This window comes from Ornithodoros turicata, unplaced genomic scaffold (genome assembly GCF_037126465.1).
Source record: "Ornithodoros turicata isolate Travis unplaced genomic scaffold, ASM3712646v1 ctg00000967.1, whole genome shotgun sequence".
NCBI classification, from domain to species: Eukaryota; Metazoa; Arthropoda; class Arachnida; order Ixodida; family Argasidae; genus Ornithodoros; species Ornithodoros turicata.
The window spans coordinates 10931-83019 of NW_026999430.1; the positions used below are offsets into that span (position 1 = coordinate 10931).

The following is a 72089-nucleotide window of genomic DNA, read 5'->3' on the forward strand; positions in this document are numbered from 1 at the left end:
AATATCAGTAATATCAGGAGCCGATATGTTGCAATATCAGTAATATCAGGAGCCTATATGTTTCATATTGCTAATACCTGAAACAGATATATTTATACTTGGAGCTGATATGTTTCATATCAGTGACACCTGTTTTAATGGAGAAATCATATTGGATTTTCCAGTAGGGTATGCTTCATGTTTTTTAAGTCAAGCACAAGTGCGCGCAATTTTTCACTGCTCTCTTCCTCAAATCACCGATTTTACGCAGAAGAAAGTCGCATGGTACAGCTGAGAAGAGGGTTTCTCTGATTGATTGTTAGATGTTGTTAGGAGCTCGGTATGCTGAGGAAGTCAGCTGTTAAAGGTATCCGTGAAGAAATGCTTGCATCTGAGCGCAGGATAGGAATTCCTGAAGCACGGCACCCCCAGTGTAAATTAATTATTTTGGATGTGAGTCTGCTTCACTGCATGACAAGGCTGAAATGGGCAGAGAGAAAAAATTGGAGCGCTTCATTATTAGCGATTCAGGTAAGAGGGCAATTATAGTTTCCATAGAAAGTAGAATTTTAACAGGCTCCTAAAATTATAGTTTTGTCGTAGTTTTTCTAAGCTGCAATGCAAGGTAGAAAATCATTAATATGGTGGGAATGCCATCATGTTCCCGTAAAGGCGTTCTGTCTTGTGCTTTGGCGTGCGCGAATGGAACTTTGCTCCCCGGCTTTCACGCCTTTTTGCTCGCAATGCGCGAATGGAACTTTGCCCACCCGGCTTTCGCGCCTTTTTGCTCGCAGGTGTAGCCTCAGAAAACAAATATATGAGCATAGAAAGGGTCATGTATTACATAAGCCTGGAGGTGATGTTGAGTGGTCTCACTTATTATTTTGAAAGAGCAGTGGTAGTTTACTGTAATTCTAATGACCATGATGAGCCTTTGGGGTGAAAATCGTTAATATGCAGGGTGCTTTTTTGTTGAATTTTAATGAGAGAATGAATGTCATTAGGAGTAGGACAAAGGAAATAATCTTGAGATTCAATAAATAATAGGAGTCTTTGTCTTTGCCGCTGTCTTCTTCAGACAGGATGTGAAGACGTCACGCAGTTTGTAGCAATGCATTGACCGTTACTGGAAAAAGTGTAGCAATAGACAAATGGTGTGTATTGTCCTGGACGGATTTATGACGAGCACTGTTTTTGAACAAGAGGAGTGCGTGTGCTTAGAAATAGTTTGATGCCGGTTTTCTTCTTTGTTTCTTTTCGCTTTTTCCCCCTTGTTGTGTGACATACACGCGCTGACATGCTCTGACCTATTCTGACATGCTTTCCTTCTACATGTGGATTTTGTACAAGGAATATTCTTGACAATGACGATAGTGCTTCCTTGAATGGGAGTTGAGCTATTCTTAATAATTTTGCGATTCATTTAGTTCAGAGAATAACCGCGAGGGGGACAGGTGTGTGACTTTATTCAGGAGGAACAAAGCGTCATTATTCAGTTAGCTCCATGGCTCTCGGCTGGGATGGACATGTCTTGCTGAACCATTATTTTGTTTTTTTCCTGTACAGTAAGACTTTGGGAATGAAATGCTACAATCTCCTCTTATCTGCGGTGTTTTTCTGCAATAGTTCCCTATGCAATCATTATAGTAGAATAAAGGAAATAATCTAGGAATAGTGATTCAATAAATAACAGGTCCCCTGTCTAGAGTGTAAGCGTCCTTGAGCCACGCACCTGCATGATGACGTCATACCGCGACACTATTGTTTCAGGTTGACCTTGTCTAGAGGAGCATTAATGAAAAAAAACAGTGTAGCCCTGAGACAATAGGATGACGTCACGACCAATGAGAACGGCCTGCAGGGGGCGCAAGGATTCACTTCTCTCTTGGACACTGACGGGTGTGGACACGCAAATTCTGCTCCTGGTAATTGCGTTGGCCGTCAGTGGAAGAGCGTAGCTTCGGTGGCGTTCTGTCTGCCTCTGATGGGATGCGGTGTTCGACGATGCAGGTGGATTTTGTGACGAGCGGATTTACAATGAGGGAATGTAGTGTACGTGTCCGATGATGGTGAGTGTCTTTTTCACTCTGTTCAAGTGTTTGTTTTGCTCTGTTGCCCAGCAGTCGTGCAATTTGTCCTGACGTGTTCTGACATTCTGACATGGCCCGATATGCATGCTTTCCTTTGTTGACGCTTTGTATTTTTTCTTTTTTTGACAAGGAACATTGTTGTCTTGACGATAGTGCTGCCCTGAATGGGAATAGTGCTATTCTTAATAATTTCGCGATTAAATTAGTTCAGAAATCAACCGCAAGAGGGAAAGATGCATGACTTTACAGAGGAGAAAAAGCATTACGTCTCAGTTCCGTGCCTGGCTGTCGGATGGAGTAGACACATCGTTCTGCGCTCCTTGTTACCCATACTCTGTGTTGATTTGTTGAGTGCCTAGTCCTCTTATTAGCCGTTGATGGAGTTACGTGTTAGGATATTTTGTTCTTTTGCAAGTCTCGTTTAGTAAGACTTTGGAATTCCTACGATCAGCTTTCATGCATGGTGCTCTTCTGCAATAGTTTCCTATGCAATCGTTAGAGAAGAATAAAGGAAATAATCTTGGGATAGTGATTCAATAAATAATAGGTCCCCTGTCTAGAGCGTACGCGTCCTTGAGCCACGCAGGTGCATGATGACGTCATACTGTGGCTTCATTGCAGATTGACCTTGTCCAGTTGTGTGGACTGTGCGAAAGAAAAGCAGGGTAGCCCTGATACAATGTGATGACGTGACGACCAATGAGCAACGCAAGAAGAGGGCGCAGGAATGCTCTTCTCTCTTAGCCTCTCGCAGTTGGTCGCCGGAGAGGGCGCAAAGAGCGCGCGCGTATCCGTAGCTGCCGCGGCGCGGCGTGCCAGTCAGTTGCTCGTTGGATGTCGCAGAGAGCAGACGTGCACTCGGTCGCTCCGCAGTCCCCGCGCTGGCTCAGTTTCTGACTGGCTGTCAGATGGAGCAGTCGCATCGGTCTGCGCTCCTGTTGTGGTGAGCTGATTTGTTGTGTATCTAATGCTTTCGCCAACTTTGTCCCCACTTTGTTTGCAATTTTCGTGCCCGTGCACGTCGGGCGCTGGTTGCTGTTGTCCGGGCATTCCCGCCATTTGCTATCTTTTTCTGCCTTGGGAATGAGAGTAGCGCAGGCGTGATTCTTAACAATTTTGTCGTGACATTAGTTGAGAGAGTAACCGCTAGGAGGTGCAGCCGCGGGAGTTTATACAGGAGAAAAAACATTACGAGTCAGTTCTCTGTCGGATGGAGCAGTCGCATCGTTCTGCGCTCCTGTTGTGGTGGGATGATTTGTTGTGTAACTAATTCTTTTTGTTGATTGCTATTGATGGTTAGCATACCCTTGGTTTCGCAGCCTCTGTATTACGATTGTTTTTCTCTTCGCATGTCCAGAGCTGCCCTAACCTGCCCAGACATGTCATGATGGCGTCACAGCTGACGTCACAGGATGTCCGGAGCTTGTGGTCATATCTGCGATGCTTTGCAACCTGCCTCTGTGCTCCGTCGCCCGGCGATGGTCAGCGGCCGTTCCGGACCGCTTTCTTCAAGATGGCGTCGTTGACCTTCAATTAAACTTCTTCTGTCCACTCTATCTCTATCTATTTTTTTTTCTTTTTTATGGACTCTCGTAGTGCACAACGCTCAGCTGGTCTGGACACGAGATAGACGCTCCCCAATTAGTGTGGTGGCTTGTAATTGCTAATTAAATCGTGTTCAGGACAGTTGAGCGTTGTGCACTATGAGAGTCCAGTGTACCTACTACTTTCCTGTGTGATGGAAGTCTTATACCTCCTTTAGGAATTCTTTTAGCAACTTTTTTAGAGACATTGCGTTTGTAAGTGCACTTTGATTTCCTGCTTCTTAAGTCATATGCAACCATATTTCATGTTATACTTTACATGTTTTATTTTGAACTTAATCCTTTTGCGTTAACAATTTTACGTTCACAACCACACTCTTGGCGCTCTATAGACTTCGTTGCTTTTGCGCCAGAAGACACCAATCATCATCATCACGTAGAACACATAAACTTACTCTTAAACGTGCTCAGAGGACTAACTTTTTAAAAAAATTACAATGGCATTCTCTCGTGCTAAATCCTGGTATTCCTTACCTTTAGACAAAGCTTCATCTGTTCAGCGATTCAAACGAGAAGTAAAACAATTCGTTGTGTAATTTGAACTTGTGATGTGTTCCAATTTCTGTTTCTTGCTCTTAGTTTTTTTTTTTTCCTTTTAAGTTGCGAATGTACCTCAAAAGAGGAATCTCAAGTGCTGTGTAATCTTTGGTTACAGGTGTCCTGCAGCTCCACTTGTTATGCATGTGGTCAAACTCTATATTGAATAAAATGAAATTACATGAAATGTAGTTTTGGCTGGGTCTAGGTTTCTACATCGGCAGTCTTTAATATTATTGAAACCGGGGCTGTAAATGCTTCCTCACAGGTTGACACGAAGCACACTTGGTGGTTCTACGCGTGTGTTCAATGGTCATTGGTTTCAATTATCATTGAAGATACCAGTATGACAGTTTATTCAACACCAAGCTTCGTCTCATTCAGTATTTAGAGAAAACAATGCGGAATTAGCAACACAAGGAGATTTCTTTAACAGACCAAACTTTGAAGCTACATCTGTGAACATGAGATATTCTACATGACATTTTCCCCTCTGTTCTCCCGACCAACAAAGATAAATTAGCTTGTCATCGGGACAATTTTTTATGACGGCTCGTTTAGTTATGATTCTCGAAATCATTACCTATAATAACCCTCCTTCGTTTAACCGACCCTTGAAAACTAAATCTAAATAAAATAGAAATGATTCTAAGAAAACTAGACTGTCTAACAGTACTGTCCATTGGAGGGTCTATTACATAAACTCCGCGCAATATTTCTGTCAGTCGCACAACAAATGTAAGATAATCTTAGGGATCATTGCAGCGTAAAAGTATACAAGGAAATCACGATTGTGATACATTGGGCTGTCCCGGTGAGGGCTGTTCTCAATTGATGTGGTTTACAACAAAACAATCATATTAGTATCACTCCCTTCCACGTCAGTTCTAATGAAATACTCAGATTACATGAAGTTCGAAAGCCACTGAGTAGAATGGAAGGAATATGAACTTTGAAGTTCGAGAAATCTCACATTTTCCAATTTTGTTTTTCATTTTCAAACTACAACATTTCTGAACGAATAATAATGAATTTGCCAAACGCCTCAACCAATGAGCTAATGACAAACGTCATTAAGACTCATTGCAGTCATCGAGGATCACAAGAAGTCTGAAGTTGTCACAAGGCAAATCACGGACGCACCGCAAATTCAACATTCCAAAGAAACCCACAGGACGCGGCTTCCTAGGTTGTCGTGGCAACAGTGCTCTCATGGCCTGTCTGTTATCACCTCATCAGCACAACATGTCATGGCAGTTCGTGACGAGACTAGTGCCTAAAAAACAAAAGAAAAAAACAATAATAACTGCAGATGTTTTAATGTTCCTCCTGATATTAAATTATAATAATGGAAATTCTTTGTGATACGCATCCTGTTTATCATGTCATCTTTTGTTTGCTAAACAAAACAACATGGTTAGGTCAAACACAGTGAGTTAGCTTGAAGACACAAGGACGCAAAGTTGCCCACCCGCGCAAAGTTGCCGCCTTTCTGTAGGCAATGTTTCCATATCCAGGTATTTTCGAGCACACCATAAAATGTAATCTAAGTCACGCTTACATATACCCACCTTTACGTTCATTTCACTTTAATTACTTTTACATTGCATTGGCATACAAATAATAATACGCGGTGTTTCCACTATCTCGGAAAACGAACTTGGAAGTCTTCGAAGCTGTCCGTGATTGCATAGGTCATCTCCTGCACTCTTACGGTATCGTTGCATTCTGGACGCATTGAGCTTGAACACATATTTTGCCCTGAAACATATTTTTAGTTATTTTTAGCAGTTGTAAATTTATGCAACTGTCGAAATTTGTAGTCAATTTGCCTGTTGTTGCATTTCACACAACTGCGAGGCAAACCTTGCTTGTGCATTGCTTCGTATTTCATTATTATCGAAGGAGCAACTGAACATCTGCACATACCAATCCCATACACATATACATACGCCGGATATGCTACTCCTCAAATGGTGACTTACACTGAGGGCTCAGAGTTCTAATAATAATAATAATCTCTAATTTGGCTCAAGAGCTCAACCCAGAGCTAAGCTCCACTTGCAACTTGAGAAGGGGGTTCGAGGCCGACAGGGGAATCAAGCCTGATGTCTTATCGTTCGCATATTTCCTGAGCTGCGTTATATAACATGTCGTGCGTCCCCGATCACTATGGTTTGCCATGCTTTCATGAAACATTGCAGGTCCATTACATCGCGTGACAGGGCCACTTAGAAACGCAGTGAAACACAGCACGTCGGTTTCAAATCTGAACTGCATGATCTGAATATTTCATCAGCAGCTGTTCCGGGCAGTCCGAGTATGTGCCTGGCCTTTCGTGTGGATGAAGCAGCTACTAATCCACAGTGAAGAGTCACAGTGCACCGCACTCTGCCGAACTCTTATGTGTGTCAACAGAGTTTGCGTTCCGTGCAAGAATCTATCGACACCGAACTTCACGCTGTGATATACACAACTCAAGAGGAAAGAGTGCTCGTCGTGTTGTGCATGTGGTCCTTTTACCTGCTCGTCCGCCCGTGTTCCCGCTCCAACCATTCCAACGCAGGAGTGTTGGATAACCGCAGTAAATAGGTCAACATCCCCTTTGTATGTGGCTGTATTTGTTGGAATTCCATGCACAGATAACGTGAAACATTAAAATAAAGTGAATTTGGTTTGTGCATTGTGCAAATTTTTATCAGCCGGCGGGGCAACCTTCCGCGGTCGATGGGTGAAGTGGGGGAAAGGTGATACATAGCATGGGAGAGGGTGTGAAAGAGGGCGAGAAGGCATACAAACGCATGGGAACCGCTAGAAGACGAGCATCGATGACGCGGTTCAAAGCCGCGTAGAAACCCTCTAAATCTTTACCGTGCACTGAAATCTCAACATGCGGCACATCGTACTTAACGTCCCTCGTAGAACGGGGCGTGTCAAACCAACTTGTACCCACCAAGTTGCTGGCACCCTTGACCGGGTTTCAACCCGCAGCATTCCTGACATAAGATTGAGAGCACCAACAACTGCAATAAGCGGCGCTCAGTTCGTTCGTCCGAGCCCAAAGTCAATTTTTTTCCTAGAACATCCAGAGTGTAATTTTTTCCTCTATAATATTTCACAACACTTTCTGATACACGGTAAAGTCTCACTAAGGTATTCAGTGGGCTTGTTTATTACAAATTAGTTTGTGCATTTGAAAAAAATTAAGATTTAGGAAACTACGGATTTTTTTTGCGAATCTGTCTTTACTTTAAGGAAGCCTTTTCGGCCAATGAGATTTTGGATGCATGAAATTCATCATCACTCACCTTAAGACCACAAGGTTTGCCATCAAACGCAGCGTACCTCACAACCCTGTAGTGAATGGTGTGTGAAATGTAGTTCAGACTGCAGCAGTCGAAGAAGCAGCGGTTAACAGGGTCGAACACATCCCAGCCCTACTTTTTGATTGTTTCTTCGTATGACCGTCCCAAACGAGATTTGATGTCGGAGCTCTATAAGGATTGATACGTTGCACAGTTGGTCATTCCATTCCGCTATTTTCTCCACAAATTTAGTTGAATACACAACAGCGGCCTAACACCTACAGCGTGTCCTAGAAAACGAGTCATTGAATTTTAATTATAAAAAAAGAACTACGCCACTTAGAATCATGCGGTACAGTGGCGTACCGTGTGGGGGCCATAGAAGCGGTCGCCTCGGGCGCGATATTTTTGGGGGCGCAAATTATCGACAGAAAGAAAAGAAGTTCGAAATAAAACTTGAAAAAATCCCAACTTTTTTAACATTTCCCGCTCCTGGAACGATCTTCAGGGCGACTCAAAGATGGAGGCGATTGAAGCGAGGCTCGATACACCACGCCGCTGTAAAATTGTATCCTGCGTGCTTCGGCTTCGGTGGGCGATGAGACAGCAGCACATATTCTCAAAGTGAGGCAACCAAAGCGCAAATTCCATGAAGCGCTTTCTACCGCATGGGGGAGTGACGATTTTGATGCATTCTTGTTATGTGTCTCGTTTGGGGGAACCAAGCTCCTTTCACCCTGGACGAAGGGAACCAACGCCACACCGCTGATACGGTCTACGGCATTTATCCTTGCTTGATTTTTGACACCTCCTGACGCGAATCTCATGTAATGCAAGTTCTATTATGTAAATTTTTACGAAACGAACTGTAGAATTTTCCCGGTAAAGGTCCCTTTTTCCGCAGTAATGTAAAGAGCGTGAGGAATTTAATCAAAACCATCATAATTGACAGAGATATGCGATAACGTCCATAAGAAAAGCGGACTATGGAAGCAGAAATCAAGATTTTGTGTCAGGGTAGACATCTTGAAGAAGTTATACATTACAAGAAGCAACGAAACAACTGCAAGACTTCTTCTTTGACACTCTCAGGTAGTGTTATTAGTTGTCCACTCACGTTGCATAAGCCTCTGATATTGCCATGTTCCTTCATCCGTTTTTCGTCAAGGCAAAACGCCTGTACATCAGACATGGAGTCTGGTAGGCCATCGTAATACTGACTAGTATTCAACTGGTACTTTCTTGCGAAGCAGTCTGTTGCCAACGCGTAGTTGTTATTCAGTAGTTTTCTGTAATTGTCGATACTTGAGATAAGTAAACTATTCGCTTTGCTTCCCTCTGTATGAAACTTGCAAACCCTTAATCCGTTAAAACTTCCCTGGGGTCACATTGGGTCAGCCTTAAAACCTTAAACCCTTAAAGAGGTCACATCCCCCTATACTAATATCCCACGCGAACCCAGTATTTCTGAAGGAGGGACGGCCTTTGCAAAGTATTCGGAAGCGTGTATGATCCATGTGTCCTATCCAGTCCATTAAAGTTGGTTATCAAAGAAAACTTTCAATTCAACGGCAAACGGTACTGACATATCAACGGCACGGGTACGGGCGTTAGAAGAAATATTCATGGAACCCCGAAATTCATGAAATTCAGGAAACCCCGGGCCGACGTCTCGGCGGTCGGCGCTGCCTTCAACAGGCAGCCTGTTGAAGGCAGCAGTTACTGCCGAACCGTCGATCCCTAAATGTAACGATAAATCTACGTGCAGTTGTAGTACTTCCCATTTCATTGTCTTTTTCATTGTAATGAACATTTAAATAACACATAAACATGAAAATAATTTCACTGCAATTGTTTCAATTTTTATGGGGCTACTCGTAGTGTATTTCTTTTTCGCGTCCATTTGTACCAAGTCCCAAACTTCTATTCCTAATGCTGCTACAATACACACGCTGTTTTGTCTCTTTTCAGGCTCACAGGTTCTCCCTCAAGGTATAGCTGCACAGTCCAGCCACTTTCAGAGAGTTACCAACCTACGTTAGTCATGATAAAAGCGTATGCGCTGCGCTCTTTCCCTTGTACATCAACCCCAAGGTCAATAACATAAGGTTTGTCTTGTCACCAAACCCCACTCCCGTCGAAGGCAGCGTTGACTGCCGAAACGTCGACTTTCAATCATAAGTGTTAATAAACGCCCCTTTGTGTTTCCATTTAAGCTATTTGTTCTGATTTTTCCTCTCTCTCTCTCTCTCTCTCTCTCTCTATATATATATATATATATATATATATATATATATGCTGATGATTCAGGGGGTACGGATGGACACGTAAGTATATAAGTACAGAAAAGGTAAAGAAGGGATTCAGAAGCCTTGAGGGAGAGTTTAAAAAATTTATTACAACTAATTACGGGAGAGAACTAAGGTTCATTTACATGTTACAGGGGTCGACGTTTCGGCGACAGCGTCGCCTTCCACAGGACTAAAGGGGATTGTAGTGGGTCATCGCTTATAGAAGGGCGGGAAGAGTTACGATAGAGGAGGAATCCGCACGTGGAACAGGTGCTGGTCTTGAGGGGGTTTCCAGGAGCTTTGTCCTTGGTCGTCACTGGGGAGTGGGGATCTGTAAAGATAAAAGGAAGAGGCGGCAGAAAGAACGCAAGTGGGTCGATGTGCTCAAACCTGATCATGAGCTGAGGCTGCGGACTGTGGACAATATGCCCGGGTCTTCGTTTATTGTGCATTGGAATTGATGGATTAAATAAGACTCACGTTGTTGTATGCTACGGTTGGATGTGAAACTTGACTGTAAAATGAATACAGTTATGTCACTGAAGGAATGGCCGGGTTCGCGAAAGTGGTGGGAGACCGGGAGATTTGGTTTCTTTGTCACATCTGATTTATGATTGTTGAATCGAATTCTGAAACTTGTTGTAGTTTGGCCAATGTACTGTGCATTACAAAAATTGCACTGTAATAAATATACGACGTTAGAGGAGTTGCAGTCGTGGTCGCCACTTATCTTTATATGGAAATTACAATTTGTACTGTGAACTGTATCCGCGGTCTGCATCAGGTTACAAATTTGACATCTACGTCCCATGCAGGGGTGGCAGCCTTTTGCTGTATGTTCCGGTTTATTAATCTTAGCGTGTACCAAGTGATCCTGAATGTTCTGCGCACGACGATATGTTATACGGGGCGGTGTAGGGAATATTTCCTTCAGACGTTCCGACTGGGATAGAAGGGGCTGGTGCCGTTGTAAGATATTTTTAAGGTCAGGGATATTACCATTAAAGGTTAGAGTGAGGTTAACACATTCTTCATCTTTAGGTCGCTTTGATTTTTTCAGGAGATCCGTGCGGTTCGTATGGCGGGCTTTACTGAGTGCATTTTTCACTAGGTCTGGCGGGAATTGTCGATTAACTAAAGTTTCTTCAAGGCTGTCAAGGTTAGCATCTAGTTCGTCATCGCGGCAGCATATTCTTCTGTAGCGTATGGCCTGACTGTAAGGGATGGCTAATTTAGTATGTCGCGGATGACAACTGTTGAATGACAGGTACTGCTGGGAGTCTGTTGGTTTACGGTACAAGTTTGTTTCTATGGAGTTGTTACAAATCTTAACATGAACGTCCAGAAAATTTATGGCTTCTTTAGAATAAGTGTGGGTAAATTTTATAGTCGGGTGGACGTTATTAAAATTATCTATGAACGACAAAAGGCTTTCCTCAGAATGGGGCCACAACATGAATCGAGGTAGCGTTTGTAGACAAGGGGTTTGAGCAAACATGTTTCTAGGAAGCGTTCTTCAAGATAGCCCATGAACATATTAGCATAGTTGGGGGCCATTTTCGTTCCCATAGCTGTACCACTAATTTGGAGATAATGCTTGTTGTCGAATTCAAAATTGTTGCACGTAAGTATCAGCGAGATCAGAGTTTCTAGGAGAGCTGAGTGAAGCGGGTTATCGGACAATTTGTTAAAAACGTCTATTACTGCACGGGTGCCATCATCATGTGGAATGTTAGTGTACAGCGAGGTGACGTCCAATGTAACTAACAGACAAGCCGTGGGGACCTTGGTATCGGAAATTATTTGAAGGAAGTTGTTAGTATCCTTGATGTACGATGGTAATTTGGGAGGAATATCCTTTAGGAGGAAATCGACGAAGGTGGAAATCTTTTCCGTTGCTGTGCCATTGGATGATATTATGGGGCGTCCGGGATTTCCAGGTTTATGAATTTTTGGAAGCATGTAAAACCTACCGGGTTTCGGGTCCCGTGGGGAAAGGTATTCGAGCAGGGTGTCATCAATTTTCTTTTCTGATTTAAGTTTCCTTAGTGTTTTAGTAATTTTGCTGTGAATATCAACGGTGGGGTCGCTATCCATGGTTCTGTAGAATGTTTCGCAGCTAAGTTGTCGAATGCCTTCTGTGAGGTAAAATTCTTTGTCCATAACTACTATTGCTCCTCCTTTGTCGGCTCTTTTGATGACAATGTCGTTACGTTGTTTTAATTCAGAGAGGCTATTTTCTTCGGCTTTACTGAGGTTTGACTTCCTTTTTCGTCCTCTAGTATTTTCATATGCCTGCACGACATCCCTTTGGACGGCTTTGACATACATATCTAAGGCTTTGTCGCGGTTAGAATCAGGGGTGAAATCGGATGGGGCTGCAAACGGACTTCTTGTTGTGCTGGGTTTGTCGTGGAAATATTCTTTCAGACGCAGTCGACGGGCAAAGTTATCAAGGTCTAGGTGCAGTTGATATTCGTTATACGGAACGTTATTGGGGCAGAAGGATAATCCTCGACTAAGAAGAGAGAGTTCGTCATTGGTGAGACTGACACAGCATAGGTTAACGACGTTCTTTGTGTTAGATTCAGAGGATGTACCATCGCTTCGGCCAATGGATGTTGGGGTCACCGAGGTGACAGACGATTCTGGATTAGGGGTCGCTTTGACATTATCCCGCGCCATCTTCTTCTGTTTTGTTACAGCGAGCTCTGTTTGCCTCCTTCGGACAAAATTATCTAACTCCTTTTTGTGGTGGTGGGAAAGTGGAGTTTCAGCACTAGTAGCTTCAAGTTCTTCAGAGAGTGTGGTTAGAGTACCGCGGCAATGTGAAATGAGAATGTCGGTAAGACGCAGACTGGCCTCGCCTAGCACGCTTTCCCAAGTTGTGTGATCATTAGAGCTAAGGGGGAATGTTGGGGTGACTCGAATTTGAAGGCCTTTGGGGAAAGTTTCACCTGCTTTATAGGTTTCTAGGGCATCGAGGTGAGATTCGTACCTTGCTAATTTATCTGACAATTTTCTAAGTCTGAAGAATGAGAAAGTGCTAGCTTGTGATGTATCAATTTGTGCAGACTCACCGCCGGTCAGTCAATCCGTACGAATTCCGTTCCCTCGTTGCCTTGTAGGTTTCGTTCGAACTGCCGCTGCTTCTTGTAGTGTTGGCCAGTTGGGATCCGGGACTGTTGGTCCCGGACGACGGTTTGGGAGGCGTCTCAGGGACACTGCGAGACGGCACTGAAGACGGCGGGTCATCATCCACACCCCAGCGAAGCTGGGATGGAGACCATCGGCAGCCAGGACTCGGGTGGGGGGCTGTCGCTCGAAGGCATGGTCCAAATAGAAGAGGTCATCGTTGCGGCGACAAAGGTCTCTTAGCAGCTTGTTGAATGCGTACGCTCTGCCGTTGCAGAGAAACTCCGTCCATCTGTCAAAAGAATTGCGTCTGCGATTGTGCGATCTCGGGAGAACAAGGCTACAGATCACTTGTTCTATTCCGCCTCTTGATTGGATGTGGTGGACAAGGGCCTCGTAAAGAAGAAGGGTCTGCTGGGGGTCAGAATGCGGCATGTCGTTCGTCCCACAATGAAGAACGACAATTCGCACGCTGGCCGGCAACAGGTCGATCTCCGCCACAAAGTCCGAGATCCGGCCACCGCTTAGGGTTACAAACGTCGGCGCCGTCCTGGACCTAGGGTCAAAATGAGAATACAAGTGTTTGGTTTGCGAATCGCCCACTACAGCTATGATTGGAGCAAAAAAGGGATACTTCCGCACGGGCTTCCTTGGTCCTCTTCGGTCGGTGGCCATCGTTGAGAGATATGCTGATGATTCAGGGGGTACGGATGGGCACGTAAGTAGTATAGTTTAATACGGCTTAATAACGGTGCCGTATAAGAACCATGCGGCATAAGAACCGTGCGCTATAACGACATCCTTTTTCTAATCCAAGATGGCCGATTCTAAGCCAACACAATCCAGTTCTAAGCCAACACAATCCAGTTGTAATCCAAGCACGAGCCAAATCCAAAGCCATCTGATTGGCCGCCATTAGCCCCGCCCACTTCACGTTGATTGGCCACCGCGCCCCCAACTGATCTTTGAATGGCTGACCGTAGATCCACTCCTTTATGCTAATTAGTTGGCTTGGCTCCGCCCAGTTCACACTGAGCGGCCCGTGCTAAGCCTTGACTGATCGTTGATTGGTTGACTGTAGCTCCGCCCCCCTTATGCTAATTACTCGGCTCTGCCCCCACTTCACACGCTGATTGGTGCACGCGTATCGCTGAGCACAGCTCCGCCCCTTTATGCTAATTAACCGGCTCTGCTGATTGGTCCATTCTAAGCCTACTGATCACTCTCCCCAGACTTCTGATTGGCCGCGGCCGCAGCCGCCGCCGCCGCAGCCGGACGCCCCCGCTGCGGCCTCAAACTTACCCGGGCTAGCGGGTGGCCGCCGCCAGATGGTGCGCGGGTCGCTCGCCGGCGGCTTCAGATGGTTCTAACCCAACGTCTCTATCTCAGACGTCCAAACTTACCTCATGCCACCAGATGGCGCGACTCAGGTGCATCAACTCCGCGCTGTTCCGCTTCGAGGCGTCACACGAGCGAGAGAACTTCGTCGAGATGTGCTGCCACATATTGCGCTCCCGTATCACCGCAAACAAGTTGCGGGAAATCATACGCGAAATCTTGGACGAGTACCTGTCGGCTTACAGGGAGCAATCACTGCGCGAGCTTCAGGAACTATGTCAGGAAGAAATAAGAGTCCTGGAGACGATCATCAATCGCGCTAGGAGCTATGGATGAAAATAAAGATGCATCACACCTCGCTACACAGTCTGCTCGAGTTATTCCACGATGCGCATGCAGTTCCAGCACCCTGCTCGAATTCTCATCTCCGGCGCGTCCATGTGTGGGAAGACGGTGCTCACGCAGAATATAATGAGACATCCCGAATTATTTAGCATTCCACCGCAGAAGATACTCTACGTACGAAAGTATGCAGCCGGCTGGGAAAAGGATTTCGACGGTGTGGAGTTTATGGACAGGATACCCGCAGATTGGAATGAGCGATATCCCACTCTCATAGTTATTGACGATCAAATCACGGAAAAGGGGGTTCTATCGGAGGTAGAGTCGCTGTTTGTACGTGGTAGCCACCATAAGAATGCGTCCGTGATCCTGATCACACAAGCCTTGTTCTATCACAATGCCGCTTTTCGAACGATATCGTTGAACGCCAGTTATATCGTATTGTTCCAGAACGCGCGGTCCGTACAACAGATCGAAACCTTCGGACGTCAGGTATTCGGGAAACAGGGGCTCTCCTATTTTCTCGACGCATATAACCAGGCGACGGAGAAGGCGCACGGTTATTTAGTTGTGGATCTGCACGCGCAAACACCTCCCTCTCGTAGCCTGCGAACGGGTATTTTACCGCACGACCGGCAGTTCCTGTTTACGCCCGCGAAATGACGGCCGATCTTAGAAGACATCTCACGCTCCTCAAAGTATTGGCCGCCAGCAAACCGACGCACCGCGCAGAGTTACTTAAAGAGCTCAGCTGCGACGACATTCGAATCCTTTCGGAAATCTGTCTGAACATTCTACGCGGAAATATCCCACTTTCGACGGAACTTCATAAAAACCTGAAGAAACACAAAAAAATCCTCCGCTTCCTCGCCTACAAGTCACTTCATAAGTGCCCCCGGCAGTTGAAGAAATATATTAGGGGACAACGAGGTGGTCTCATTCCCATACTTCCACTGCTCCTCTCAGGGCTATCAAGTCTCGTGGCGGGAGTCGCCGGGCGAGCGATATCCAAAGCCATCGGTCATGGCTTATAGAATAGAAATAGGTGAAGTTCTGAAATCTAACGAATCGGACGATGTAAAAGTGGGCAAAATACTGGAAGCCCTCTATTACTTGCTGAAGCGAGCTCACTATCATCCTCCTCCTCCTCCTCCTCCTCCTCTGGAACCTGTCCGTTCGGAGCCCGAACCGGAACCCAACCCATTCGATTTTAATCTTCTACCCTCCGGCGTTGATAAAGCACGCGCGAAATCTGTGCTAAAAGAATTGAAGAAAGTTTTCACCTGGCAGGCGGATAATGTGCTAGTATATAGAGGGAAGCGAATCAATCGCTCAAACATTGTGGCTCTCGTGAGCTACTTAGCACGTCGTAGCGCGCTCATCAAGAAACCCCGCTGGTACAAAAAAGTATCGAAAATTATAAGCGCTCTGAAAATACACCGCATTGCTCGCTGGAGCAAATATGGGGCCCTATAGAAAGATCAAGGAGAAAGGGTTAGGTGGAGTGGATCGGTACCGACGGTATCACAAGCTCACGCGCGCAGAAGCCGTGGAACAGCTGAAAAAAGAAGATGCTTACACCCTTCACAAGCCAGTGAAGAAAAAATTTAAGCGGCGCTCCATCATCGCAACTCACGTGCGGGATTTATATCAGGCAGACCTTCTGGATATGCGCAAATATCAGAAATTTAACAAGGGCTTCAGGTACATCCTAACGGTCATAGATACGCTATCGAGGTACCTGTACATGGTCCCCATTCGCACAAAGCGCCCGCAAGACGTAAAGAAAGCCTTCCAACGAGTTTTCCGTCATGGAATTCCGAAGAATTTGCTCACTGATCGCGGGAGCGAATTTTGGGGTTCCCCCGTTCGTCAGTACTTTCAGTCGCTACTAAATCACTATAGCACACAAAGCGGAATGAAAGCGGCCTCCTGTGAACGCGTGCAGAGAACAATTAGAGAAAGAATAGCCAGGCATTTCACTAGTACGGGGAAGTTTAATTATATCAACGCGCTGCCGAAGATAGTGGCCGACTATAACGACTCGGTACACTCCGTCACGGGCGAAAAGCCGAAAAACGTGAACGCCGGAAATGAAGTAGCTCTGTTCAACAGATTGAATCGTAAGACGACCCCGCGCGAGAGCAAGTATAAATCAGGGGACCAGGTGAGGCTCGCGTTAGATCGCGGTGTGTTCGCCAAAGGCTACGATCAAAGGTGGACGGCCGAAGTGTTCGAGGTGTCGCGAACGAGAAAGACCGATCCGCCCGTAGTGTACGTGAAAGATTCGACGGGAAAAGAAATACTGGGATCATTCTACGAGCAGGAGCTGCAGCCCGTCCACCATCTTTCCTCGTACGATAAGCGACTCATATCCGCGGTGATTAGAAAGAAGAACATTGACGGGGTATTGCACTACTTGGTTCGTTGGTTTGGATACGCCAAAGATCACGATTCTTGGGTGCCCGCCAGCGATGTCAGAAAATGAATTTTACGTGTATCTGCTCTCGAACGCTAGCATGGACCTGTACCCGTCCAACACGCTGAATGACTTCACGATCGCGTTAGATAAGCCACTACACCTGGATGATTCGTACGTCGTCGGTCTAGAGGGATTTTCCATTCCCAACAGCTTCCTGAACGTGAACCAAGCGCCTGATAACCTGATAACGCTATCAACGGAGAAGTGGCAAACAAAACAGCTCACGTTCGAAGACACGGACACGCTATTGAATAAAATATTCCCCGAATATGGGATAGAGTGGACTTACGAGGAAGATCACTACGTGTTTAAGCTACCGTCGCGCGTGCGCTCGGCGAAACTAATCGACAGACCGCTGCATCTCGCCTTTGGAATCGTCGACATCGATGGAGATCACCGGGAGGGCGGTAAAGTACGCGCCGTCCCAAACGTGTTACCGCTCGCGGAGGAAAGAGCCGTTATGATGCGAGTTCGCCGGGTGATAGTGATCAATAACGATCTAATTTTAGAACCCCGATCGCTCATTACCGACACATTCAACGAATTCTTCAGAGCGACGAACGATACAGAATCACGGGTGGAATACAAAGACAACACTTACTCGCTTTCTCTCCCGACGAATTTGAACTTGTCGACCGAGTTCCTGGACCTCATTCAGGTGAAGCACATCCATGTTGAAGGATCCCGAAAGCGCATCACGTGTAATCCCATAGTGAAGACGTACCGCGTCCACATAAACACCCAAGAGACGGAAAGTCGGCGCATTTCACTTCCACCGAATTACTACGAAACACCCGAAGCTCTCGTGAGCGCCATCCATGAGCGTCTGCAGCCGGAGGCTTCCCTCACGTACGATGCGTGGGCGAGGAAGTGTTCGTTGAGCTTGCGGGAAAACGTGTCGCTTACATTATCCGATTACTTTGCGTACCTACTGGGTTTCGGCGCGAAAACCGTATTTACGGAAAACGATACGGGTGTCGACGAAGTGACCATAGATCTTCCCATTAACTGTATTATGATATACACGGATCTCGTCACGCCCTCCGTAGTGGGAAACGGTCGGCATCCGATACTGAAATTAATTCCATTCGTATACGATAGAACGAAAGAACAACTGAGTTTCAGCTTTCTACCCGTTCAGTATTTTAAGTTAGTGCAGCGCGAAATTTCCTCAATCACCGTCTCTATACGCGACGACACGGGTCGCAAGCTACCGCTACAAAATCGCGGTAGATCGACGCTGACGCTGCACTTTAAGCATGTACACTAAAGCGGTACCAATCTACGGATTTGGCGTTCCAACGGTATACAGGTCGCACCTGTACCAGAGGGGAGGCAATTTCTTTTCTCAGCTCGGGCGTTTCGCTATTCCACTCTTTAAACGCGTATCGCCATACTTAAAAAAGACTGCTGTTGCGGCCGCTAAGCGCGTGGCCAAAAATCTGTCGGAGGGAGACTCTTTCCGAAGTGCGCTTAAGAGATCGGCGAAAGATACGGGCCGTGAAATTCTCCGCGACCTCGGAGGGGCGGGCGTGCGAAGAAAGAGGAGAAAACCGGACGTCTTCGACGGCATAAATCACGCTGGTTGCGCGGCCACAATTTAGTTGCGAGATGGACACGATTAACGTCGTACATCCCGACACTCCTCTGTTGGATAAGTCGGAAACACAGTTATTTTCCGTGCCAGGAACGCAGTGGCATATACTGAAGGGGGAATATGAGGTATTCTACCCGGTCGCTGACATATCCTCCGTCATAGAGTTCCAGCTTTCGAATTTGGGGCACCACTATCTCGATTTGAACTCCGCGTACATAGTGACGAAAGTCCGCATCGTACGTGACGATGGTTCGCTACCGGAAACACAGGCTGGCGATCGGACGACCTACGACGAGGTCTACCCCGTCAACGCGTTCGCCAGCTCGCTTTTCAAGAACGTAGCCGTCTTCTTGAATCAGACCATGATTACGAATAATGATTTGTATAGCTATAGAAGCTACTTGGATATTTTGCTTCACGCCAGCACCACGGAGCAAAATACCGTGCATAAAGCAGGTCTGTACACGCAAGAAGAAGCGCGTCAAACGGAAAACAACATTCGCGCTCGTGGACCGGCCGAACGATACAACCTCACACGCGGCGGCAAGACCATCGATCTGGTTTCCAAGATCAACTCGGACATTTTCCTGCAGCCTAAGCTACTCATATCGGGAGTGGAAATTAGGCTTGTTTTTTATCAAGGCTCCGACGCGTTCCGCATTATGAAGACCGATCAGGAGCAGCACACGCATAAAGTGGAAATCATGAGTGCCACTTTGTACATAAAGAAAATCACCGTGTCTCCCAGCCTATTCCTCGGACACGAAACGGAATTGCAGAAGCGCAAGGCTCTCTACACACTGGCCGGAAGTGAATCGCGTATTCGTTCGCTACCAGTTGGCAACCTGGATGCATGCCTGGAAGATTTATTTCCTGAGAAGATACCGTCTAAGGTGGTGGTCGCATTCGTGCCCACCCTAGCCTACCAGGGAGCATTCAATCGGGACCCGTACCGATTCGTGAACTGCGACATTGAGTCGGCGATGCTCACCGTGAACGGGACGCAGCGAATAGACACGTTCGACTTCAACAATAACCTGAACCACCGAAGCTACTTCAACCTCCTGGAGCAGCTGTGTGAGAAGCACGTCTCCTACGAATACGACCACTACGTTGGAAACAAGTTCCTACTGTACTACGACCTGGATCCGGATCAATCCTCCGTCCACCTGTCACCGATCAGGCGTGGAAACGTTCGTCTGCAACTCAAGTTCCGACGTGCCTTGGCCGAACCCACGACCGTATTGATACTGTCCGAGAGTGTGCGAATTATGTCCATCGATAAGAACAGGAACGTCACACTGGATTAGCGATGTTCGAGCAAGATATCGAGAGACTCCTGAAGTACAACGATTACACTTCGGCACTCTTCCGCGGTGTATACGCTCGAGACGATCGTCTGCCCGCACTGGATAGACCGGGTATGATCGTGGTGAACACCGATCGGCGACAGCAAGCTGGGGAGCACTGGATTTTGTACGCGAAAATGAAGGATGACCTCATCTACTTTGATTCCTTCGGATTGCCGCCCATCGAACCCGAGCTGAAACGCCTCACCGTCGACGAATATAATGATGTCTGTATCCAAAGCCTGTATTCTCCAATGTGTGGTGTGTACTGTTGTATTGTGGCGACATTGTTGGCGAAAGGGAAATCACTGAAGAGCATTGTATCCCTGTTTTCTGATAATCTCGCCGCTAATGACCTAAAATCAATAAAGCTGCTAGAAAAGTTGTTTGTCGCTTAAAAACGCCTGGTGTCCTTTATTCTCTATAGCTCCCCACAAACTACACTCTCTTAGTCAATGAATACGCGCTATAGCTCCCTATCATATCATTCTATCAATAGAGCGTCCCATCATATCAGCCTATCTTCCTAATCCATCACAACAACGCAACATTTAAAATCAGAAATACATGTATTTTTATTTTTCCCGCTGATTACATATGGGACGCGGGCTTTCGTCGCGGTCACTTCTTCTTCGCGTGAGTAAAGATGATGTCGGGCGATGCGGCTCTTTTACCATCCCTGAATCTCTCCTTCTTCTCTAGTTTCAGATCTGGTAATTCTCGCATTTCTTGCAAATCTTCATCCGTGAGTCGCCTAAAACGACTGGGTAGGTACACCTTTACGCGTTTATCGCTGTCCATCAGGAGTTCCACGTACACGGACTCCCCATAGATAGTGTCCACTTTGCGTAAGTCCAACACGTCGAGCTTTTCGTTGTTTGGAACAATGCTCATTTTCTGAATGTCTCCATCACCGGGTTTCTTTAGTTTATCCAGCTTCTCGACAATAGATGACATATCTCTCAGTGCAAGTTTCTACGCACGCCAAATGAACTGAAAATGAGGACAACTATTACCTAACTTTCCTCATCTTGAAGACAATAGTGAAACATACCTTTCTCGTTGTGCGCTTCACGAGGAGTCGACCGACGGCTTCACGGACCTCAAATGAGTTGTATATATCGCGACTTTTATATAAAGCACCTCCGGAGGAGCGCAAGGGTGGTGCGATTCTGTTTACACAATCACACGGGAACAGCATGTGATATATGATGCGCGCGCGAAGGACATTTGGAAACTGCATAAGCGAACCCTTTGTTTTCGGTGCTTGTTTCGGCAATGAGCTGGTGGGCTCATAGGGATATTTTCCTTCAGATAGACTTGTCTCATCAAGCACAACAGTTTACTTTTGGTTTTAATACGCGTGGCCTCGGAAAACATGATTTACGTGGTGACCTAGTTTCTCGTTACATCACCTTGACGCAACATTTTTTTCACTAGGGCCCGCCACGATGGGTGGAAGTGCGTTTTTGATATTAAACAGATGGCACCGTCGTGTTGGGGCTTGTCTCAAGGTGACCCAATTTCTCGTTACATTACCTTGACGCAACTTCCCCGAGAATAAAACAAAGCTCACCGTTCTATAGTATAAACTCATTTTGACCATGAAGCGCATTTTGATATAAAACAGGCGACCCCAACGTGTTGGAACATGCAACCGACTCAAGGTGACCCAATTTCTCGGAGAAGACCTATTTACATTACCTTAACGCAACATTTTCTTCGACGGTGAATGCTCACCATTGCGGCCGCGCGCGTTCTGATAATAAACAGATGGCCCCAACGCGGCCTCATCCTCGAGGTGCCACATGATTTACGACCGCGTGGAAACAAGCGAGCCCGGACGTGTTGGCGCATGTAGCGTGGATGCCGGTTTATAAGCCGCGCGATCGCCTCAGGGGGGGAACAGTCTGCTTTCACTCGCTTCACAAGTAAGTTATTCCCTCCTTTACTTGTTGCACGTTTCTTACGGATCCGCGTTTATTTTCAGTGCCCCGGTGTGTGTTCTGCTTTTTTGATCCTCACGATATCGAGGATGAATCGGACGACGACGATTCTCGGGACGGCGCACCTCCTACACTGTCTGCTCACGTGATGCGATCGCACCCCGACGTGGATACATCCTTCCTGCCCTTCTTCCAGACTGACGCCGCATTTAGAGGTATCGTCAAAAGATTCACGCTATTGGCATCTGTTCACGATCAGGGAGTAGAGGATTTGCGACAATATTTAATGAGTCACTTTCACGATATGCTCGCCATATTGAGAGCGCAAAGAATACCCTTTAGGTTTTGCATTTGTTCCGATGTCTTAATGGTGAAGGAAACTCGGGGGGAGATAACCGCGCACATAGCCCACTTTATGGCGTTTGGTCGCGAAGTCCACAGCGACGGAACCATCGCGAATACCCTGATGGACGCGATTCAGGAGTCCACGGGGCGCGTCGAAAATTATCAGCGGGACGGGAGTGGGTTCGTGTCCACCGACGTCCAAAACGTTCAAATATGCATTTCTGCGGTGAAAACTAAAAAATTCGGATGCAATGGGGCACTTCCCGATCATTTGGCTAAGCGCAGGAACGTGCTGACGAATATTCATTTACCAGCACATAAGGAGGGTGAGTGTTTTAAATACAATACGCTCGCCCTCCTGCACCCGCAGGAAAGGAATTCGTGGAAAAAATGTGAAAACTATGCCGCGGAGTACTGGTGGCCTAGTCGCTTCCCCGTTTCCTACTCTGATCTGGACGAATTTGAAGACAAAAACCAGATATCCGTGTACGTATACGAGTACGTCGATCAGGGAGTGCACGTGTCGCGACCTCCAAAACTCGAGTATGAAAAGAAAATTCACTTATTGGCTGTAGATGAACATTTTTTCGGAATCAAGTCTCTCGAGCGGTTACTGATGAGAGACAAGAGGCGTTTTGTATGCGAGCGTTGCACGCGCTCTTTCCTGAAGGAAGAGAGCATGGCGAAACATCGTCGCCTGTGCGCGGACGTAAACGAAATCATATTGGAATTTTGCGAACCGGGCAAAAACTTTGTAGAATTTACTAAAATTCAGTACAAGCAGCAGTATAACTACGTCGTCGCGTTGGACACGGAGAGCGTACTCACGCCCAGTGGTGTTGGCATGCAGCGTCACGTCACCTCGAGCTTCTGTGCCGTGCTCGTGCGCACCCACGACTCGAAGGTGATGCGCATCAGGACGCACCATGGTGAAGATTCCGCGAGGCAGTGCGTCAGAGCTCTGATGGAAATGCGAGATGAGATGATCGCCCTGAACGCTTGCCCCGCCGAAATGGTGCTGAATGACGAGCAACGTGCGCGGCACAGAGCTGCCACCCACTGCGCGTACTGCGAGCGGGAGTTCGCGCAAGATCTACCCCGTGTCCGGCACCACGACCATTCCAAGCGTTGTACTGCTGGCGAGACAAATTACATCGCGACGCTGTGCAACCCCTGTAACTTGGCGTGCACGACGCGGGAAAAACTGCCCATCATGGTGCACAATCTGGCCTACGATTTGGCCGGACTACTGCGGGAATTTCACCTTCTCGAGTGGAAGCGAGCTCCCTTCATCGTGGCCAGTTCCATGGAAAAAATCCGATCGTTCGAAATTGGCACCTTCCTATTCAGAGATACCATGCAGTACCTAAATTCGTCGCTGGGAGAGCTCGTGGAAACCGTCAAATCCATGGGGGGCGCAGAGGCGTTCCAATGCCTGAAGCAGGTATTTGGAGACGACGACGAAATTTTGCTTCGTAAAGGTGTATTCCCGTACAGCCACGTTAGCTCGTTCGCGGTCTACGACGAATTGGCTCTGCCGGCAAAATCCGCCTTCCGAAACGATCTGACGGGGGAGGATATAAGCGACGAAGACTATCAGTACGCGCTGCACGTATTTGAACGTTTTGGATGCTCGAATCTGAGGGATTATAATGCATTGTACCTGAAAACGGATGCCCTGTTACATGCTGACGTAATGCAGCACTTCCGGCGCCTGTGCTACGACGCGCGCGGATTGGAATTGCTTCATTGCGTTTCGCTGGCATCCTATTCGTGGCAATGCGCTCTAAATTACACGCGGGCAAAATTGGAGCTGATCATCGACGAGGACATGTACCGGACCATCGAATCGGGTGTTAGAGGCGGACTCTGTCAGGCGAGCAGGCGTCATTTACGGGCTAACAACCCGCTGTGCAGTGGCTACGATCCCGATAAAGAGGAGGTGTACATATCGTACATAGATTGCAACAATCTTTACGGGTTCAGTAGGATAAAGCACCTCCCCGTCGGCGATTTCGAATGGGTCGAGGATTTTAGCTCCGTGGATTTTATGCGTCATCCCACGGATTCGGACGTGGGATACGTGTACGTGTGCGATTTGGAGTATCCAAAATCTATCCACGCGCTGACGCGGTACTTCCCCCTGGCTCCCGAGAAGGCAGTCGTTCCGAAGGAATGGCTCTCACCATTCCAGCGGGGGCTCCTCGAAAAGTTAATGTATCAACCGGCGAACAGCAAAAAGCTGCTGCTCACGTGCAAGGACAAGGTCGGGTACGTCGTTCATTACGCGCTGCTCGCGCTCTATTGTAGATTGGGCATGCGCGTGACGAAAATTCACAGAATTCTAAAATTTCGTCAGGCACCATTCCTGCGTCCCTACATTGAGGACAATGTTGCCAGACGCGTCGCATCGAGCACGACGTTCGAGAAAAATTTCTATAAAATCTCAAATAATGCGGTCTTCGGGCGTACGTTGCTAAATAAATTTAATATGCGAGACATTCGAGTGGCCTTCGATGAGGAGACGGCGAGTCGCCTCGGGAGTCGGGCGGAATGCGCGCGAATGGAAATTTTGTCCCCCGATTGCGTCATGTACGAAATGCGCGAAAGAAAAGTGCGATGTGATTTCCCCCTGCAGATTGGCTTCACGATTTTAGAACTGAGTAAGTTAACCATGTACTCGTTCTACTATGAAACCCTGCTGAGTAAGCTCACTTGTCCGGTGATTACCTGCTACTTTGACACGGATTCTCTGATCCTCGGCCTATTCTGCAAAGACTACGAAGATCAGTTACGTGCGATCGCCGACGAGCATTTAGACTTGTCTTCCTTCGATCGTGACCATCCACTGTACAGCGAGAGGAATCGCGGTAGACTTGGCGCGTTCAAAAGTGAAACGGGTAGCATACCCATTGAGGAAATAATATGCCTGAAAGCTAAAATGTATTCTATCAAATTAGCCGGGGGAAAACAGATTGCAAGAGCTAAAGGGGTCAAAAAGAACATTGTGCGCAAACACCTCCTCCATGATACGTACCGCGATACCCTATTCAAGCACGACAGCGTATCGCACGAACAGGTGTCAATAGTGGGAAAGAAACAGTGCATGTACACCATCCGAAATGTGAAAAGAAGTCTGATGGCGTACGACGACAAACGGTACCTCTATAATGACGTGGACTCCTTCCCGTACGGAAGCTGCGAATATGGTAAGCTCGAGTGGATGACGTAGATAGCGGGATTTCACACGGCATTCTTTCCTCCGCCGCACAGATAATGCAGAGGATGAGTAGGAGTAGCGTCATTTGACCTGCGTCACTGGAAGGATGTGGTACCTCGTTCTCTTCTCGCTCGTCTCGTGCGCGCTGGCGCTGGACGCTGGCAACTGTACTGCGAGCATCAAGCTGGAGAAGGATAAGCACACGTACGCGCACGAATGCCCCGGCGACATCTTGGCCATCAGAGAGTGGCACGTGGTACCTATGCGGTCCGGCATTAACCTGAATAGGAACGCTACTGGATCGTTGCGTACGTGCCTTCACTCGCTGGACGTGAGCGACAGCTACGAAGATATCCAGTGCACGCGGATGTGCCAGCTCACGGAGGACGAAATTTTTCTCAGCCGCTGTCCCGGAGACGTCTACATGATCCGTCACTTCCGTGGAACCGCGCCCAGCATCAAAGGAATCAACCTCTCCAAGACGGCCATGCTTTTCCTCAAACATGTACTCAATAAACGTTGAAAGGTATTTTTTTCCCCGTCTGTTCGATCTCATAGAGTTATCTGAGATAGGTTAGAACCATCTGAAGCCGCCGGCGAGCGACCCGCGCACCATCTGGCGGCGGCCACCCGCTAGCCCGGGTAAGTTTGAGGCCGCAGCGGGGGCGTCCGGCAGCGGCGGCGGCGGCGGCGGCTGCGGCCGCGGCCAATCAGAAGTCTGGGGAGAGTGATCAGTAGGCTTAGAATGGACCAATCAGCGGAGACGGTTAATTAGCATAAAGGGGCGGAGCTGTGCTCAGCGATATGCGTGCACCAATCAGCGTGTGAAGTGGGGGCAGAGCCGAGTAATTAGCATAAGGGGGGGCGGAGCTACAGTCAACCAATCAACGATCAGTCAAGGCTTAGCACGGGCCGCTCAGTGTGAACTGGGCGGAGCCAAGCCAACTAATTAGCATAAAGGAGTGGATCTACGGTCAGCCATTCAAAGATCAGTTGGGGGCGCGGTGGCCAATCAACGTGAAGTGGGCGGGGCTAATGGCGGCCAATCAGATGGCTTTGGATTTGGCTCGTGCTTGGATTACAAGTGGATTGTGTTGGCTTAGAACTGGATTGTGTTGGCTTAGAATCGGCCATCTTGGATTAGAAAAAGGATGTCGTTATAGCGCACGGTTCTTATGCCGCATGGTTCTTATACGGGCACCGTTATTAAGCCGTATTAAACTATACTACTCACCTAAGTATATAAGTACAGAAAAGGTAAAGAAGGGATCCAGAAGCCTTGAGGGACAGTTTAAAAAATTTATTACAACTAATTACGGGAGAGAACTAAGGTTTATTTACATGTTACAGGGGTCGACGTTTCGGCGACAGCGTCGCCTTCCACAGGACTAAAGGGGATTGTAGTGGGTCATCGCTTATAGAAGGGCGGGAAGAGTTACGAGAGAGGAGGAATCCGCACGTGGAACGGGTGCTGGTCTTGGGGGTTTTTCCAGGAGCTTTGTCCTTGGTCGTCACTGGGGAGTGGGGATCTGTAAAGATAAAAGGAAGAGGCGGCAGAAAGAACGGAAGTGGGTCGATGTGCTCAAACCTGATCATGAGCTGAGGCTGCGGACTGTGGACAATATGCCCGGGTCTTCGTTTATTGTGCATTGGAATTTATGGATTAAATAAGACTCACGTTGTTGTCTGCTGCGGTTGGATATGAAACTTGACTGTAAAATGAATACAGTTATGTCACTGAAGGAATGGCCGGGTTCGCGAAAGTGGCGGGAGACCGGGAGATTTGGAGGTACATATATATGAGCGAAAGGAAAGGGTACACAGCGACGGATTTGAGGTGTTAATAGAATACAAACAAAGGTTTATTTTACATAATTAAAACATTATTTATGAAATGGGGAAGTGTCGACGTTTCGGAGGGAAGCTCCTCCTTCTTCGGGACAGAAGAGGCAACAAGACTGTCCGAGGCCTTTATGGATCCAGCCTGCTGACGTAATCTTGTGTATTCGCGCCACCTGGCGTTCGTCGATGAGTCACGTTCTGGAAGGTTCGTTTGTCGCTGTCCGGTGTGGTGTCACTGCCCTGACGTACGTTCCGGGATCTTCTGAAGTCAGAGCTGGGGGTCATCGTCTTTCTTCCAAAGGCGTCGTCCGTGGTGAAATCATTATCCGGGAGTCCGGGGTTTAGGTCATCGTGTCTGAAAGCCTAAGGTGGCCTCCTCGGGAGGTCATCGTCTGGGGCGTTGTTGTGGCCGTGCTCGTGGCCCTGTTGCTTCATCAATAGTCCACGTAAGGAGAAGTCATCTATCGGGTTTTTCCGTAGCATTGTCCGTAGTGCGGGGATGTCCTCCAGCCATATCTGAAAGAGAAGAAGAACAGGGCGAGAAGGATGATAGCTAATTGTTTAAGGTTCTAACTGTTGACAGTACACCGGGATCTTCATTGATTGCCCGCAATCAATGAAGATCCAGGTGTGTGTGGCCTGTACGAAATATGTGGCCTGTACGAAACAGGCCACAGTCTGGTTGCCGAGTGGGTACCAGCCGACATCATTGCTCAGACAAGCTGACCCTCCCAGAGGCTGTCACTGCGGTGCTCTAGAAGATCTGCAGCGCATTCTTCTTCACTGCCCACACTACCAACCAACCTACCCGAAATGCACTCTCCAGAACTCTTCTTCAGCTAGACTCTCGCCCCTTCTCCCTATCAAAATTGCTTTGTCCATGGCCGAATCAAGCCCACTAACGCTCTGCGCTCAAATCTGTTTTGACCTTTCTGGCCACAATCAGACTTGGATCCTGACTTTGAAGGGACTCATTATCTCATTTCCCACATCACCCCCAGCAATGGGGTTGTAGGGAAAAGACGACCAGAAGTCCAAGTAGACAAATCGACTGACTAAGCACCCGACTTGAAGTTCGTATTGAAGATGATACCAACTCGTTGTTTCACGGTCTTTCCTTATTACTGCATGGTTAGGCATGTTATAGACTCGGCAAGAGTGTGAACGACCATATTCAACGGGAGCTCTTTAGGCGTGATCGTCTTTAAGACATTGGCGAATAGTCCGGTCGTATTCTTCAAGCAGATCTGGATCGCGGCGAAGAGTGCGGGTGAGCGCGTCCAGACGCCGACGAGCCAGGTCTCTGTTGTTGCCCAGATGTGTAAGCTCTCCCTTGCAAGCTGTGGAGGTGGCTGCCATGGGGGAATACGGGCCGGGTTTCCAGCACAAAACAGCTATAATGTGCGAACCCATAATCTTGAACACCGTGCAAAAGACGCATGCTAAGTGGTGGAATGATCGAGGATCTGTTAATGAAGTGTTGTTGAAAGTACGTGTCTTTAACGCACGAGAGGGCAGGATGATCACGGTAGCCTCTTATTGCTAATGCATAAGAGGTGGCAAGATAAAATCTCCGTCGTTCTAATGACCGTTCGTTGCACTCCATATAAATATTTTTTCTACCGGCGAGGTGCGGAATGCGCCCAGAACCAGACGAAGTCCTCGGTGATGGATAGGATCAGACGTCTCAAAAATGATTGACGTGCTGGACCATATACCACAGCCCCATAGTCAAGTCTTGAACGAACCATGAGAACATGGACCCTGTGAAGAGTTTCTCGATCTGCTCCCCATGACGTCTGTGATAGCACTTTCAAGGTTTAAGGAGTTTGTACATCTTGCTTTGAGGTGTGAAATTTGAGTAGAGAAGGTCAGTTTCTTATCGGAGATAAGACCGATAAACTTGTATTCCTGCTGAACAGCTAGGTCACGCCTGTCCAATTTAAGAGCGGGTTTAAGGAACACTCCCCTTACTCTAGAAAACGGAACACAAACAGTTTTGTCGGGTGTAAACTTAAACCCATTTTCGTTTGCCTGCTTGGTCAGTTTATTTATAGTGAGCTGTAGTTGCCGTTCGCATCTACTCAGATAAGTGGAACAGCATGATATTTGTAGATCATTCACATATAAGGGACAGCTAATAGCGGGAGGAATTGCATTCACCACAGAATTCATTTTAACTATAAACCTTGTGATACTCTGCACAGATCCCTGCGGAACACCATTTTCTTGGATGAATGGTTGTGATAATACTGTGCCAAGTAGGACCCTGAAGGTCATCCCCTCAAGCAAGTTAGCAATGCAGCGAAAAATACGGCCCCGTATCCCGAAAGCGTGCAGATCACGAAGGATACCGTAGCGCCACGCAGTATCGTGGGCGTTTTCCAGGTGAAAAAAGACCGATAAGCAGTGCTGTTGTCTTGCAAATGCTTCTGGGATGGTCGTTTCTAGACGAAGGAGATGGTCAACTCTACAACATGCGGCTCAAAAACTACGTTGATACTTAACAAGACACTGATTTTTTTTTCTAGATAATATACAGGGTGGTTATTTACCATACGCTCAAACGTTTTGCCCAGGCAACTTATGAGAGCAATTGTTCTGTAACTGGTTGGGCTGGAGGTATCTCTTAATGGCTTAAACAAAGGGAGAATCGTGGCTAGTTTCCAGCGAGAAGGGAGCTGCCCTTGTTCCCAAACTAAGTTAAAGAACTGCAGACTACATTCTTGTGCTTCGGCTGACAGGTGCGTTAGCTTTGAGTATAGTATGCGATCCGGTCCTGGGGTCATGTCTTTCGATGGCGAGGCCGTGAGAACCTCAATCATATTGAAAGGCTGCGTCACAGTTTCACAGCGTTTCCAGTTCAGAACATTACAGTAAATAATTCTTGAAGGTTAAAGCATGTGCTGAATAGAATAGTATATCTCCCGGTCAGGGTGGGCATTTCGCGCTCTCCTTTTTGGACCTCAGCGTTCGTAGATCCGAAGACGGCACACTACAAACCAGCGTTCACCGTAAGCCCTGTGACAAGGGGAATTTCTTGAACTTCGATTCCCATCATCCGGTGGAGGAAAAACGAAGCGTCGTGAGAAGCCACAGGTCTGACAACTTCGGCTCGACTACTGAACTACGCGCAGCCGAAGAAAGACTATTGCCGACTCATTGACTAAGCGAGGGTACCCGAAGTCATTTATTGCCAACACAATACGACGGGTGCAAGAGAAGAGATCGCACGACAAGCGTGATCACAGCCAGGGCAGTGTGTGCATTCCGTATGTCAAAGGCGTGTCGGAGTCTATCCCCCAAGCGCTCCTCCCCCTCAACATCAAGACGACCTTCAAACCTGTCATGAAACTTCGTAGTTTAATCTCCAAACCTAAAGACGCTGTCCCACCCATGTCCCAAAGAGGAGCTGTGTATGAGATAAAATGTCAATATTGTAACGCCACATACATAGGCGAAACAGGTCACACATGTTATACCCGGTTAAAAGAACATAAACGGGATGTGAGAAATGCAACAAATGCGACAAGGTCGAAGACAGAACTACCATTGTTGGACAATGGACCATATTTTTCACTTTGAGAACGCGAAGATTTTGGCTGGTGAACAAAGGTGGGGTCCCCGGAAACTCTTGGAGTCATGGCATATACGGCGTGACCCACTTGCGTGCAATGTCAACGGCGGTCCTCTCCCAGACATGTACAGCCACCTCCTTAAACTGGATTAGATGTCATTCTCTCGTGTGTGCTCGCCCTGATGATGTCTCCTGCATGGGGGACGAAACGTCTGTTGAAGTAAATTGTTGTTTTGTTACGTGAAGTCGGTGTATCTGTACTTCTTTTCGTTATGTCTAGTCCCGGCTTGTGGAACATTTTTGCATATATCGAGAAGTGAGCCACTCCCCGATAGACTACCTTTTGCTGTCTTTTAGACTGGGAGCTCGCGCTCGTGAATGACCCTTGCGAGCTTGCATCGTCATCACACTCCATAGAAGTCATTTGCTTGGGTGGCGATGAGAAAAGTTGAGTGATGAGAGATGGCAAATGTTGGAGGTGGATCTGTACCTCTTTGGTCTTCACTTGTGTTTCTCTCTTTTATACTATTGCTTCTGTCTGTGTGCACTGTGTGACCAATTTTGGTTTTTGTTTGAGTGCTGCTACAAATGACTTCTCGAAAAAGATGGGAGATACTTTATTCCTGGCTTCAGGACAGCTTAAGTGTTGGGTAACTTTAACATGCAAAACATATTTTTCATACTTCCACTATGCACATCATCTGTAGAGATGCACATCTCAGACGGGTGCTCTGAGGAGCAGTTGACGCAGCAGTCTGGCCCTTTACATTCTTTAGTCTCCTGGCCAGAATGACCATATCGTGCACAACAAGCGGAGCCACGGCACGAGTCCGCGACGTGGCCAACGTGTTACACCTGTTACAACGGAAGCACCTGAGAGGGTTTGGAATATAGGAACGCACTTCAGCTGAGGTATGAAACTTTCACTTTCAATTTCTAAGGGAGTGTTGCCTGGTCAAATGTAAGCACAATGTTCCTGGTTGTTATGTACTCGTTATTATTCCTTATTATTATCATATAATAATTACCAAATTCACTGAGCATGTACGAAAGTAATATGCTCTTCGCGGTAACAAACTATAAAAGTCCATTGCGGTAAATTGTGATACTCAAAACGCAGACGGTTTTCACCATTGGCATCTGTGGAGTCTCCAAATAAGCTTAGTAACCCTTTGCATATCAAGAATGATATGAAAAGCAACAGAGGGACAGAAATTCGGTGGTTATAGCGTACGGTTCAAGATATGTAAACACTTCATCCCGCATGTGCTGCGGTTCCGGCTTACCGCCTTGAAGGTATTCCAGGCTTTCCTATGCGCTATCGTTCGCTGCCGGCCCTGGCAACATCACTGCCTACCACGAGACATGCAGTCTATCTGAAGTGTGTCACAGGGAATCTGAAAATACGATATCAAACATATTTCAAATTCAGAGTTGCATCTACTTCTGAAATGCCACTTTCCATTCACAAAATATTCAAGCAAATTGTTTTCTTTGATGCAAAACAAACGTACGCACGCACGCGCATCAATATCAATATATCATGTTACATAGCATGTCATCGCGCATGATGATATGAATATCATCATGCGCGCCAAATCAATATACAAAAAAATAACCTTCACGTACCTTGCTGAAAGAAGCCTCCACACGTTTTTTCGCTATCCTTCCGGAAAATAGCGTGCACTGGATATTCCGTGTTCCGATTGAAAATCCGTGGCATGATTGTCTCCAGAAAAAAATATCATGTTCTCCACAGAAGCAAGAACGCGAATGTCGTCAAGAACCTCACGTATACACACGTCATCCTGGCACGTCATTAAGAAGCGACAGCAGGACGAAGAAAATACACACGAACACCTTGGCATGGAAGTCGGCATGTAACTGCTCTAAGCAGAGGGGAGGCAATTCCAAGAACCACAAAAGCGGGAAATTCGACCCCTTTCGAACCAAGGAAAAAGGGAGAAAGAGGGATGCTTCGCTCGAGCAGATAAACTTACTGCGGCCGTGAAAACGACACCGATGTTGCATGTTTTCCGCGTTGTTTTTCGTAAACCAAATATTCCATCTTTTGTAGATTCTTTGCAGAACCTTTCATTGTAATGGCGTCGCCAACCTGTTTGAAGCTCATAGGAGCAGAAAGTATCGCAACAACCTCTGTTTGTAATTTTATCTATTATTTCTGGCCTCTAAAAAATATTCAGCGCGTGAACTGCTTCGGTTTATCCTATAAAATCCGTGCTCATTGTGTTTTAAGATGGTTCATCACATAAAAATCTGCAGTGCATTTTTCACACGAGTACTGTGATTTCTTTTTTCATATTACCAAAACCCCCGAGACTAGGGAGCTGAACAGACACTCGCGGAAGTAGTCGTTTGTTTTCGTTGTTCCGTATCTAGTCGCGGGTTTTAAAAATATGAATTATAATCACCAGCCCACTTGCTTTTTACCAATTGTTTCATTGTGATTTTTGTATAACATCTGTATTGGTGCACAACTTGTTTGCGTTTACTGTGCTAGCAGAGCTCTAATTTTTAACCGGATATAAATGAACTGATGCCTTCGATCTATGTGGATGACCCGAAATTTCATGTAACGTTTTGGCGTTACGCTTTGGTGTAGCGTTAGTTAAAGTTATCAATTTAATGAAGTTAACATGATTAACTTAAGTCACCAAACTAAATTGTACTCCAAAAGCCTTGCGAACCTCTCCAACGAAAAGGGTCCCTGAGAAATGCCCACCGAAGTTCCCAATGCTGCAAGGTGTATCAAGGTGCGACGCCCTAGGTTGATACTAAAGATAAGCTGAGGTAACCCCACGGAGAGCTACGGTCTGGTCTGAGGTCTTGAGGCGGAGCCTTAAAAGAACCACAGCCAGGTCTGAGGTTCTGAGATTGAACCTCAGAATTGCTTGAGGTTACCTCAAAGAACCGAAAATGAGGTCTGACGCCCTGAGGCAGAACCTCAGAATTTCTTGGGGTAACCTCAGAGGGCCCACAGCCGGGCTTGAGATCCTGAGGTAGGGCCTCAGGATTTCGTGAGGTAACCCCAGGAGAAATTCAGGCAGTTCTGAGTTAACCTCAGATAACCTCAAGGTAGCCTGAGGTAACCTCAGGATTTCTGGGGTAACCTCAAGACGTTTTTCCAATAGGGGCAGAAACCCGTGCATCATGCATTTCACGGGCATTCAGGATTCGGTCGCAATCAGCATCAGACGTACACTTTATGAGGAGGTCTTCCGATCGTAACTTCTTTATTTCAGAAATGTTTGTCCACAGGAATGTCACTGCTCTTTCAGGTGACATCTTCCCAAGAACTACCGTTTTTACATTTTCTGATGCCATGACTGCCAGTACAATGTACTTGGCAATAAATGGCTTTTGGTATGATAACTTTGGTTCGGGCACGCTTACCGCTCCCGATCGGAAGGGAGTTTGAGTAGTTAATCATGCGATGTGTGAGGAAATATATCATGTTCCGATTGGTCGTCCACACTTCACATTCATACATGTGGGGAGGTCCCGACAGCCACCGTTCAAGGCTTCTATACCCTTCGCTTTTCATCCCCTCGGCACGGTACGGATAACACATTGGGACTGGGAGCTGGGGTACGTGCTGGCGCCACTCACCAAACACCAGTTCAAGCCGGTGCCCTCTGCGGGGGTCACGCAAGTTTCTTGCTTGTTCTTGTATCTGGTGCTAGCTGTCTTGATACCTCGACAATGTACTAATTAGTTTCGTGAAACACGTTCATTAGGAGTCTAAGCTATTAAAGTTGTCACTCACGCCTAATTATTACGTACGTACCTACAGTGTATACACGATACCATGGGGTTGCCAAATACAACTCATTCGCACTATGGTAATATCCTTAAAGAAGTCTAGATACTGCTCCTGGGACCTCAAACGCCATGCATTCGAGATATGGGCGCAGAGCACGACTTCGCAAACAGCAGGTGGATGCAGTGTTCGTGACCCGTAGCGATACGACAGTAAAGTCTTCCAATCAAACAAACAATCGACTGGCTTTATCAAACATAACTGCAATTCCAATAACAATATCTTTTTCGCTTGTAAGCATATCACAGCTGGGTTGAGGGTATGTGACGTTCATGATGCTCTTCGCCAGCTAGCTGCAGGTCGGCACCGGGAAAGCATATTTGCACGAATAGTAACCGCAGAGGTGGTATCAACAACGTGTTTCGGTATCTGCAAAGCATCCCGCAAATAATCATAGAAAAACACTACAGCCAAGAAGCCTATGTGGATCGAGCAAACGCTCCTTGCAGGGCAATCGCCCTCCCCCTGACGTCCACCGAAGGGGCTCAAAAAATATGGCCGGATGGTTGGGAGTTGGTGGTGTTTAGAGTCCCACAAACCCATGACAGTCGTCTGTAGTCCGTAAATGTATCCTGCATTGTTAGCCGGTCAGAATGGTGGTCACAATTAACGCATTAGGTACAAGCCTATCATTTCAATTGAATAAAATATATCAAAGGTTTCATGAATGTCATATGGCACGCTTTTCATTCATTCCGTTGCTCAGTGTTTCGTTTCGGGGCGTCATGTGGTTAGGGATCACCCATGGAACTCACGGCGAAGGAAGATGTGTGGTACGGGTGGGCGCAAATATCAGAGAGTGCCCCCAGGACCAAAAAGTAGATGCGAGCCCTGGCTCCCTGCCACCATCAACAGTCGTCATTCCCATATGCTCTGTAGAGAGGTCTTGAAAGAACACTGACATCACTTGCGTCAATGGTATAGACCTGCTGAACCACTGCCGTCATAGAAATGGCGACCCCTATGTCTGTTTCGGAATAGTATGTTTAAGAATATTTAATATATGTGGCAGCTTTCCGGAAATGAATGGTGGTTTAAGATGGAGTTCGATATGAGCTTCGAGAATACCGTTATAGTTTCAAAAAGTGAAGGTACCCCGGAGCAGCCCTTTATGTAGGATGACATCATGACTGCACCGCGATCCTTGTGACATTGTTTGACACAGGTTCCTTCTTATTTTCGTCCGTGTTCCATTACACATACTTCTTCATGTACTGACAGCCTCGATTTCTGGTATGACCATCTTACACATTTATCTGCCGGAATTGCGTCGAAGTCTTGAAGCTTTGATGCATATGTACTTACTGAACTTTCCCCCGCAAGCCCGGAATGGCTGTATGTCTGGCTTCGCAGACTCTCCTCGTAGACCGTAGACCAGGAACAGAAGAAAATACGGAAGCCCGGTCATATTGATTGCGAGACAGGTGCAGTACTGAAGAACGCAGTTGCGGAAATCTGCTGCCGTATCTTTACGGGAATGCGAGCGTTAATGAGGAGTAGTTCTGTTTAAACATATGCGAGCCACGTTTGCCGACTTCGCCTACAGTTCCTCTATATATGACACACCTTGCACCAAATAAATAGGAAGGAAGGATAGAGACTACTGATAGGTACTGTCGGAGCTTGCACAGACATTATAGGCACATTCAAAGTTTCATACATTATGTCCTTGGCGCATAGTGAACAGGAAGGAGGAACGAGGAGTTTCTCCTGTAGCGCACACGCAGTCACCAAGCCGCATCCCGCCTGGTATGTGACACATTTCAGGAAGCAGAAGCAGAAACAGCTGGACCGCTTGGTACATATCCTCTGCAGGCGACAGAAACAACATACGGACTAATGCACTAAAGCGCACGAATAGTTATACGTTACAACCATTCGCTTCACACCTCTAAAACCACATATACACAAGGTGACTGAAGAACAGTACATCGCCTAATTGTCGTAGATTTGAAAGATCCAACATCTTCCCCCAATCAGTGCGCGCAGAGAACTGCCATATACCTTATCACTTACAGGGACCGTAAAGCACTCGTGTGCTTACAGGGTCGTGTACGCTGAACCAACACCACCTAGATAGAGAAAGCCTGCGCATTGCTTCCTCTCCTTCCTTCGCTACGTGGACATATATAGCCAAAATTCGTCTGCTACCGCGATTCACTGTTCTGCGAATTGAAGAACCCGCAAATGTTTGCAGCTCACCTGGAACCTGCAGACCTAAATATTTAGACAAAAATTGCAAGACCCCTTCCAGAATATCACTTTTGAGAAAAATTGAGACCGTTGCGCTTTATTTCCAATTTTTTTCCATTTAGTACGCGAGTGGTGCAAACGACTGCCGTACATCAGTGCACAAATAGATTGTCCCATGGCGCACACCTTTCTGGTCTTGCCTTTACACTCAAATGATGGGTGTTTTTTAAAACACCCTTCAGGTAAGTGTATTCCTAATGAAACGCTCTTATGATGTGCGTTTAACAACAAAAACACCCTTAAAACGGGAGTATTCTATTGAAAACACCTTTTATGATGGAATTGTTTTCTGACAAATATTCCCTCTCAAATAGCTAGGGCAATACAAACTTCCGCTGCAGCGTGCCGGGACCAGTGGCCGCGACATCAGTTCGACATTCTTGCTTCTATGGCAAGCACCACCCTGAACATAGCAGACTTCCAGCCGTTGAACGTAAACCGGAGCGCAATGCGTCGCAGGCACGCCTCGTTAGCTTGGCAACACTGTGGGACCTGCGTGAGTACCGAAGGTTGAAAAGACCTCGGGCATCCACAGTAGCCTATATTGGCGTGTCAGACGGATCACATACTGAAATACAATTTGTTGGGGCACTTTCGTTACATGTGCTGGGGCGGGAAACGTCTGTAACGGGGTAGTTTCATTTTAAATCGAACAACGTGTGAAAGTCGTATTTTTTAATTCGCCCAGAAAAAATATATGTTAGAGGACAGCTCAAACGACGCAAATCGCGCCACGTGCGATGCCCGTGCGTGTAGTAGTTTCCGCGCAGGAGAGGGGGAAAGTATGAGGCTGCTTGAGCACGCTTTCTTCTGGACCGACTTTGACGTGATCTAGCACCGCTAATTTTATGTCTAGGAACTGGAGGTTTTTTGTGATTATAGGCTACACCATAGACACTGTCGACAGTCACCCACGGAATTCTGAGAGACACAGATTTTCTGTTAAAAAATGCCAAACTTGGCGTAAACGTTCAAAAAGGCCAAATTTTGTTACCAATTTCCTTCATGACGGAACCTCTGAGAACATCGAGCTTAGTGCCATTCGATAGGACACTGAAAGAGCTTTCGTGCTATATAGAGCTCATTTTTTTCAGCCCAGTTATTTCTGTGTTATTAGCTTGAGAATCACATATAGTAGGCGAAAATTGCCAATGTTGGATCTCAGTTTTCTCAAAAATGCCATCTTCGATTTTCTTGATTATTTTTCAAAAGGTGGCGTCATGTCTCTACTTTAGACGCCAAGTGAGACAATCTTTTATTTTGGCTTGAGAGACGCGCAGCGATTTTTTTTTTTTTGTCAGGCAGGGTGCACGAGGCTGCGGCCTTGCGCGCCCCACCTACAAGCACGCGACCTTCAACCTCTTCTTTGCTACATGTGTCCCGCTGACGGAGAAATCAATGACCACACTGCGTGAGCTTGTTGTAGTGTCCCCGGAGCATCACTTTACGTTTACCCAATGGCCTCCCAGTTCCGTCAGCCTCATTCAAACCGTGGGAGAGTACATGAGCTTCCTGTGCGCCCTTGACGAGAAACCCCAGTTCGACGAACATACCGACAAAGCAGTGAGAAGAAACGAAGTGCTTCGTAGAGATCTTTATCCACTGGTAACATCTTAGCTTTTGTTTCGGGTTGCCACCAGTCCCCCAGGAAGTGTGAAAGTCACATCCTTTTCATTGGTAAAAGAACGAAAAACGGAAGTTTCGAGCAACGTAAAATGTGCCCATTGCGAGATCCCTGCAGGTGGTGGCTGCCACCATTGGATTAGCATCATCCGATAGCTTTACACATGTCCTTTCACATGATATAAAGCGAATGGGTTCAAGCGCATGGATGCTAGAAGGACTACTGAAGACCATACCGAGGGTTTAAGGTACCTACGGCTACCGGAAACGAGGGATTTTAGTTATGCGTTGTTCTGTCGGAAATTTTGATTCCCACGGTGACACTGACACATCTCGGTGAGGGCGAACGTGTTATACTTGAGAGCAGCAACTGTCATCACAGCGGTCTTACGGGTTTTGTACCACTCGTCGTAGTTCCGAAATAACGCTACGGAGCATAAAACTAATTAAAGAGAGCATGCACACCTTCGGAACTATCACTTATTGCGCCCAAGTTAAGAGGCGACTGCAACCACGCGACCACAAATTTGTATTCTCAGGTGTTGTAACTTTCTGTCCCCTGTGGCCGTAGTTCTGCCTTCTTAGTATTAACTCGCACGGCAGCCCCATAGCATGTGTATGTGCATTGCCTCAAGCACATGTGCGGGAGAATAGTGAATATGCGCACGTGCGTATACGCACACGTCGTGCGTGCGACTTCCATGAAAGTGCGTAATAGCAAGTTCAAGTCGCCCACGAAAGTATTGCCCTGCGTCTCCAAAGGAAAAAATAAACATACGTACCATAAGTGCAAAATAAGTACATAATGCAACATCTGGGCATTAAACTACAAAGCAAAGACTACGAAGCAAAACGCGCTCGTAAACATACGAAGGGCGCCTTTGTGTGGAAAAATCGCTCCGCGGAAAGGTAGCCCTACGTCTCAATTAAAAAGAGAAAAGGTACTTTACCAGTAGCGCCAAGTACCGGCATAATTCTGCCCCTGTGGAATAAATCGTGAAAAATATTAAGGCTTTTTAGAAATAATTAAGATCGAACTTGCAAAATTTTCGCGTACCACTCGTGGTTTTGCGATACTAGGCGGACAAAGAATGCGCTTGAACCCAGTCACTTTATATCATGTGAAATGTCATGTCTAAAGCTATCGGATGATGCTAATCCAATGGTGGCAGCCACCACCTGCAGGGGTCTCGGAATGGGCACATTTTACATTTTTCGAAACTTTCGGTTTTCGTTCTTTTACCAATGAAAAGGATGTGCCTTTCACACTGCCTGAGGGACTGGCGGCAACCTGAAACAAAAGCTAAGATGTTAGCAGTGGATAAAGATCTCTACGAAGCGCTTCCTTTCTTCTCACTGCTTTGTCGGTATGTTCGTCGAACTGGGGCTTCTCGTCAAGGGCGCACAGGCAACTCATGTACTCTCCCACGGTTTGAATGAGCCTGACGGAACTGAGAGGCTATTGGGTAAACGTAAAGTGACGCTCCGGGGACACTACAACAAACTCACGCAGTGTGGTCATTGATTTCTCCATCAACGGGACACATGTAGCAAAGAAGAGGTTGAAGGTCGCGTGCTCGTGGGTGGGGCGCGCAAGACCGCAGCCTCGTGCACCCTGCCTGACAAAAGAATCGCTGCGCGTCTCTCAGGCAAAAATAAAAGATTGTCTCATTTGGCGTCTAAAGTAGAGACATGACGCCACCTTTTGACAAATAATCAAGGAAATCGAAGATGGCATTTTTGAGAAAATTGAGATGCAACAATGGCAATTTTCGCCTACCATGTGTGATTGTCAAGCTAATAGCACAGAAACAACTGGGCTGAGAAAAATGAATTCTCTACAGGACGAAAGCTCTTTCAACGTCCTATCGAATGGCACTAAGCTCGATGTTCTCAGACGTTCCGTCATGAAGAAAATTGGTAACAAAGTTTGGCCTTTTTGAACGTTTACGCCAAGTTTTGCATTTTTTAACAGAAAATCTGTGGCTCTCAGAGTTCTGTGGGTGGCTGTCGACAGTGTCTGTGGTGCAGCCTATAATCACAAAAATCCTCCAGTTCCTAGACATAAAGTCAACGGTGCTAGATACCGTCAAAGTTGGTCCAGAAGAAAGCGCGCCCAAGCAGCCTATGACTTTCCCCCTCTCCTACGCGGAAACTACTCCACGCACGAGCGTCGCACGTGGCGCGATTTGCGTCGTTTAAACTGTCCTCTAACATATATTTTTTCTGGGCGAATTAAAAAATACGACTTTCACACGTTGTTCGATTTAAAATGAAACTACCCAACGGTGACCGGAATGCGTGTTTGCAATTAACACCCACGCTTGCTACGAGTCAAAGGTACAAGGTAAGTTCCTAATATCCTTCCCTATCAAATACTGTGTTTTTAACTCAGGTTATCCTGTATAATGCGATCACTTGCTGAGCGGAGCTGTGAAACTAGCATAATTTTTCTCTCACGAATTAAAACACAATTTTTAACACCACATTCCCAATTCAAACTGGGTGTAAAAATTGTGTGTTTCGACGTGCACACCTGTTTCAACACCCCACTTTACACCCTTAATGATCGACATTAGATGAAACGTGGTGTATGTCGATATCACATCTTTAGTAACGCTCTTCTTGCACCCTTTGCGGGATAGAAAATGTAAACGAAATCTATTTCCCGCCCGAAATTCAAATAAGCCGGGGTAAATCCTGTCGACCTATTTTCCGTCGTACGGGTGGTAAAGCCAAGCTCCGTAATCCAGGCGTCCTAATCTTTATGCCTTTCGGTAAAAGATACCAACATCATGTTGAAGTTGCGATTAACCCGCACAGTTATGTTCACCTGGGGGTGATAAGGGGACGTCTTTACATGACGTATGCTCAACGCAGAGCAGCTGTCCCCAAACACCTTACTTGTAAAGTACGAGGCGTTATCCGTGAAGAGCTGGTCCGGGAATCCAAACCGGGAAAAAAACGTCCAGCAGTCTGTCCAAGATCCGAGCGGACAGCAACTTCCGCAGCGGGTAAAGCTCAACCCACTTCGTGAAGCGATCTGTAGTAACTAACATACTGGCTACCACGGGGACTTCTGGGATAAGGACCCATTACGTCACATGCGACTATCTGTCAAGGTTTCTGGCTAACAATCGGTTGCAGGAAACCGGGAAGCTGCCCTCCACGCGGCTTAGACTTCTGACATATCCGACAGCTGCGTGTATACCGCAAAACATCCTGTCTCAAGCCTGGCCAAGTCGCGATACGACACAATTTAGGATAAAGGCGGGGTCCCATAGCCTCGATTTGAGCAGCAGCAGCAGAGCAACAGCAGCAGAGCTGCAGCGACACGAGCGGTCCCATAGCACTGGGCGTAAGCAGCAGCGCTGCCGAGCTGCAGAAATTCCCTGCTGCTCCCGTATCCGAATTTTTGGTTGCTGTGCTGCCGTGTTGCTCTGCAGCCGATCGTGCACGCCAATCAGAAGTATTGTTTACGTATGGAGCTGTTCGGTTGTGTTCAGTGTAGCAAAGCTGGTGAGTGATGACTTGTTTTCTTTTACGTCGGACGATGTGCAAGTGCTTTTACAAGCGTGCCTTTCAAGTGCAGTGGTTTCACAATCGACTCAGAAGCAAGGTTCTATCATAACACTCGCTTTTCTTGTCATTTTCATTATATGTATATGCAGTTTACTAGGATTACTACGAATAAAGTGTTCAACCCAACCCGCGTTATCGGTTTATTCACGATGCGTATCATAAAAGGATTATAGAGGGGTGACTTTTCAGCACCGTGAAGGCGCCATCCTCATTAGTACTTTGCAGGAGCCGTGTAGCTTCTGTACCTGTGTGTTATCGTTTGTTCAGGGTCATATATTGCCGACAAAAAGCCTTGAGCCATGGTTCCCATCAGTGTCAGTGCTATCAAGCTTCCACTTTGTCAGTCTTCACTATGTTCTGTCCGAGTGACGATCTACGAGAACGATTAATTCTGGAAGTCCAAGAGAGACCCCCCTCTCTGGAACAAATGGGATAGTAGATACAAGGATCGACATGAAGTTTCCAGGTTATGGCTTGAAGTCCCGGAAGCGATGAACCATCCAGAGATGACAGGTAAGAAACACTTTATTGCAGAGCAACTTGAAAGCAACACTTATAGCAAGAGTCTCAAAGAGGTTTGGCTAGCTGTGCTTTGCTCTTCCTTCCTGAGTACTCTTACTGCTTAAGAACAGTGAAAGTGTATTACGTATTTTGCAGCTTTTTAAAAAAAAAACAGAATTGAAATATGTGCTGCTGTATTTTTTTTATACATTGGGTATGACTTTCTACTGAGTGTCCCATGAGTGTTCAAGTGGGGCTGATAACCAACTACCCTATGCTCATCCAAAGAGACAATGTGAACACTGTAGTTGGTTTTCTGTTCCTCATGCACTTCAAGCATTCTACCTCAAGAGAGAGCCTGCTAGCATGGTGTAGTCACTGACCATATATCAGATACGTCTACATGTGACAACATGAGTTCTTCATGAGATCTTCATGAGATCTTCACAAAAACAAAAATGATGCAGACATGCATTTCAAAGCATTGGAATTGGTTCATTCCATACAACGGCCAATATGTAAGAAGATGATATGTACAAGACATCCTTGCACACTGTAAAAGAAAATAGAAAGTGCAGGTGGAGGATTGCAACCATACAAGGATGAACTTAATCGTAGAAGGTTTCCTATTACAGCAAATTTCTTTAATGTGTGTCATATAAAGCTGCTGTGCTTTGGATATTGATATACTCTCGATTGTTATTTGACAACCATGGAACAAGCAGCTGTGTATAAAAGTTCCTTTTGGTTGGTGTCTGTAGCCTGCACCCACATGAGGTTTTGGAGAATGTCAGGGTTTTTTTTTTTTCCCGTAACTAAGGAATTTAGGCTGTAAGTTCTAAGTTGTTGAGACACAACTGTCAAAAGAATATGATATGTATATATTTTTTAACCAGAGACTAATCCAAGTTTGGTTTTGTTTGCGTCAACACAAAATTTCTTGAATAGCTGGTAGGCTGAATGACAATGCGATCAGAATTATGAATTTCTGTTAGAAAGAGTGCAATTCATTAGGCTGCCACTGTGTTGAAAATGTACAAAAAGAAACATTATATAGCAAAATGTTTCAAGTGTGTATTACGCCTGTAAAAAATCATGTTTGTATTACATTGCTAGCGGACAAGAAAGGTCCCTTTCACATGAACCCCTTCACTACATTAAACTATCATTGTAATTGTCAGATCGGCTTCACTACTCAAAGCTGTGTCAGCACATGCTCTAATGGGTATGCCTTTCATTATTTCATGGGCCATCATGGGTAGTGCAGAAAAGAGTGCTCACAAGATTAGGCACTTCACATGCTAAGTCTGCACATCAAATTTTGAGTGCACAACCATATGGTGTGGAGCACGTACTTGCTTGCCCTAAGCTAGCAGAAGTTCCAAAATACATTTTTTGCTCGCTTAAACAAAAATAACATATCAATGTGAGTGCACAAAAAGGGGCAACAGACTGACATGAAGCTTTGCAGGTCAGTGCTTTGTCCCCTTTCTTTTCTGTACTTTTGCCAGATGTATTGGGAATGTTCTAAAGCAAAACTCTTGGCACTTATTGAATTGTCCACACAGCAGCAATGATTATAATGTGTTGTAACCATGGGTATAAGCATACAAAATGTAGGTTGCAGCTAGTTCATGTTTACAAATGTATAACATCTTAGTGTTTCATTTACTCTTTTGTAGTATAACTAGCAGCTCTATCTGTTACTTTACAGGCTACTACTTACAGCCCAATAAGTGTAATTTGATGACTTTTTGTTTTTGTTTTGTTTCACTTGTAGTGTCCTAGCACAGTTATGCCATTTTATAAAAACGAAGGATATCTCATGGATCCTAACAGCACAGCGGGGAGTTCATCTAAGGTCATCCTGACTACATGTGAGACTACAGAATTTGTGTAATTCCTGCTTGGAGGAAATATGGTAGTGTACCAAATTGAAGCCTCGAGAAAACAATGCTTGGCAAGGATATATGAAAAACATTGCAGTAACTGAATAACTTGGTAGTTACATTTTGCAGTCACTTTAAACAAAGGTGACAGCTAGTTACAGTTACAAGACATTTTTACGAAAAAGTTACTAGCCACACTTACAAATTACTACCAAACACTAGTAGATGGAACTACCACTGCTACTTATTCGTATGGGAGGCATCCATTTAAAATGCCAGTGTAAACATAAAAAAACAATACATCATGCATGTACTTGTCAAAATGCTTTCAATTCTATGTGCAATTTCTTGAGCCTTCTGAACGTATGGATAAAACACACGCACACATGTTCAGGCAGTCAGAACTGCGAGAACACTACAATAACATCATCTTTGCTTATTATGCTAACACACACAAATAAAATTGTTCAGTAGATAGACTACATTTAAAACATATTATACATTATGGAGTACTCTAATGGATGCACTTGTATCATATCTACAGTGAACATGTGCAAAAAATCATGGAAGAAGCTCTATGACAGCTTCAGGAGGAGCTATACAACTTCCAAAAAAGCTGCAGCTAGTGGTGCAGGACTTGATGACATCCTTGAGGCAGAGCAGAGTGGAGAAGCCCACAAGTGGAAATTCTACAGCGCTCTCCTTTTCCTCAGGGATGTCGTCGCCCCAAGGAGGTAAATGTCACTGTCTTATGTACCACTGTCAATGCATCATTGACATGGGTCCCAGCCCCATTAACGGTAATATATAAAACGTTGAATGCATATAACATATATAACGCACTGTCTTGTCATAGGACAATATCCAACCGTCCCCAAGAACAACGTGCAGCGACCATTCAAGACCTTGCACACATGGAGCCGGAAGTTCAGGTAATGCTAAATAAGGTGATATGCTTGTACAGGTTACCAAAGAAGTATGTAAATCATATTATTCAGCCCTAGTTAACATGTAAGAGAGTAAAATTCTAAATACCCAACCTACTAAAATAATCAAGACACATTTTAGCAGAATGCTAAATAATTCAACACAAAAAACACCAATGTATTAATTACAAGAACTTTGTTTTATGCAAGGAAGTCTTGCAATTCATGAGTTGATAGATGTTTCTAACTGTCCTCTTTGCATTTCAAAGTACAATCTTCTCCACAACTTGAATTGTTCTTTCACGTCTTTTTCTACACTTTCAGAGTACAAAGTAACTCATTACGTTTAAGATATTATAATCCATAAAAATTTTGTGAGAATGATGGGTAAATTGATACAGTCACAGTGCATATGACTACTCCCTCGGGACTCCCTTTCATATCTTCCTTAGCTTCCACAAACCCTCAGCATTCACAAACCTGCCATTCAGGCAAACACACTGCTCCTTGTACTACTAAGAACTTAAAGCACCCTCTGCCCATGCAAGCCATGCCTTTACTGCAGAGGAGCCAGGGTAGCACGAAATACCTTACATCTTGCGGATGTAGGTGGCATTTAACCAAACGAAACAGATCATAACCTTCCTACATCCCCCCCAAAAAATAAATGAATGTGAATATCCCGGAAGCTCATTTGAAAAATAAGTACAACTTACAGCTCAAAAGTACTTTAAGATGCTGTACGCTGAAGTTTAAAGTTAAAGTACTTGTAAAGTTACCCTCAAAAGAATGTATGACAGAACAACTCGACTAGAGTATGATCGATATATAGAGCCTGAAGTTTTCAAAAAATATTTTTCTCTAAATTTCGGGGGTAAAAGTCACGTAAATAATCATGTGCACAAAATTCCTGTGGCTTTGGGTGAAAAAACTTCTACTATGCTAAATTCGGGGCGAAATCGGGCTCAGTTGCTTTATTACTAACTGTAGTGGTTTGGTAGTAGTTTGGGGATGTAACTGCATTTGCTGCAAAACAAGCACAGGTAAGTTAGTGCATTCCTACAGACGTCCAGTGAAGGGAATCTGCCGGGCAAAAATTGGGTTTCATCCGAAGGACTCAAACAACAACAACTTTATTTTCGGCCTTGGAGAGTGGGGAGTTTCATCGCAACAGGCGATACTCTACCCCAGTGCTTGGTGGAATGGGGGGAATAAAATAACGTGCCCCTTTACAATAACGATCGAAGTCCGATGGTGTCCAGAAATGTCAGAAGACCTTTGAGCGCAGAGCGTTGCTGGGCTGGATTGGGCCAGGGACCAAGCAATTTCGGTAGGGAGAAAGGGCGAGAGTCCAGCTGACGAAGAGACTCTGAGAGTGTGGTTCGGGAAGGTTCGTAGTGAGGGCAATGAAGAAGAATGTGCTCCAGATCCTCAAGAGCACCACAGTGGCAGCAGGTGGGAGAATCAATTTGTCTCAAGCGGTAACGCCACTGAGCTGTAAAGGCCACATCGAGGCGCATGCGGTGGATTAATGCAGCATCCTGACGAGATGTGTTTCGTGGCATGCGGAAAGCGAGCGTGGGATCAACTCTGTTCAACATAGAGGGGGGAAGAATGTCGGTTGTCCGTTGGCGGGAAGCCAGGGGTGTCACTAGACGTCGCAGAATTGAACGGCGGTCTCCTCTGAGCAGAACAATACGGGTCCGGTTCCGAGACGAGAGTGCTGCTTCTGCGGCGCTGTCGGCCTGCTCGTTCCCCACGACACCACAATGGGCTGGAACCCACTGGAGAACTAGCCTGTGGCCTGCGGCGTAGATAGTGTGGTAAGCCATTAACACGTCTGTGACTAGGGGTGCGGATGGGCCTCGTATGCCGGAAGTTTCAATTGCTTGAAGTGCAGATTTGGAGTCTGTAAAGACTGCCCATTCCCGGGGTGGAAAATCAGCGATGTGTTGTAGAAAGAAAAGGATGGCATAGCTTCATAACTAAGGACACTATACCGCCGGAAGCCCCCTGGTCTCTACCGGTACCGCCCACTTTTGTGCGCCTCCCAAACCTTCTGCAAAGAAGAGATCAGGTCCCCCCTCAAGTCCTCCGAGCCCATTTTCATGCTCTGGTAGACGAGAAGTTTTCTACGTTTACGGCAGCATATACTGATGGCCCATCCCGAAACAACAAGTCCGCCTCAGCCTTCGTCATTCCATCCGAAGGCGTCGTGCACGGAAGACGCCTTTCACATCCAACCTCCTCCGAAGGACTCAAACTTCAATTCGAGGTGCAAATTCGGGGAAGAATCGGGTGAAACCCTAAAACTCCAGGCTCCAGTTACATGTATAAAAGTGGAAAATGTGGAAGCACTAGGAAACGTAATACTGCACATGTCAGATGTTCTAGCATTTGTTCAAAATCTTATACACAATGAAGGTTTCGAGAACTTTTGAGAACTTTATGGAATTATTCATGATGACCATATACGTTGACAGCAAAAGTCACAGAGCACTAAACTGCATGCACTTCTTTCATGCCTTAGGTGGACGTTGCTGCAAATGAGGACATGGGCATTGCAGAACATGATTATTTCTGTGCTGGGCCATCCAGGGCAGGCAGTGCTGTGCCATCCAGGGCTGGTAGTTCTGTGCCATCCATAGTCGCAGGTGAAGAAGGCACGGTGGAAGAGGAGGAAGAAGACGCGCCTCTTGCTTCAGCAAGTGCAGCGCACAGGCCACGAAAGAGATGGCGAGTGTCTCAGACAGACGACAGCAACATCGCTGAAGCTCTCCGGGCTCTGACGGCTGAGTTGCATTGCTCAACTGTAGAGCTGAAAACCGCTGTAGATGCCCATGAACACTTTGGGGGTCTTGTGAGTGCCCTGCTGAGGGAGGTTCCACGAGCTTTGCAGCACCTGTGCCGGGTTACAGTCTTGCAGATGCTGGAGTCATTCATGGAAGTCAAGATTGTGCACATTGTAACACAGCAGGAAGTGTTAGTAATCATTACTTCCACTCATATATTGTAGTGAGCTGCTTTTCTTTGTCACTTTCCAATTTTTCGTCCCATTTTTTATACGTACACTGCATTTGCAGACCTTCCTAGAGCGGCTCCTTGACACCAGCCTTCGCCCACTGCCAGGAAACTGCACCTTCGGCGCTCACGAAGTAGTCGGCAAAAACGTTTCTCACACTTGCTGCCTCACGTGAGAAACGCCTTGCAAGCGTCGGTCTGAGGTCCTCCAGGGCATTTGCAGGATTCCTGGCGAGCAGGTTCCTCCACTGGCCATCCTCGGCATCACTGGCATCAATGTTGCGGTCTGCGAACCCTTCAAGGGACAAAGTCTGTAATCCTTACATTCAGCAACACCATAAGATTGCACAGTTTCACTGGTTTCTTACCTCTTATACAGGGTGTCCCAGCTAAGTGCGAACATATCTTTTCTAAATATATACAACACTTTCTCTGAGACGAAATCAATTGCAGTATAGCATATGCTGAAGGGCACTCTTTAGGAGGGCATTAGCAAACTCCTAAGGCAATGTCTCAATTAACTTTTTCATTATCAAAGCTATGAACCTGTCCCAATGAGAATATCTGGTCCCTTCGGTCACGTGATACCGGAGCCGTTCTCAGAACAAATGTCCGTTCGATAGGTCATCCGAAAAAAATTGTGAAGAAACAACATTTTTTTCCTTTATTTTGTTCATTATGCATCTTCAGAGACGTGTCTTTCCTTCACCCCCAATGTGAGAGGGTAAAAGAGCACACTATCGCCACTTGCGTCCTAAAAATAGATTAATCAAAAACAGAAAATGCGACCCAAGATAAGGGCAGCTCCGATAGAGTCACCCGATACATTTGTTTTCGTTTTGTTTCCGCAAGTTAAAGCTCATCTTCCTCGCATTAGGCGGCACTGTGCTCCTTCGTCCTCTCAGATTGGGGGTGAAGGAAAGACACGTCCCCGAAGATGTGCACTGAACAAAATAAAGGGAAAAAATGTGTTCCTTCTTGGTGTTTTTGCAGAGGACCTCTCAAACAGATTTTTGTTTTGAGAATGGTTCCGGCATCAGGTGATCGAAGGGACCAGGTGTTCTCATTGCGACAGCTTCGTAGCTTTTATAATTAAAAAGTTTATTACTGAAAGTGAATTAAGACATTACCTTAGGAGTTTGCTAATGCCCTCCTAAGGAGTGTCCTTCAGCATATGCTATATTGCAATTGATTTCGTATCTGAAAAAGTGATATATAAATGTTGTTAAATAATATGTTTACATTTAACTGGGACACCCGGTATATTCTTTTTGTTGAAAACATTGGAAAACGAGTAGACTTTCGTTATTGTTCTGGAGTACCCTTGTTTTGTACCTTTTTGTACCAGCTTAGTTGGTAAGCAGCTTGTTTGTACAACCTTTGTTCTACAATAAACATAGTACTCCATAACAATTAAACTGCGCCAGTGATCTCTTCGATGTTAAGCATTCTATACTGAAATATGTTTTTGTTTCTGAAACTGTAAAGCCCATGTTTTGATGTCTATCAAAGTACACAGGCAAATAAAAGCTTGTGCAGAATCCAACAATACACATGCATTTTCTTTTTCCCTTCCTAATCCGAAATGTGTCACTGCATAATTTATTAACAGGGCCTCACGTTTTCGGGTGGCATATGGTAAAATCTATTTTTATCCCTAACTTACGTTATCATCACCTTGAGTAAAGCCCCATGCCTCCAAAAAAAGAAAATGGGATTCCTGGAAGAAACTTGAGTCACACAGGTTCTGCAACATGCTAGATGTTTTGCACACATCATAATTGCTGAGTTTGCTGTGTTCACCCAAACCAACAACACGTCTTTTCTTTTTGTTTGTTTGTTTGTTTGTTACGTGCAATATCACCCTGTTTTATAGTTTCTGAAACAAAACCTAATTTTTATGTCCCAATATATTGAAAAATACTCATAAACACATGAGTCTATGTACCGATGCTGCCTTACCTGGTGGACAGTACGCTTCCCTGCCTGGTGCTGTCTCCTCCTGGACCCTGAGAAAGTTGTGCAGAACAACACAGGCTTGCACCAGAAGGCCCACGTTTTCCACCTTCACATTGATGGGTCGCCTGAATATCCGCCACCGTGATGCGAGGATGCCAAAGGCATTCTCTACACACCGCCTGGAATGTGTATCAATATAAATGTAATGCAAAAATAGTCTAAACTAAACTATCTAAACTTTCTAAATTATGAGACCACATCCTGCATATTATCTGCCTATGGTACTCCTTCTTGGAAAAATAAATAAACAAACAAACAAACAAAATGTACATGAAGATCTGCAAAGCTAATACTTTCCTACATATATGGATTAGTCTTGGCATTTATTGACCGAAAAATTTTTACTGCTTCTGCTCAGATGAGGACATGTCGCTCTAAACACTTTTCACGTTACATGTTACAATAAAACAATGATATGAGTGACCTCATCAAGCAGTGGCTTTTTGTTCCCGGTTCCAGCCTCTTATGTAGGCTAAAACAAATATTAAATAAATAAATAAATATGTTGGCAAAATGCACGATGTGTGACATCGAAGGCTACCTAGTGCAAGATTGTGGAGACTGCATCTGCTTGGCCCTTTCCGGAGTTATCTACATAGCTCGAGCATAATGCATGCCGGACAAAACAATACAGTACCTAGCATGTGACAGCCGTATGTTGTACACACGCTTGGTGTCATTGAGGTCGGCACCTGGAAAGGGCCGCAAGAAGTCAGGGCGCAGCTGAAAGGCGTCGTCTCCCACAAAAACGTAAGGGGCCTCCAAGGACGAACCAGGAAGCCTCCTTGCTGCTGGGAGTCCGAGGCGACCAGCTTCGAGGTCTTTGCCCAACGAGAAGGATTTAAAAACCCCGCCGTCAGATTGGGACCTATATGCCCCGATTTCCGCATACAAAAACTTGTACTTTGCATCGGCTACGGCCATTAGGACGATGGAGTGGGAGCCCTACAATAAAATGCAGATTTGTAAAATATGCTCCAACTAACTCAGGCAAATCTCATAATGTTACACCACCTTGTAGTTGTAAAACATGAACCCTGCGGGGCTTCAATGATGATATGTTTTCCGTCCACAGCCCCAATGCAGTTTGTGAAGGACCATCTTTCCTCAAAATGCTTCGCTGACTGGGCCCACACATCTGGTGACGGGTTCTGTGAAGTAGCAGCAATTAGCCACCGGTCTGAAAATTGCCATTCCTACAAAAAGACGGGGACATGGCAGCAGAAAGTGCTGGCACTCCTTTCGGTATTTGGTTGCCCAATGGAAAAATACGAAGCATGCAACTAACATAGACCTTGAAAGAACAAATGCCCTACACACTGGTAGCGCTGCACTATGTAGTTACAGGCAATGGTAGTGCAACATGCGTGCAACAATTTCAAAAAAGACTGCCTGAGGAAACCAAGTTTCAAAGTTTTTCTGAATGACGAACTGTATGCTCTGTATGCACTGTCGCAAAGTTATTTTAAAAAAGGTAAAACAAAGCAGTGAAATGGGTAATAAGAATGTTTCAGTTCTGCTGTATATGGTACATGTATTAAAAAATTTTAAAAACATCAAACTGGTATGTGTTCACCAGGATCTATGCAACAACAAATGTGTCGCACTCAGGGCCGGCGATAGGGGAGGGAGTAAGGCGGCCTCCATAGGTCCCGCGCTCGAAGCCCTCAACCAAGGATTTTTTTTTTAATATCTAGTATGCACCTAATCGTGTGAAACAGGCCCTGCGATGTGCCTCTCCCTCAGGCCCCGCACACCCATAGGATCGGCCCAGGTCGCACTTAGTGTAAGATGTGTTCACCACCCCACCACACTCTGCTCTACAACACCACATTTATCGCTCGACACTCACGGGAAGGTAGATTGACATCAGCTCTTCCCACAGCGCTGTGCATGTCTCATACACAATCCTTTTGATTGCTGTGAAGCCAATCCGGAAGCTGTATGCAACACTGCTGAGGTAACTGCCGGACGCCATGTACCTGCATGAGTCCACAATGCTGATTATGTCAGCATCCCAAACAAATGCCCACAGATGCAAGAAATATATAATAATCAATATTTGAAAGGAAAGACATTCTTCCTGACGGGTTAAACTAGCACCTTACCAATGGATCATCACCACATCTATACATGCAGGAAGAAAAATTGCCTCTTCTTCACAGTGTGGGACACAAACTTGCCTCAGTGTGATGGCCAGTCTGCGTGCAGGTTCCAAAGCTCGACGACCCTGGGGGTGCTTCTCCAGTCTGTGCTTGACGAGGCTCAGCAGATAGTCGAATTGTTCAGGACACATGCGCACATACCTCCTGAACGCAGCAGTATCATGGAGTCTCATCTTTGACATCTGCAGATGTGATACCAATAGCACTACATTCAGCACTGCATACTTGTTTAATAGAAGGTTTGAAGGCAGTGTTATCTTACTTACCAGTGTGTGGAAGTCCCCCTCAGTCTCTCTCGCTCGCCACAGGACACTTACCCATTGCGAACGCTTTTTTGAGTGTTTACGCTTCTCGCGACGTTGGAGGGCCAATAAAGCTGCGCTTATTCTCAGCAAAATTCGCCTTCGCTTAAGAAGTAGCAATCTCTGGTTCCAGCGCGGCATTCTCGCTAAGTGCGAACTTAACGAGCGAAGCGTGCGAGAACAGAGTGATGCCTCCAGATAGAAAAGTTGGTCCTTCGAAAGGGGAAAAAGTGGAAAGTTTCCCATTTGGCGAAAGAGGAACGCTGTCCTAATTCTTTTCAGCTTCAGTTTTAAGTGGCCTTGGGCCAGTTCCCAGTGGCCTTGCACACTTGGGGACAAGGAAGAAATGTAAGCAGGAGGCTGTATTTCTAATAGTTCTCACACAAGGTTTTATGATTTTTTACAAGGCTCAGCTGATAGGAGTCGTACCTCTCCTCAGCGTCTTCCGTGGCTTCCAGGTTTGCCGTTTCCAGCCACCTTGACCCACGCTGACAAAGGCCGTCGGTCCTCTGCGCTTCCAGGATGTCGTCCCTGCTTACAACCTGTCCCCACGAGAGCTCCTCCTCCGAGAATGTGTGGCTAACCGCGGCCACAAGCTCCTGCGGAATAACGACGTCCTCAAGGGGCAACGATGTTCGAGATAGTGCGTCTGCCGCCTTATTTGAGGTTCCCTTCCGGTATTCCACCGAGAAGTCATATCGCTGCAACGTTAAACTCCAACGTGCGATCCGTCCGGCTGGGTTTTTCAACCGCTTTAACCAGGAGAGTGCCTGATGGTCAGTTTGAATAGTGAATTTCACACCATCTAAATACATGTCGAACTTATCCGAACTTATGTCGAACATGTCGAACTAGGCACTCCTTCTCCGTTACGCTATAATTGCGCTCGGAAGGCGTCAGCGCACGGCTTGCAAATGCCACGGGCTGGAGTTCACCGTGGTGCTCTTGTAACAAGACTGCACCAAGGCCATAATCGCTCGCATCTGTTTGAAGTACAAATGGGCGGTTCAGGTCTTGGAGACACAAGCGGGTAGTTTCCGCAATCGCTTTAGCGATACAGAGGTAAATGCCTGCTCCTGCGCTTGACCCCACGACCATCGTGCTCCCTTCCACAAAAGCCAAGTTAGCGGTTGCGTTAGCTCTGCGCATCGCGGTATAAATTGTCTATAGAAGTCAATCATACCCAGGAAGCGCTGCTAGCTTTTAACATTTGTCGGGCGGGGGTACTCTAGGGCAGTGTTTCCCAAACTTTTGGCGGTGACGGACCCCCGGAAGCGATGAGAATCAATTCATGAACCCACACACCGTCACAGCCAGTGCATAACCAGCAACCTCGTCAGCTGCTGCGTGCTTTCGATACAGCTTCAGAAACGATTCCGGACTGGTTTCTTCTTCTTGTTTGTATGTGTATGATGCGGGCAAACGTGCATTGCAGGACTTTTCTATCAGAAATTAGAAGCTAGCCGTTGAAGCATGCTTGTAGCAATTTTGGAAGTTCTGGGTGTTTGGAAATGGGGAACATATATGAGCGCGTGCTTGTGGGGACGAAAATCCTCACTGAAATGTTAGAGACGGTCGCGGACCACACTTTGGGAAACACTGCTCTAGGATAGCCTTTAGCTTGTCCTCGTCCGCCCTGACCGTGCCGGACTCCACCTTGAACCCGATGAGTTCGATGCTGTTGGTAACCAACTGCATCTTCCGGGGATTGACAGTCAATCCTGCAGCCTGCATGCGTCGTAACCCCATTTTCAAATGAGAAAGGTGTTCCTGGAATGTACGTGAAAAAATTACTACGTCATCCATGTACTCCATAGCGGAATTGTATTTCGCATCGCCAAGCACCGGGTCCATCACTTGCTGAAAACTAGCGGGGGAATTAGACAATCCAAAGGGTAGTCTGACAAATTCGAATAATCCCCTGCGACAGGTGGATGTTGTTTTCTCAACATCATTCGGTGCTATCAGAATCTGCAGGAATCCTCTACTGCAGTCCAAAGCTGTAAACACGTGGGCGGATCCCAACGAATACATGATCGAGTCTATCGAGGGAAAAGGGTACGAATCTCTTACCGTCACCTCGTTCAGTGGGCGGTAATCCACGCACAACCTTGCGGTTCTATCCTTTTTCGGCGCAAGAACCACCGGAAAACCCCACGGGCTGCGGGAAGGTCTCACAGCACCAGTTTCGATCATTTCATCCAGCGCAGCATCGAGGAGCTTCCGCTTATGCACGCTCAAAGGCCGATGGTTACATCGCCAAGGCCTTGCGTCGCCGGTTTCTATCTGCTGTTCCAATGCATGGGTTAGACCTGGTCTCTCTGTGAACATACAGGAGAATGGCTGCAATGCTTTAGCGAGCATGCGTCGCTAGTCTGGGCTTCCTGGAAATCGTTTCAGGGCCTCCTCCAAAACAGTGGGTACAACCGTCACTGGGAAAATAGCTCAACGGGCGTAGATCGTCCAGTTCCGGAATCCTGGGTCTCCTCACCAGTCCGGTTCTGCCCCGTTTCCGGCGTTGTCCACTCCATGAAGGGATAGAGGGTGGTACCGCTTGCATGCTGGTAGCCTCCGCGACGTAAGTCCATCCGGATAATGAAGTCCCACCAATCCGGGCAGGTAGATCAAGCGTTGTCTGACACGTTGTCCATCGACGGTCAGGCTGAGACGTGCTGCTCCTCCGGCTGGTACCACCGCATCTGGTGTAAGCCTTAGGCAGGTGCCGGTTGTCCGTACGGAAATGTTCCGCTTTCGGCACCAATCGTGGACGGTGCCAGCTATCAGGGATACAGCCGCTCCAGTGTCCACCAAAGCTACAACGTCCTTACCCAGAACGCACGCCACGATAAACGGTCCAATGTTGCATATGCCATCCTGCGCTCGACATGCGAGCGCGACCGAGGCCACTATGCTATCAGACAAGATAGCATGGTTAGAATTCGCTTGCCCCTTATCGACGTTTTCAGCAGCCGACGACAGAACTGAGTCACTCCCAATTACCGCCGCCGGCGTCCCGGGTTTCCCTGCAGGTGTTGTATGGGAGTAGTAGTGGTCTGCTGCGGGCAGTTACGACGAAAATGACCGCGTTCGCCGCAACCGTAACAACGGGGTAGTGTTCCAGAGTTATTACCTGCTCGCGAGTCGCGCCTGTCCTGCCGCGGTGCATGACGTGCATCATCGGCTTCGCGCTCGCGCGGCTCTGCTCGTGCCGACCTCGCTCGGTCCCTATGATCATAAGAACGATATAGCGGTCCGGCGCACAAACCGCCGTGTGTTCCAGGAGTCCCGCCGAGGTTTAGTTCCGCGTCTAACGACTGTCTCAGCCCGTTCCATGCGCAACTAGGCTCCAGTGTTTGTTCCGGACTAGGCGGTGGGCAGTACTGCAATTCCGCCAACAAATCTGCTTGGATGACACGGGCTTCCTTAGCAAGGTCATCGAGCGAAGAAAAGCTTCACCCCCGCAAATAAGGCTTAAAACGAGGGTGGCATTGGCGAATAGCGCGGGCCACTTTCTCGCTTTCTGTCGCAAGCGGTTCGGCTCTGCGATACAGCTCTTGGGTTGCCCTGGTATATTCCAACAGGCTCTCCTCCACGTGCTGCGTTCGGGTCATGCGTTCCTCACGCATACACATTGCGTAATCCGGGGGCAAAAATACCTCCCGAAACAGCCGCTGAAATTCAGTCATAGACGGAAATGCGGGTTGAGACGGGCGCCACACAGCAGCTGAGCGTGCCAATGTAACGTGTAGTCTCTGGCACAGAACGACTTCGTCGGTTGCTCCAACGGCTGTCTGGTAACCCTCCAGGTCGGCAAGGAAATCTTCGATGGACTTGGCGTCGCTGTAGTCCGCAAATGTCGGTACCGTCAGGTTCAGGCGTAGCGAGGGTTCCGAGGAAAGCTAGGCGGCGGACGTGCTACTGGCAAGATGTCGCGACAATAAAGCGCAGAGAGCTGTCATCTGCCGAAGCAGGTCCTCCGCTACTGGCGGGTCGTCGTCGTCCTCGTAGGCGGGCTCGAGAGGCTTCTTGAGCGCGTGGTCTGGCTAAGTCCAAACGACAGAATGTTGCCGCAGCCCCCCCCCCCCGTCCAAACACGCACAGGAAAAGCCTGGGCTACCCGCGATATCTTTTTTGCAGTACCAATCACTTCAGCGCGTGGTCTGGCTAAGTCTAAACCACAGAATGTTGCCGCAGCCCCCCCCCCGTCCAAAAACGCACACGAAAAGCCTCTGCTACTCGCAATATCTTTTTTGCACAGTTCCAATCACTTGAGCGCGTCGTGCGGCAAAGCCTAAACGACGAAATCTCGCCGCAGCCCCCCCCCCCCCCGTCCAAACACGCACACGAAAAGCCTGGGCTACCCGCGATATCTTTATGGCGCAGTTCCAATCACTTCAGCGCGTGGTCGTGCTAAGCCTAAACGACGAAATCTTGCCGCCGCCCCCCCCCCCCACGTCCAAACACGCAGTCAACACGAAAAGCCTGCGCTATCCGCGATATCTTTTCTTTTTACAGTTCCAATCATTGCTCGCGTAGCCCGCAGCCTCCCTGGCATGCGTGGAAAATGTGAACACTCTGTGCTTTCCGCCATTGCTAACACCACATCTCTAATCACGCGCCGAAGCGCTCGAGCAAAGCCCCGAGCAAAGCGGGGGGAAAACCCGCCGCCTGCCCCCTCTCAGATACGCGTCGAAAATATGAACACTCCGAGCTTGGCGCCATTGCTAACACTACTCTCTAATCACGCGCTCTGGTTCAGCCTATTTTTTTCGGAAAAACCCGCCGCCTGCCCCCCTCGCTCAGGTCAGAAACATCCCATATTAACAAAGATCAGTCTTCTACTATGCACCGTCCTTATCAATAAAAGTATGCACTACGAAAAAAACATTGAGTCTTGTTGTATTGCGGGCAGAGCTGCCCTGCAAACACAGTTGTTGCTGTTCAAGTACACCTGTAGGGACAGAAGCAGTCATTACAACAATTTCACTGGAGTAGTTATAAACGGATTGTTATACTTTTCGGAAGATCTTCTACAAAGGTGGAACAATCGTACCATTTTTTGCGTCCAATTATGTGCTTGTGGACCAATGGCTATGCTACCAATTTCGCTGTACTCCACACAGTGGAAGCCGAAAGTATAGGAAACAGGAAACACAAAAAGTGCGATTTTTTCTTCTTCATTATCACCATATTTCAAATTCACGCATAATTGACCGAAAGGGCATGCCGTGTCGAACAGTCTGTGGAAATAGTGAAATATATAATTCTGTGTTAGAGAAAGGTCATGTGAAGGTTGCTATTAAGGAAGAAAAAGCAAGGAAAAAAAAAACAAGGATATATGGCGAAGTGCAAGCATTTTCAAATATGCTGATGTAAGAAAATTTACAACACTCACACTCTCGACATGATCCTCGGATAACAAGAAAGAGGACAAACAAAAACAAGAACAAACAAGATGTAAGGTTTCAAACAATAAAACAATATTGTACGCTACGAATCTAGAAAAAAATGAAGAAGCACTCTGGTGGACTTTGTGTTTTCAAAGTTGCGGGGAGCTGGAAGTGACATGTAGCCGAATACCATTACAAGTTTGACCGTCAAAGACAACCAAATCAGAAGTTAATGAAATGTGTGCGGTATATAAGGAAATGAAGAATACAAGACTCGTGCCTCAGGAGATATCGAATGACAGGATCATGTATTGTGACCTGGTGGTAGTGCGCACAAAACGTTGTTACAAAGGCTGAAAAAGAGAAAACTCTGTCGCGATTGCGCACGCGAAGAATTATGCTCAGGGCTTACTTCTGTGTCATGCTTAGAAAATGAAAGTTTCTTGGTGATCTAGGTCCCTATATCCATCAACGCCACCTGTGGATGGGTGTGCAGAAGGGCGTAATGAGCAGCAAGGAATAAACATCTGAGCTTGGAGAGAGCTAAGACGCCGAAAGTTTTACCTTTGAAAAAAAGAAAAAAAAAAGAAATGTTGTCCGGTCAAGAAATGACAGGAAGACAGTTTCATGTAACACCAGAAATGTCTGATGTTTTCGAAGTACTCTGATGTGACATAAAAAAACTGCGATGTATATTCTGACTCCTTCGGAACACCCTGACGTGATATTAGAAAGGCCTAATGTGTCCTCGATGTGTTGGGCACACGCTGTTGTGACATAAAAAAATCAGACGTCCGCTCTGACGTCTTCGCGACAGGTTGATGTTTTGGTTTATTGTTTTAGTTTTGATGTTTATGCTTGACGCTCTCCCTGGTGTTCTTGGAGTCGGAGTTGATATTCTGATGTTTGATGTCCTGATGTTGTCGTGTTTCACAAACGGACATGCGCAACCACCTTTGTACGATTTGAACTTCACTAGGCTGACGTGCGCAAGTCTGGGAAAGTGCGCCGCTGCGATCCGTTTCAATCTCCTTCAATCCGTGACTACGTTACGTTAATCCAAAAATGGCTGCCAGCTACACGTACACAGAGAGATAAAAAGGGGGAATCGGTGTATCGAAGAGGGGAGCAATGAAAAAAGGGGTGACGTTTCGAGCGAAAACTCTTCTTCATGAAGAAGAGATTTCGCTTAAAACGTAGCCCCTTTTTTCATTGCTCCCATCTTCGGTACACCAGTGTCCCCCCCTTTTTTTTCTCCCTACATTACTTTATATGATTTTAGCGTTTGCTCACATCAGATTCGGCAAGTGCGTAGGGATGTAAAGTGTTTTTACGCTTGGAGTTCCACAAAGGCAACACATCTTCGTCAGCGATAACTGGCATCAAGGGACCCAACGGCTTGCAGATGATCTGGGCTGTCAGCAAGTGTGTGACCGTTTTCGCCGCAGTCGTCTTCCGCTACATTGATGACGACGACTGAGGAATCAGTTGGAGCATCGCACTCTGACACATCTTCACGAACGTATAGCTTCTGACTCGTGACATCTTAGATAAGTGTTGTTACATAGCATATGTAACACGACCTGGACCTGGTGCTGCCTGGTGTGTTTAGATGATAATAATGCTCTTGACCATTCTACCATGGTGAAAGCTTCATTATGTGAATAATTGACACTAATAGTATTTCTCAGAGGCTTCTTTGATTTTCAAAAATATTTTGATATGCGAGGAGCCTGATGAGAAGTGTATATAAAAGTTAACATAATTACCGTCAGTCTGTCCGGCACAAACCTGGATTGTGTATTAGATGTCAGGAATAATATGAAGCCTTCCAAGACTCGCGCTTAGCTTTTCGGCATGCCCACCTTCCTTTTTGCTCTGGTTTTTTAATGCTATCAGTTCGACGAACTTGGGCATCTTCAAATGTGCCCCATGCAGAATGTTGTTCTTTTCTAGTAGTTTGACATTCCTATGTCCAGCAGACCTTTAGCCGCTTGGGCACGCGACCGGAAGTTTGTGGGATATACCTGGTGGCTGAGCTTATTACGTTGTTCGTGATAAACGTATTTGATTTATCAAGCCCCAGTTCATAAAAACTGGAAGTCGAGATACGTGCTTTTTCCTGAAAGAGGTTCCAGTTTGCTTCTGACGATTTCCACCTGGGCAGACATGTGCTTAAATTAGTGAATGGCTGGTAAGGCTGTGGGGAAATGTTCACTGCGACGAGGGTAGCTTTCAACTGACAATTGACATTCTGGAACAAGGATGAGAGAAACTCAACTAAACAGAAAATCAATTGCTAGGAGGGCTGTAAGATACTGTTGATGTATGTCGCAGTTCCTGTATTGAGAATACACATTCGTCTTGAAGGTAGCACCCTTTCTATTATTTTGCCACGTCCATCAGTTTTCGTTCTGTCCCACAGAAAGTTACGGGCATTAAAATATCCAAGTAAAAAGAGTCAGTGGTGGGAGTGGTGGATCTATTGTACTTCCTAGGGCGATCCGAACTACCACAGCCAACAGTATTAGGTATAAGGTACAAACAGTTAGAACGCTATGAAGACATCTTTGAACAGCAACTCCCTCGAGTGTTGCTTTCAGTTCGAAATGCTTTCAAGAGAGGGTTTTCGATGTAAGCATAGTAATACCTCCAGATGGACGTGCTCTATCAACCCAATTTTTATTAAACAAATTCCACCGTCTCAGTGTAAGTGCTTACTGGGGATTCATATTCAAGATTCGTGAAAAGCCAGCAACAATAATTACACTGCAGAATCGCTATAAAGCAGAAAAAGATTGCATTGTACACTATTTTCATTGCACTGTACAGTGCACTTGTCAATCAGCATCATGGTGAAGGGTGTGCCATCTAAATAAGCTTGCGTTATTTCTTTTTTGGGGGCCTTATTGGCTGTCTCGGAAATTTTCCCGAGCAGCCGTCAATTCGTTTTGCGATATACTAGGGAGTGAGCCCCTCCCGAGGCATTACATTTTGCCTTTCCTTTAGACTGGGAGCTCGTACTCGCGAAACAACCTTGTGAGCTCGTATCATCATCACACTTCATGGAACCCATTTCCATGAGTGGCGATGACAGGAGTGGCGACATTGAAGGTGACGCCACAGAAGTAAGTGGAGTTGGGGGTGGATCTCCCACTCCATTGTTTTCCTCTGTATTCGTTAATGTGATTCTGTGTACTTGAGCGTGCGTGTGTCTGATGACCATGTGTGGCATTCCTTTGACTGTTGCGACTATATTTTTTTCTTGCTTCCGGATAAGTGATGCTTTGCATGACCTTGACATATAAAATCTCCTTTTCATACGTCCACTTTGGACAGGATCTTCAGTATGAGTGCTGCTCACCGGTGCAATTGGTCCAGCAGCTAGCGCACTTCCTTTGTGTTGTGGGGAGCCTCACCATGACTTGCACAACAGCGAGGACCCTAGCATGGACCCTGGCATCCATGTCCGTGCGTCCGTACCGACATGCGTCCGCGTATCCGTATCGATTGCAACGAAAACAGGGCATGACATTCGCAATACAGGGCCGCACACCCGCAGAAATATATCATAGTTTTAACTTGCCTTATAAGGCGGGTCTGTCAGAAGTCAGTACGATGTTCCTGGTGGTGGTATATATTTACAGTTCTTACGGATCTTAATTTTTGCGCACATCTATGGCGTCCTAGTCCTTCGAGCTTTCAAGGATTTCTTCCACAGGCATATCAATGAACTCTGAAACTGCTAGTGTGCTAACTAGCGTTCAGTGCTTTGAGCTGGGAGACTGAAATCCTTTTCCCAATCCGTTCGTGTGTGTTTAGGATGCGTTGGTAGACTTTTTCATTGGTGCGTTTTACAACAAGGTCACCGGATCGTATGCGATTGATGTCTGTTATATTTTTTAATAGCGATGCCATTGCTTTCTCAATGAAGTGGTGGTGTTTTTTCGAGTGGTACGCTTTTATTGATGTCTCTGTCTTAAGAGGATAGTGCAATTTATTTCGCGGTGAACTCTTCCGATACAGTCCTTAAGCATTCGTTCCCTAGTCGCTTCACGGCCACGACCTCAAATAAAGAAGAAAATCTACTCATGCAGGTTTGATCAATCGATCATCCCTAGAAGTCACCCGTGCTTCATACTTATACATATGGGGAGGTCCCGGAGTTTTGGCAACCCTTCGGCCGGAGCTTGACCATGACCCAGACCACCATCGTCCAGGTCTTCTACCCTTTGCCTTTCATCACCTAGGCATGGTACGGATACCACCTTGGGACGGAAGACTCGGGTTCCTGGTGGCGCCGATCACCAAGCACCGGCATAAGCTAGTGCCCCTGCCGGGTGAAGAAGAATGTGCTGTAGGTCTTCTAGGGCACCGCAGTGACAGCACCTGGGTGGGTCAACTTGTCTCAAACGCTTACGCCGCTGAGCTGTAAAAGTCAAAATGACTCGCATTCGATATGTTAAGGCAGCATCTTAATGGAAGGTGTTTCGTGACATGCGGAAACAGAGTTTTGGAGCAACTCTCCTCATCATGGATGGGGGTTAAATATCATGGGAATCGATGTTCTGAGGCTCGAACACATAGAAAGGACACATGCGTACAAAGTATCATGTGCCTAAGAAGTGCGATGGAGATTGTAAGACAAACCTTCATTATCAATGTAGATGGGTAGAAATCCAGCGAACCGGTAGAGATGTAGGAAGGGAGTTGCCTCAGGACAGAAGCCGCCGATATTTCGAACAGAGACTGTTCTTCTTCTGGGCACCGTCCTCATCATTGGCATGGTATTTAAAGGGTTAGGTGTGACGTGTTTAAAGGTTCATGCGAATTGTGGGTCAACAGCCCGGAGGGAAGAAAGGTCCGTACGGGTTTTTACGGCGGGAGTGAATGGCTGCTTTGTTAGAGTGTGGAGGGGATTATGTGAACGTAGTGATCTAGGCTACAGACCGGTTGCAGAAAAATGGAAGGTTCACGAACACGTGGACGAAACGGGACAACAGGCAAGAATTCGCAAGCATAGCGAAAGATAAGGAGGTTAGTGGTTACGTGGGGAAAATTCCAGAACGAGCAAATTTTTTTTTTTTAATATATATTTGTAATACAAAGTTGTGGCATGCAATAAAGAGAGCAGAAAGCAGTGGCCATGCAGAACATAACAGATGATAATGGAGGTAGATGGGAAAAGCATATTTTATTTGTGAAGTGTTTCTAGGGTGCCTTGTGATTTGTTGATACCGGACGGGTGAAGAGCGTTGAACTTGTATATGAGATAAGACTCCCTATCACGTCTGTCACGTGTGGATCTAAACCCGGTTTCTAGAATACATAGTTTAATGTTGTCAAAATTGTGACCAGGAACATTAAAGTGTTCGGCGACTGCTTTGGGGAGTTTGTTGGACGTGTCGGTTCTGTGTCCGGTAAGGCGGTTGTTCATTTGTTGGCCGGTTTCACCAATGTATTGCATAGAGCAGTCGCCGCATTCAATGCAGTATATAACATTGGAGCTTGTGCATGTGAATGCGTGGTTAACGGGGTGGGTGTAATTGCTCGCAGTGCTTTTGATGGAGTTAGCGTGTTGAAAGTGCTTGCATGTTTTGCAGCGCGGGAGGTTGCAGGGTCGTGTTCCCGTGTACGGGGCTCTACTTATGCAGATTTTGGCATTGACCAAGGAGTCTGCCAGGTTTCTTGCGCGTCGGTATGTCACCTGTATGGGATTTGTGAATATGTTGTTAAGTCGGTCACTGCTTTGGAGGAGGGGCTCGTGCTTCTGTAGAATGGCTTTGATGTTTGGAAGTGCGTTGGAATATCTTGTGATGAAGCTTATTTGGCACGCGTCGGGATTTTTTCGGTTTTCCAGAACCTCGTTTCGATCGAGTGTGAGTGCCTTGCGACGGAATACGGTTAGGAACAAATTCTGCGTAGTCTTACACTCTGCCCATTAGGAATTCCAACCTTACAGTGACGCGGGTGGTGACTCTTGAAGTGAAGGTATTGTTGTTTGTCAGTTGGCTTTTTGTACAGGGTTGTGACGAGGTTGCCGTTGTCTAGTGATATCGTGGTGTCGAGGAAGTTAATTAAGTGAGTTGACTGTTGTGATGTGAACTTTATGTTGCTATGCGCGGTGTTCAGTAGATCTACGAACTTTTGAAATTCATGTTCCCCGTGTTCCCATATTATCAGTATATCATCGATGTATCGAAGGTACACCGTGGGTTTTAATGAGAGGGCGCTGAGAACTTTGTTTTCTAGGAACCCCATGAAGATATTTGCGTATGTGGGTGCAACAGGTGTGCCCATACTTGTACCGTGTACTTGTAGGTAGTATTCACCATTGAACTCGAAGTAGTTTAGTTTAAGAACCAAGTCCATTAGAGCGAGTATGGTTTCCGTGTCTTTTCTGGTGTTTGTAGTAGAAAGGGTATTGCAGAGGGCTGAGATTCCGTCGTTGTGTGGGATGTTAGTATACAGTGATGTCACATCTAGCGTGGCTAGTATTGTGTCCCTACCAAATGTACGAGTGTTGTTTATATCTCTGATTATTCTGAGGAGGTGGGGTGTGTCTTGTACATGCGATGGCAGTGTTGTCGGAATATGGTTTAAATAGTGGTCCAGGAATTTCGAGAGTCTTTCTGTTGGTGTGTTGTTATTAGATACAATTGGCCTGCCGGGGATGTCAGCCGTGTAGAGCTCGTTGGCGTGTACCTTGTGGATTTTGGGCAGTAAATAGAAACGACCTGCGTCTGTGTTTGATGGGGTGAGATATCTGAGGTCATCACGTGTGATGAGCTTTCGTTCGTGGAGGTCCTGTATGGTATGGGTTATTAGCGCCGTGTACTCCTTTGTTGGGTCATGGTCCAGTTTGAGGTAGTGTTGCGTATTGTTGAGTTGCCTATGTGCTTCAGAGATATATTTATCTGTGGGCCAGATGACGATACTCCCACCCTTATCTGCGGGCTTGATAATGATATCATCTCTGTCAGCTAGCGCATTGATGATGTCACGTTGTGTTTTAGTGAGGTTGTGACCACGCGAGCTTTGGGAAATACCGCGAAGGATGTCGTTGCTTACTTGTTTAATGTACAGGTCTAGTGCAGGTTCTCGGCCGTGATTTGGTGTCCAGGTTGATGGTAGTCGGAGGTCGTTGTTGTTTTCTTGTGTTGTATGAGCGAAGAATTCTCTAAGGCGTAGCCGTCTCGCAAAGTCTGATATGTCTTTGTGGATTTCGTATTCGTTAACAGAATTGAGTGTAGGGCAGAATGTTAACCCCCTAGAGAGGACTTGTAGTTCGTCGCTGGTTAGTGAGCGTGATATATCTATTACGGTGCTTGCGTCAGCGTTTTCTCGGGGTGGCTCAGCGATGTTGCGGAGAGTTGTGGTTGTGGTGCTGGAAATGATTTGTTCGGCTGCTGCGTGTGTCGTGTTAGTGGGTCCGGTATCCGTGTCGTTGTTGGAATTAGGTTTTCCGAGTTTTGAGTGTTCCTTGTTAGCTAGCTTCGCTGATACAACACAAGAAAACAACAACGACCTCCGACTACCATCAACCTGGACACCAAATCACGGCCGAGAACCCGCACTAGACCTGTACATTAAACAAGTAAGCAACGACATCCTTCGCGGTATTTCCCAAAGCTCGCGTGGTCACAACCTCACTAAAACACAACGTGACATCATCAATGCGCTAGCTGACAGAGATGATATCATTATCAAGCCCGCAGATAAGGGTGGGAGTATCGTCATCTGGCCCACAGATAAATATATCTCTGAAGCACATAGGCAACTCAACAATACGCAACACTACCTCAAACTGGACCATGACCCAACAAAGGAGTACACGGCGCTAATAACCCATACCATACAGGACCTCCACGAACGAAAGCTCATCACACGTGATGACCTCAGATATCTCACCCCATCAAACACAGACGCAGGTCGTTTCTATTTACTGCCCAAAATCCACAAGGTACACGCCAACGAGCTCTACACGGCTGACATCCCCGGCAGGCCAATTGTATCTAATAACAACACACCAACAGAAAGATTCTCGAAATTCCTGGACCACTATTTAAACCATATTCCGACAACACTGCCATCGCATGTACAAGACACACCCCACCTCCTCAGAATAATCAGAGATATAAACAACACTCGTACATTTGGTAGGGACACAATACTAGCCACGCTGGATGTGACATCACTGTATACTAACATCCCACACAACGACGGAATCTCAGCCCTCTGCAATACCCTTTCTACTACAAACACCAGAAAAGACACGGAAACCATACTCGCTCTAATGGACTTGGTTCTTAAACTAAACTACTTCGAGTTCAATGGTGAATACTACCTACAAGTACACGGTACAAGTATGGGCACACCTGTTGCACCCACATACGCAAATATCTTCATGGGGTTCCTAGAAAACAAAGTTCTCAGCGCCCTCTCATTAAAACCCACGGTGTACCTTCGATACATCGATGATATACTGATAATATGGGAACACGGAGAACATGAATTTCAAAAGTTCGTAGATCTACTGAACACCGCGCATAGCAACATAAAGTTCACATCACAACAGTCAACTCACTTAATTAACTTCCTCGACACCACGATATCACTAGACAACGGCAACCTCGTCACAACCCTGTACAAAAAGCCAACTGACAAACAACAATACCTTCACTTCAAGAGTCACCACCCGCGTCACTGTAAGGTTGGAATTCCTAATGGGCAGAGTGTAAGACTACGCAGAATTTGTTCAAACGACACAGATTACGCTGAGAAGCTTGACGAACTCTGCAGTACACTTGCCCAAAGGGACTATCCAGACTCCCTCCTAACCGAATTCCGTCGCAAGGCACTCACACTCGATCGAAACGAGGTTCTGGAAAACCGAAAAAATCCCGACGCGTGCCAAATAAGCTTCATCACAAGATATTCCAACGCACTTCCAAACATCAAAGCCATTCTACAGAAGCACGAGCCCCTCCTCCAAAGCAGTGACCGACTTAACAACATATTCACAAATCCCATACAGGTGACATACCGACGCGCAAGAAACCTGGCAGACTCCTTGGTCAATGCCAAAATCAGCAAAACGAGCGCCCCGTACACGGGAACACGACCCTGCAACCTCCCGCGCTGCAAAACATGCAAGCACGTTCAACACGCTAACTCCATCAAAAGCACTGCGAGCAATTACACCCACCCCGTTAACCACGCATTCACATGCACAAGCTCCAATGTTATATACTGCATTGAATGCGGCGACTGCTCTATGCAATACATTGGTGAAACCGGCCAACAAATGAACAACCGCCTTACCGGACACAGAACCGACACGTCCAACAAACTCCCCAAACTAGTCGCCGAACACTTTAATGTTCCTGGTCACAATTTTGACAACATTAAACTATGTATTCTAGAAACCGGGTTTAGATCCACACGTGACAGACGTGATAGGGAGTCTTATCTCATATACAAGTTCAACGCTCTTCACCCGTCCGGTATCAACAAATCACAAGGCACCCTAGAAACACTTCACAAATAAAATATGCTTTTCCCATCTACCTCCATTATCATCTGTTATGTTCTGCATGGCCACTGCTTTCTGCTCTCTTTATTGCATGCCACAACTTTGTATTACAAATATATATTAAAAAAAAAAAGAAATTTGCTCGTTCTGGAATTTTCCCCACGTAACCACTAACCTCCTTAACTTTCGCTATGCTTGCGAATTCTTGCCTGTTGTCCCGTTTCGTCCACGTGTTCGTGAACCTTCCATTTTTCTGCAACCGGTCTGTAGCCTAGATCACTACGTTCACATAATCCCCTCCACACTCTAACAAAGCAGCCATTCACTCCCGCCGTAAAAACCCGTACGGACCTTTCTTCCCTCCGGGCTGTTGACCCACAATTCGCATGAACCTTTAAACACGTCACACCTAACCCTTTAAATACCATGCCAATGATGAGGACGGTGCCCAGAAGAAGAACAGTCTCTGTTCGAAATATCGGCGGCTTCTGTCCTGAGGCAACTCCCTTCCTACTTCATTATCAATGTACTTTTTATTTTTCATCATTTTCAGTTATTTGGGCAGCCATTTTTTAATACTTTATTCATACCACTTGCACTTACTTAACCAGATATTTTTCGAAAGTACAGTGCCAGATGCCGTCCCACGTCCATGTTCGGCACTGCTTTATATAAACACCGCTGAAAAACAGAAAAAAAAAATAATGAGGCACAAACAGATAGGATAGCACACAAGCTGGCAAGCTTGCAGACAAGGTGAGTGACTACTGAAGCCCGAACATCGGGACAACAATAGCTATTTTGTTGTTATTGATGGGTGATGATTTGGGTATTTTTGGCGCAATTGACAACAATGGTCATAACGTGCCAGTGCAATGATTAGAATATACTTGTTAAAAGAAAACACCATGTTTAGTCAAAACATCTCATGAATTCATAAAACCCATCATTCTAAAACTACAAAATGTTTTACGAGTTCAGATGTCCTTCAACAAATTAAATTCTGCGCAAAAGGGGAAGATAGCTTCGTCACCCAACAAGAGAGCCGCAGTGCAGTGATAAAGGTATTTGTAAAACGCACTGAAATTATTTTGACGACGTTTGTTACGAGTAAATGTAAAATGGACAGAGGATCGCTACAATGAGTGCATTCAGATGGTTCCTCCCCTCGAAAGCAGGCACCGGTCGGCCTAAAGTTTAAGGCGGATTCTTAGGCGTTATTGTACCAGGCACTGCGGCCGGCCGTATAGGTACTAGGTGCAACACTGAATATTGGGCTTTGCTCTCTGCACTTTATTTTCTGTCTGCCATTCCCAAAATTCTTGCCATTTTAGGTTGACCGCTTTATTCACGGCTTACCTATGACCCTCATAGGGCATTCCAGAGGGAGTGATGTCAGCAGAAAGGGTCGCTGGAGCAACAGCCCGATCTGCACTCTCGTTACCATGTATACCAGTGTGACTTGCAGTGTTGTGCGTAGCGGCGTTACTTGTAGCGGCACTACTGTAATCGCTACATTTTTCAGTGGCGGAGGTGTAACTCCGCTACATCTGTTATTTCTAGGGCAAAGTGACTTCCGCTACAATTTTGAGTAGCGGAACGGCCTCTGCTACCGCTACTTTTGACGGAGAAACTAAAATAAATAAAATAAATTAGACGCTAGAGTACGTTACGCTGCGTAGAGTATGCTAGAGACGCTAGTACGCTAGTTAGACGCTAGAGTACGTTAGGTCAGCAAGTCGAGTCGCGTCGTCGTTCAGCCCTGAATCTGGCTGGCGTATATATGGCACGTATTCAGTAAGCCATCGGCGAGAAAGTAGCGGTAGCGGTATCGCGCTACATTCGTAGATTTGTAGCGCCGCTAGTATCACGCTACTTTTAAATAGGGTAGCGGGTAGCGGTATTTCGATACCTAAATCGAGTAGCGGGCACAACACTGGTGACTTGGCACCCAACAGAACTCCATGTGGTAATCCCTGTTGAGCACTACGCTAGCCAAATATGGTGCTCCTTGTACCAGTTTTTTTTCTCTGTTTTGTGTACATTACATATGGCCTGGAGACTGGAGGGAGAGAGATTGTATATATTATGGAGGATTTTAGATGAGTTTGTAATATGAAATTTAAAGCTAAGATCACTGCGTAAACCGGTGCTGCAAATACTGATGCCACATTCTTCAGCCAAAGAGATTGTGTACATGTACCTGAGGCCGTAGCACATGGTACTGCCGTACTGGAGTTTGAGCCGTCCGTATATATTTCGATGTGTCCTGTAAAGCTTGGTTAGGTATCTTTAAATTCCTGCTGCAATACTTGCATAGGGGTTTCACGCTCGTCATATTTAATAATGAGTAATTGTACTCTGATGGAGACTGCCACAGAAGAATCCACGCAGGAGAACTTTCGGCTTTGAGGGCATTCATTGCCCCAAGGTAAAGTCGACGCCTTTCTAGACACCACTCTTTAGCTTGGGCGTAAAGGCTTTCAACCGGAGAGGTTCTGAGAGCACCTAATATCAGCCATAGCCCTTGATTGTGCACCGAGTGACGACCTGAACAGTGCACAATGCTCACATAATTGAGTGTTGAGTGGATTGTTTGTAGTGTATACCCTGTGCAGCGTTTTCCTATCTGCTCCCCAAGACCTGTGTGCCAAAATTTTTATTAAATTTAGAGATTTCAAACATTTAAGCTTCAAGCGTTTTACGTGAGGCAGAAATGTGAGCTTTTTGTCGAATATGATACCAAGAAATTTGTGTACAAACTGAACAGGAAGATCGTGGGTATCGAGTTTTATGGTCGGTGGTGGAAACGCTGCCCTAACTCTAGAGAACGGGACGCGGACTGTCCTCTCTGCTGAAAGTTTAAACACGTTGTTCAAGAAAAGGCCAAGAGACTGGTTCGACGCTTACTCATAACTTTTATCTCGTCAGTGTACCAATGGCATCCCCAGACAACACAACCAATCGTAGAGTTCCACGCTTTATAAAGCACACACGCTTTCCCATCACCGTTCTTGTCTTCTACGAATGCGATTCAAAAAAGACGAAATCAATCCGCAACGCCCGTTCTTGGAAAACCATTTCACCAGCCTATTGACTGCTAGTTGCACTTGTCGCTCAACTATTATTCGGGTTGTGGAGCTACAAGATAACCGAATATCATCCACATACATAGCGTACTTTATAGATGGTTGGACGGCAATAGGTACAGGATTGATCTTTAGCAGAAGTAGTGTGACGCTCAAAACAGACCCCTGTGGCACGCAATGCTCTCGCAAAGATGGGCATGACAGAGTTGTTCCAAATGGTCTGTCTTCGAGGAAATTCGCAATATATATAAGGAGACAAAGCAGTGGAGACCTAGCCGTATACCATGCCACAAAATAATATCGTAGGTTTTTCTAGATCGAAAAATCAGACAGACAGTGGCGTCTCCGCACAAATGCCTCACGGATGGTCGCCTGGAGACGTATCAAATGATCCATCGTCGAACGTCCGGATCGAAAACATGCAACATAGCTAAGCATTGGCTACCTTCCAGGAAATGGGCCAGCCAGTCATTAACCATTCTCTCTAACGTGTTGCCAAGGCAGCTCGTAAGAACTACGGGTCTGTAACTGCTTGGATTTGAAGCATCCTTCCCAGGTTTCAGGCACGGAATAACTAGCCGTGTTTACATGAATACGACACAAGCGTATCGAATCGAGTCGAAACCGGAGAGAAGACGATACGCCACCGTTTACATGAATGCGCATCGAGCCCAGACCGGAGGTGGCGCCACGCCGTGTCATATCGGAAAGTTAGAGGCGCACTTCCGCAAATACTGCCGTTTCCGGTGTCCCGCTACCTTCGCACCGAACGCTGAAACGTCGAAAACGTAGCTTCTACGCCCCATTTTCAAGCGTACTTCAGAATAAAATCTGCTCTACGGCTGAAAGCCCTGCTGCTTCTGTTAGTGTACACTAACCTACATATCCAAAACGGAGCGTGGCTGCGAACTCCCTAATATCATCATTTTGTGATCCCGACTAGGAGTAGCAGACGACGCAACTAGCCCGCAGCC

At 46.3% G+C, this 72089-nt stretch overlaps 1 protein-coding gene across 1 annotated transcript; it reads left to right on the forward strand.

The window, feature by feature from the left end:
- Nucleotides 1-21915: 21915 nt before the first annotated feature.
- Nucleotides 21916-48610, forward strand: LOC135375986 (uncharacterized). The gene is made up of 6 exons (XM_064608613.1): nucleotides 21916-21980; nucleotides 22040-22977; nucleotides 44560-44656; nucleotides 45213-45402; nucleotides 45525-45600; nucleotides 48125-48610. Coding segments are annotated over exons 1-6 (1788 nt in total). The 5' UTR covers nucleotides 21916-21979.
- Nucleotides 48611-72089: the final 23479 nt, after the last annotated feature.

Coding starts and splice junctions, on each gene's coding strand:
- LOC135375986 (XM_064608613.1), top strand. Junction 22,978..44,559: donor TGAGAGACAAGAGGCGTTTT/GTATGCGAGCGT, acceptor TTTCACTTGTAG/TGTCCTAGCACAGTTATGCC. Junction 45,403..45,524: donor GATGTCGTCGCCCCAAGGAG/GTAAATGTCACT, acceptor GTCTTGTCATAG/GACAATATCCAACCGTCCCC.